Raw genomic sequence first — 64,901 nt, forward strand, 5'->3', positions numbered from 1 at the left:
TTCTGAAAGGACCCCGAAAAGAATTTTTAACCATTTTCACAAAAAGTGTTTTTTTTTTTTTTTTTCGGGACTTAAAAACGGTGACCCCGGACATGCCGAATTTGCGCCATTCTGAAAGGACCCCGAAAAGATATTTTTAACCATTTTCACAAAAAGTGATTTTTTTTTTTTTTTTTTTTTTGGACTTAAAAACGGTGACCCCGGACATGCCGAATTTGCGCCATTCTGAAAGGACCCCGAAAAGAATTTTTAACCATTTTCACAAAAAGTGTTTTTTTTTTTTTTTTTTTTTTTTTCGGGACTTAAAAACGGTGACCCCGGACATGCCGAATTTGCGCCATTCTGAAAGGACCCTGAAAATAATTTTTAACCATTTTCACAAAAAGTGTTTTTTTTTTTTTTTTTTTTTTTTTAAAAACGGTGACCCCGACATGCCGAATTTGCGCCATTCTGAAAGGACCCTGAAAAGAATTTTTAACCATTTTCACAAAAAAGTGTTTTTTTTTTTTTTTTTTTCGACTTAAAACGGTGACCCCGGACATGCCGAATTTGCGCCATTCTGAAAGGACCCCGAAAATAATTTTTAACCATTTTCACAAAAAGTGTTTTTTTTTTTTTTTTTTTTTCGGGACTTAAAAACGGTGACCCCGGACATGCCGAATTTGCGCCATTCTGAAAGGACCCTGAAAAGAATTTTTAACCATTTTCACAAAAAAGTGTTTTTTTTTTTTTTTTTTCGGGACTTAAAACGGTGACCCCGGACATGCCGAATTTGCGCCATTCTGAAAGGACCCCGAAAAGAATTTTTAACCATTTTCACAAAAAAGTGTTTTTTTTTTTTTTTTTTTTTTTTTTTCGACTTAAAAACGGTGACCCCGGACATGCCGAATTTGCGCCATTCTGAAAGGACCCCGAAAATAATTTTTAACCATTTTCACAAAAAGTGATTTTTTTTTTTTTTTTTTTTTTTCGACTTAAAAACGGTGACCCCGGACATGCCGAATTTGCGCCATTCTGAAAGGACCCTGAAAATAATTTTTAACCATTTTCACAAAAAGTGATTTTTTTTTTTTTTTTTTTTTTTTTTTTCGGGACTTAAAAACGGTGACCCCGGACATGCCGAATTTGCGCCATTCTGAAAGGACCCTGAAAAGAATTTTTAACCATTTTCACAAAAATGTGATTTTTTTTTTTTTTTTTTTCGGGACTTAAAAACGGTGACCCCGGACATGCCGAATTTGCGCCATTCTGAAAGGACCCCGAAAATAATTTTTAACCATTTTCACAAAAAGTGTTTTTTTTTTTTTTTTTTTTCGGGACTTAAAAACGGTGACCCCGGACATGCCGAATTTGCGCCATTCTGAAAGGACCCTGAAAAGAATTTTTAACCATTTTCACAAAAAGTTTTTTTTTTTTTTTTTTTTTTTTCGGGACTTAAAAACGGTGACCCCGGACATGCCGAATTTGCGCCATTCTGAAAGGACCCTGAAAATAATTTTTAACCATTTTCACAAAAAAAGTGATTTTTTTTTTTTTTTTTTTTTTTTTCGACTTAAAAACGGTGACCCCGGACATGCCGAATTTGCGCCATTCTGAAAGGACCCCGAAAAGAATTTTTAACCATTTTCACAAAAAGTGTTTTTTTTTTTTTTTTTTTTTTTCGGGACTTAAAAACGGTGACCCTGACATGCCGAATTTGCGCCATTCTGAAAGGACCCCGAAAAATAATTTTTAACCATTTTCACAAAAAGTGATTTTTTTTTTTTTTTTTCGGGACTTAAAAACGGTGACCCCGGACATGCCGAATTTGCGCCATTCTGAAAGGACCCCGAAAATAATTTTTAACCATTTTCACAAAAAAGTGATTTTTTTTTTTTTTTTTTTTGGGACTTAAAAACGGTAACCCCGGACATGCCGAATTTGCGCCATTCTGAAAGGACCCTGAAAATAATTTTTAACCATTTTCACAAAAAAGTGTTTTTTTTTTTTTTTTTTTTTTCGGGACTTAAAAACGGTGACCCCGGACATGCCGAATTTGCGCCATTCTGAAAGGACCCTGAAAAGAATTTTTAACCATTTTCAAAAAAATTGATTTTTTTTTTTTTTTTTTTTTTTCGACTTAAAAACGGTGACCCCGGACATGCCGAATTTGCGCCATTCTGAAAGGACCCTGAAAATAATTTTTAACCATTTTCACAAAAAGTGATTTTTTTTTTTTTTTTTTTTTCGACTTAAAAACGGTGACCCTGACATGCCGAATTTGCGCCATTCTGAAAGGACCCCTGAAAATAATTTTTAACCATTTTCACAAAAAAGTGATTTTTTTTTTTTTTTTTTTCGACTTAAAAACGGTGACCCCGGACATGCCGAATTTGCGCCATTCTGAAAGGACCCTGAAAATAATTTTTAACCATTTTCACAAAAAAGTGATTTTTTTTTTTTTTTTTTTTTTTTTTTTTCGACTTAAAAACGGTGACCCCGGACATGCCGAATTTGCGCCATTCTGAAAGGACCCCGAAAAGAATTTTTAACCATTTTCAAAAAAAGTGTTTTTTTTTTTTTTTTTTTTTTCGGGACTTAAAAACGGTGACCCCGGACATGCCGAATTTGCGCCATTCTGAAAGGACCCCGAAAATAATTTTTAACCATTTTCACAAAAAGTGATTTTTTTTTTTTTTTTTTTTTTCGGGACTTAAAAACGGTGACCCCGGACATGCCGAATTTGCGCCATTCTGAAAGGACCCCGAAAAGAATTTTTAACCATTTTCACAAAAAAGTGATTTTTTTTTTTTTTTTTTTTTTCGGGACTTAAAAACGGTGACCCCGGACATGCCGAATTTGCGCCATTCTGAAAGGACCCCGAAAATAATTTTTAACCATTTTCACAAAAAGTGATTTTTTTTTTTTTTTTTTTTTCGGGACTTAAAAACGGTGACCCCGGACATGCCGAATTTGCGCCATTCTGAAAGGACCCCGAAAATAATTTTTAACCATTTTCACAAAAAAGTGATTTTTTTTTTTTTTTTTTTTTTCGACTTAAAAACGGTGACCCCGACATGCCGAATTTGCGCCATTCTGAAAGGACCCCGAAAATAATTTTTAACCATTTTCACAAAAAAGTGATTTTTTTTTTTTTTTTTTCGACTTAAAAACGGTGACCCCGGACATGCCGAATTTGCGCCATTCTGAAAGGACCCCGAAAAGAATTTTTAACCATTTTCAAAAAAGTGTTTTTTTTTTTTTTTTCGGGACTTAAAAACGGTGACCCTGGACATGCCGAATTTGCGCCATTCTGAAAGGACCCCGAAAAGAATTTTTAACCATTTTCACAAAAAAGTGATTTTTTTTTTTTTTTTTTTTTTTTTCGGGACTTAAAACGGTGACCCCGGGACATGCCGAATTTGCGCCATTCTGAAAGGACCCTGAAAATAATTTTTAACCATTTTCACAAAAAAGTGATTTTTTTTTTTTTTTTTCGGGACTTAAAAACGGTGACCCCGGACATGCCGAATTTGCGCCATTCTGAAAGGACCCCGAAAATAATTTTTAACCATTTTCACAAAAAGTGATTTTTTTTTTTTTTTTTTTTCGGGACTTAAAAACGGTGACCCCGGACATGCCGAATTTGCGCCATTCTGAAAGGACCCTGAAAAGAATTTTTAACCATTTTCACAAAAATGTTTTTTTTTTTTTTTTTTTTCGGGACTTAAAAACTGTGACCCCGGACATGCCGAATTTGCGCCATTCTGAAAGGACCCCGAAAATAATTTTTAACCATTTTCACAAAAAAGTGATTTTTTTTTTTTTTTTTTTTCGGGACTTAAAAACGGTGACCCGGACATGCCGAATTTGCGCCATTCTGAAAGGACCCCTGAAAAGAATTTTTAACCATTTTCACAAAAAGTGATTTTTTTTTTTTTTTTTTTTCGGGACTTAAAAACGGTGACCCCGGACATGCCGAATTTGCGCCATTCTGAAAGGACCCCGAAAAGAATTTTTAACCATTTTCACAAAAAGTGTTTTTTTTTTTTTTTTTTTTTTTTTTTTTTAAAAACGGTGACCCCGGACATGCCGAATTTGCGCCATTCTGAAAGGACCCCGAAAAGAATTTTTAACCATTTTCACAAAAAGTGTTTTTTTTTTTTTTTTTTTTTTTTTTCGGGACTTAAAAACGGTGACCCCGGACATGCCGAATTTGCGCCATTCTGAAAGGACCCCGAAAATAATTTTAACCATTTTCACAAAAAGTGTTTTTTTTTTTTTTTTTCGGGACTTAAAAACGGTGACCCCGACATGCCGAATTTGCGCCATTCTGAAAGGACCCTGAAAAGAATTTTTAACCATTTTCACAAAAAGTGTTTTTTTTTTTTTTTTTTTTTTTCGGGACTTAAAAACGGTGACCCCGGACATGCCGAATTTGCGCCATTCTGAAAGGACCCTGAAAAGAATTTTAACCATTTTCACAAAAAGTGTTTTTTTTTTTTTTTTTTTTTTCGGGACTTAAAAACGGTGACCCCGGACATGCCGAATTTGCGCCATTCTGAAAGGACCCCGAAAAGAATTTTTAACCATTTTCACAAAAAGTGTTTTTTTTTTTTTTTTTTTTTTTTTTGGGGACTTAAAAACGGTGACCCCGGACATGCCGAATTTGCGCCATTCTGAAAGGACCCCGAAAATAATTTTTAACCATTTTCACAAAAAGTGATTTTTTTTTTTTTTTTTTTTCGGGACTTAAAAACGGTGACCCCGGACATGCCGAATTTGCGCCATTCTGGAAAGGACCCCGAAAAAATTTTTAACCATTTTCACAAAAAGATTTTTTTTTTTTTTTTTTTTTTTTTTTCGGGACTTAAAAACGGTGACCCCGGACATGCCGAATTTGCGCCATTCTGAAAGGACCCTGAAAAGAATTTTAACCATTTTCACAAAAAGTGATTTTTTTTTTTTTTTTTTTTTTTTTTTTCGGGACTTAAAAAACGTGACCCCGGACATGCCGAATTTGCGCCATTCTGAAAGGACCCGAAAAAGAATTTTTAACCATTTTCACAAAAAAGTTTTTTTTTTTTTTTTTTTTTTCGGGACTTAAAAACGGTGACCCCGGACATGCCGAATTTGCGCCATTCTGGAAAGGACCCTGAAAAGAATTTTTAACCATTTTCACAAAAAGTGATTTTTTTTTTTTTTTTTTTTTCGGGACTTAAAAACGGTGACCCCGGACATGCCGAATTTGCGCCATTCTGAAAGGACCCCGAAAAGAATTTTTAACCATTTTCACAAAAAGTGATTTTTTTTTTTTTTTTTTTTTTTCGACTTAAAACGGTGACCCCGGACATGCCGAATTTGCGCCATTCTGGAAAGGACCCCGAAAATAATTTTTAACCATTTTCACAAAAAAGTGATTTTTTTTTTTTTTTTTTTCGGGACTTAAAAACGGTGACCCCGGACATGCCGAATTTGCGCCATTCTGAAAGGACCCCGAAAAGAATTTTTAACCATTTTCACAAAAAGTGATTTTTTTTTTTTTTTTTTTTTTTTTTCGGGACTTAAAACGGTGACCCCGGACATGCCGAATTTGCGCCATTCTGAAAGGACCCCGAAAATAATTTTTAACCATTTTCACAAAAAGTGATTTTTTTTTTTTTTTTTTTTCGGGACTTAAAAACGGTGACCCCGGACATGCCGAATTTGCGCCATTCTGAAAGGACCCCGAAAAGAATTTTTAACCATTTTCACAAAAAGTGATTTTTTTTTTTTTTTTTTTTCGGGACTTAAAAACGGTGACCCCGGACATGCCGAATTTGCGCCATTCTGAAAGGACCCCGAAAATAATTTTTAACCATTTTCACAAAAAGTGATTTTTTTTTTTGTTTTTTTTTTTCGGGACTTAAAAACGGTGACCCCGGACATGCCCAATTTGCGCCATTCTGAAAGGACCCCTAAAAGAATTTTTAACCATTTTCACAAAAAAGTGTTTTTTTTTTTTTTTTTTTTTTCGACTTAAAAACGGTGACCCCGGACATGCCGAATTTGCGCCATTCTGGAAAGGACCCCGAAAATAATTTTTAACCATTTTCACAAAAAAGTGATTTTTTTTTTTTTTTTTTTCGGGACTTAAAAACGGTGACCCCGGACATGCCGAATTTGCGCCATTCTGGAAAGGACCCCGAAAAGAATTTTTAACCATTTTCACAAAAAAGTGATTTTTTTTTTTTCGGGACTTAAAAACGGTGACCCCGGACATGCCGAATTTGCGCCATTCTGGAAAGGACCCCGAAAATAATTTTAACCATTTTCACAAAAAAGTGATTTTTTTTTTTTTTTTTTTTCGGGACTTAAAAACGGTGACCCCGGACATGCCGAATTTGCGCCATTCTGGAAAGGACCCCGAAAAGAATTTAACCATTTTCAAAAAAAAAGTGTTTTTTTTTTTTTTTTTTCGACTTAAAACGGTGACCCCGGACATGCCGAATTTGCGCCATTCTGGAAAGGACCCCGAAAATTTTTTAACCATTTTCACAAAAAAGTGATTTTTTTTTTTTTTTTTTTTTTCGGGACTTAAAAACGGTGACCCCGGACATGCCGAATTTGCGCCATTCTGAAAGGACCCTGAAAATAATTTTTAACCATTTTCACAAAAAAGTGATTTTTTTTTTTTTTTTTCGGGACTTAAAAACGGTGACCCGGACATGCCGAATTTGCGCCATTCTGGAAAGGACCCTGAAAATAATTTTTAACCATTTTCACAAAAAAGTGATTTTTTTTTTTTTTTTTTTTTCGGGACTTAAAAACGGTGACCCCGGACATGCCGAATTTGCGCCATTCTGGAAAGGACCCCGAAAAGAATTTTTTTAACCATTTTCAAAAATGTGTTTTTTTTTTTTTTTTTTTTCTTTCGGACTTAAAAACGGTGACCCGGACATGCCGAATTTGCGGCATTCTGGAAAGGACCCCGGAAAATAATTTTTAACCATTTTCACAAAAAAGTGATTTTTTTTTTTTTTTTTTTCGGGACTTAAAAACGGTGACCCTGGACATGCCGAATTTGCGCCATTCTGGAAAGGACCCCGAAAAGAATTTTTAACCATTTTCACAAAAAAGTGATTTTTTTTTTTTTTTTTTTTCGGGACTTAAAAACGGTGACCCCGGACATGCCGAATTTGCGCCATTCTGGAAAGGACCCCGAAAATAATTTTTAACCATTTTCACAAAAAAGTGATTTTTTTTTTTTTTTTTCGGGACTTAAAAACGGTGACCCCGGACATGCCGAATTTGCGCCATTCTGGAAAGGACCCCGAAAAGAATTTTTAACCATTTTCACAAAAAGTGATTTTTTTTTTTTTTTCGGGACTTAAAAACGGTGACCCCGGACATGCCGAATTTGCGCCATTCTGGAAAGGACCCCGAAAAATAATTTTTAACCATTTTCACAAAAAGTGATTTTTTTTTTTTTTTTTTCGGGACTTAAAAACGGTGACCCCGGACATGCCGAATTTGCGCCATTCTGGAAAGGACCCCGAAAGAATTTTAACCATTTTCACAAAAAAGTGTTTATTTTTTTTTTTCGGGACTTAAAAACGGTGACCCCGGACATGCCGAATTTGCGCCATTCTGGAAAGGACCCCGAAAATAATTTTTAACCATTTTCACAAAAAGTGATTTTTTTTTTTTTTTTTTCTTAAAACGGTGACCCCGGACATGCCGAATTTGCGCCATTCTGGAAAGGACCCCGAAAAGAATTTTTAACCATTTTCACAAAAAGTGATTTTTTTTTTTTTTTTTTTCGGGACTTAAAAACGGTGACCCCGGACATGCCGAATTTGCGCCATTCTGAAAGGACCCTGAAAATAATTTTTAACCATTTTCACAAAAAAGTGATTTTTTTTTTTTTTTTTTTTCGGGACTTAAAAACGGTGACCCCGGACATGCCGAATTTGCGCCATTCTGAAAGGACCCCGAAAAGAATTTTAACCATTTTCACAAAAAAGTGTTTTTTTTTTTTTTTTTTCGGGACTTAAAAACGGTGACCCCGGACATGCCGAATTTGCGCCATTCTGAAAGGACCCCGAAAATAATTTTTAACCATTTTCACAAAAAGTGATTTTTTTTTTTTTTTTTTTTTTTCGGGACTTAAAAACGGTGACCCCGGACATGCCCAATTTGCGCCATTCTGAAAGGACCCCGAAAAGAATTTTTAACCATTTTCACAAAAAAGTGTTTTTTTTTTTTTTTTTTCGGGACTTAAAAACGGTGACCCCGACATGCCGAATTTGCGCCATTCTGGAAAGGACCCTGAAAATAATTTTTAACCATTTTCACAAAAAAGTGATTTTTTTTTTTTTTTCGGGACTTAAAAACGGTGACCCCGGACATGCCGAATTTGCGCCATTCTGGAAAGGACCCCGGAAAATTTTTTAACCATTTTCACAAAAAGTGATTTTTTTTTTTTTTTCGGGACTTAAAAACGGTGACCCCGGACATGCCGAATTTGCGCCATTCTGGAAAGGACCCCGAAAATAATTTTTTAACCATTTTCACAAAAAAGTGATTTTTTTTTTTTTTTTTAGGGACTTAAAAACGGTGACCCCGGACATGCCGAATTTGCGCCATTCTGAAAGGACCCCGAAAATAATTTTTAACCATTTTCACAAAAAAGTGATTTTTTTTTTTTTTTTTTTTTTCGGGACTTAAAACGGTGACCCCGGACATGCTGAATTTGCGCCATTCTGGAAAGGACCCGAAAAGAATTTTTAACCATTTTCACAAAAAGTGATTTTTTTTTTTTCGGGACTTAAAAACGGTGACCCCGGACATGCCGAATTTGCGCCATTCTGAAAGGACCCCGAAAATAATTTTTAACCATTTTCACAAAAAAGTGATTTTTTTTTTTTTTTTTTTCGGGACTTAAAAACGGTGACCCCGGACATGCCGAATTTGCGCCATTCTGGAAAGGACCCCGAAAAGAATTTAACCATTTTCACAAAAAAGTGTTTTTTTTTTTTTTTTTTCGGGACTTAAAAACGGTGACCCCGGACATGCCGAATTTGCGCCATTCTTGAAAGGACCCGAAAATTTTTTAACCATTTTCACAAAAAGTGATTTTTTTTTTTTTTTTTTTTTCGGGACTTAAAAACGGTGACCCCGGACATGCCGAATTTGCGCCATTCTGGAAAGGACCCCGAAAATAATTTTTAACCATTTTCACAAAAAAAGTGATTTTTTTTTTTTTTTTCGGGACTTAAAACGGTGACCCCGGACATGCCGAATTTGCGCCATTCTGAAAGGACCCTGAAAATAATTTTTAACCATTTTCACAAAAAAGTGATTTTTTTTTTTTTTTTCGGGACTTAAAAACGGTGACCCGGACATGCCGAATTTGCGCCATTCTGGAAAGGACCCCGAAAAGAATTTTTAACCATTTTCAAAAAATGTGTTTTTTTTTTTTTTTTCGGGACTTAAAAACGGTGACCCCGGACATGCCGAATTTGCGCCATTCTGAAAGGACCCCGAAAATAATTTTTAACCATTTTCACAAAAAGTGATTTTTTTTTTTTTTTTTTTTTTTTTTCGGGACTTAAAAACGGTGACCCCGACATGCCGAATTTGCGCCATTCTGGAAAGGACCCTTAAAGAATTTTAACCATTTTCACAAAAAAGTGATTTTTTTTTTTTTTTTTTTTTTTTCGGGACTTAAAACGGTGACCCCGACATGCCGAATTTGCGCCATTCTGGAAAGGACCCGAAAATAATTTTTAACCATTTTCACAAAAAGTGATTTTTTTTTTTTTTTTTTTTTCGGGACTTAAAAACGGTGACCCCGGACATGCCGAATTTGCGCCATTCTGGAAAGGACCCCGAAAAGAATTTTAACCATTTTCACAAAAAGTGATTTTTTTTTTTTTTTCGGGACTTAAAAACGGTGACCCGGACATGCCGAATTTGCGCCATTCTGGAAAGGACCCCGAAAATAATTTTTAACCATTTTCACAAAAAGTGATTTTTTTTTTTTTTTTTTTGGGACTTAAAAACGGTGACCCCGGACATGCCGAATTTGCGCCATTCTGGAAAGGACCCCGAAAAGAATTTTTAACCATTTTCACAAAAAAGTGTTTTTTTTTTTTTTTTTTTTCGGGACTTAAAAACGGTGACCCCGGACATGCCGAATTTGCGCCATTCTGAAAGGACCCCGAAAATAATTTTTAACCATTTTCACAAAAAGTGTTTTTTTTTTTTTTTTTTTTTTTTTTTTCGGGACTTAAAAACGGTGACCCCGGACATGCCGAATTTGCGCCATTCTGGAAAGGACCCCGAAAAGAATTTTTAACCATTTTCACAAAAAGTGTTTTTTTTTTTTTTTTTTCGGACTTAAAACGGTGACCCCGGACATGCCGAATTTGCGACATTCTGGAAAGGACCCCGAAAATAATTTTTAACCATTTTCAAAAAAAAGTTTTTTTTTTTTTTTTTTTTCGGGACTTAAAAACGGTGACCCCGGACATGCCGAATTTGCGACATTCTGGAAAGGACCCCGAAAATAATTTTAAACCATTTTCACAAAAAAGTGTTTTTTTTTTTTTTTTCGGGACTTAAAAACGGTGACCCCGGACATGCCGAATTTGCGCCATTCTGGAAAGGACCCCGAAAATAATTTTTAACCATTTTCACAAAAAGTGATTTTTTTTTTTTTTTTTTTCGGGACTTAAAAACGGTGACCCCGGACATGCCGAATTTGCGCCATTCTGGAAAGGACCCCGAAAAGAATTTTTAACCATTTTCACAAAAAAGTGTTTTTTTTTTTTTTTTTTTCGGGACTTAAAAACGGTGACCCCGGACATGCCGAATTTGCGCCATTCTGGAAAGGACCCCGAAAATAATTTTTAACCATTTTCACAAAAAGTGTTTTTTTTTTTTTTTTTTTCGACTTAAAAACGGTGACCCCGGACATGCCGAATTTGCGCCATTCTGGAAAGGACCCCGAAAATAATTTTTAACCATTTTCACAAAAAAGTGATTTTTTTTTTTTTTTCGACTTAAAAACGGTGACCCCGGACATGCCGAATTTGCGCCATTCTGAAAGGACCCCGAAAATAATTTTTAACCATTTTCAAAAAAAAGTGATTTTTTTTTTTTTTTTTTTCGGGACTTAAAACGGTGACCCCGGACATGCCGAATTTGCGCCATTCTGGAAAGGACCCCGAAAATAATTTTTAACCATTTTAAAAAAAAAGTGATTTTTTTTTTTTTTTTTTTTCGGGACTTAAAAACGGTGACCCTGACATGCTGAATTTGCGCCATTCTGAAAGGACCCTGAAAATAATTTTTAACCATTTTCACAAAAAGTGATTTTTTTTTTTTTTTTTTTTTCGACTTAAAAACGGTGACCCCGGACATGCCGAATTTGCGCCATTCTGAAAGGACCCTGAAAAGAATTTTAACCATTTTCACAAAAAAGTTTTTTTTTTTTTTTTTTTTCGACTTAAAACGGTGACCCCGGACATGCCGAATTTGCGCCATTCTGAAAGGACCCCGAAAATAATTTTTAACCATTTTCACAAAAAGTGATTTTTTTTTTTTTTTTTTTTTTTTTTTTTTTTCGGGACTTAAAACGGTGACCCCGGACATGCCGAATTTGCGCCATTCTGGAAAGGACCCCGAAAAGAATTTTTAACCATTTTCACAAAAAAGTGATTTTTTTTTTTTTTTTTTTTCGACTTAAAAACGGTGACCCCGACATGCCGAATTTGCGCCATTCTGAAAGGACCCCGAAAATAATTTTTAACCATTTTCACAAAAAGTTTTTTTTTTTTTTTTTTTTTTCGGGACTTAAAAACGGTGACCCTGGACATGCCGAATTTGCGCCATTCTGAAAGGACCCCGAAAAGAATTTTTAACCATTTTCACAAAAAGTGTTTTTTTTTTTTTTTTTTTTTCGGGACTTAAAAACGGTGACCCCGGACATGCCGAATTTGCGCCATTCTGGAAAGGACCCCGAAAATTTTTTAACCATTTTCACAAAAAGTGATTTTTTTTTTTTTTTTGCGGGACTTAAAAACGGTGACCCCGGACACGCTGAATTTGCGCCATTCTGGAAAGGACCCCGAAATAATTTTTAACCATTTTCACAAAAAAGTGATTTTTTTTTTTTTTTTTTCGGGACTTAAAAACGGTGACCCCGGACATGCCGAATTTGCGCCATTCTGAAAGGACCCCTGAAAATAATTTTTAACCATTTTCACAAAAAGTGTTTTTTTTTTTTTTTTTTTTTTTTTTTTTTCGGGACTTAAAAACGGTGACCCTGGACATGCCGAATTTGCGCCATTCTGAAAGGACCCCGAAAATAATTTTTTAACCATTTTCAAAAAAGTGATTTTTTTTTTTTTTTTTTTTCGGGACTTAAAAACGGTGACCCCGGACATGCCGAATTTGCGCCATTCTGGAAAGGACCCCGAAAAGAATTTTTAACCATTTTCACAAAAAGTGTTTTTTTTTTTTTTCGACTTAAAAACGGTGACCCCGGACATGCCGAATTTGCGCCATTCTGGAAAGGACCCCGAAAATAATTTTTAACCATTTTCACAAAAAAGTGATTTTTTTTTTTTTTTTTTTCGGGACTTAAAAACGGTGACCCCGGACATGCCGAATTTGCGCCATTCTGAAAGGACCCCGAAAAGAATTTTTAACCATTTTCACAAAAAGTGATTTTTTTTTTTTTTTTTTTTCGGGACTTAAAAACGGTGACCCCGGACATGCCGAATTTGCGCCATTCTGGAAAGGACCCCGAAAATAATTTAACCATTTTCACAAAAAAGTGTTTTTTTTTTTTTTTTTTTCGGGACTTAAAAACGGTGACCCCGGACATGCCGAATTTGCGCCATTCTGAAAAGGACCCCGAAATAATTTAACCATTTTCACAAAAAGTGATTTTTTTTTTTTTTTTTTTCGGGACTTAAAAACGGTGACCCCGGACATGCCGAATTTGCGCCATTCTGGAAAGGACCCCGAAAATAATTTTTAACCATTTTCAAAAAAAGTGTTTATTTTTTTTTTTTTTTTTTCGGGACTTAAAAACGGTGACCCCGGACATGCCGAATTTGCGCCATTCTGGAAAGGACCCCGAAAATAATTTTTAACCATTTTCACAAAAGTGATTTTTTTTTTTTTTTTTCGGGACTTAAAAACGGTGACCCCCGGACATGCCGAATTTGCGCCATTCTGGAAAGGACCCCGGAAAATAATTTTTAACCATTTTCACAAAAAGTGATTTTTTTTTTTTTTTTTTTTCGGGACTTAAAACGGTGACCCCGGACATGCCGAATTTGCGCCATTCTGGAAAGGACCCTGAAAATAATTTTTAACCATTTTCACAAAAAAGTGATTTTTTTTTTTTTTTTTTTTTTTCGGGACTTAAAACGGTGACCCCGGACATGCCGAATTTGCGCCATTCTGGAAAGGACCCCGAAAAGAATTTAACCATTTTCACAAAAAAGTGTTTTTTTTTTTTTTTTTTTTCGGGACTTAAAAACGGTGACCCCGGACATGCCGAATTTGCGCCATTCTGGAAAGGACCCGAAAAGAATTTTTTAACCATTTTCACAAAAAGTGATTTTTTTTTTTTTTTTTTCTGACTTAAAATTTTCGGTGACCCCGGACATGCCGAATTTGCGCCATTCTGGAAAGGACCCCGAAAATAATTTTTAACCATTTTCACAAAAAAGTGATTTTTTTTTTTTTTTTTAGGACTTAAAAACGGTGACCCCGGACATGCCGAATTTGCGCCATTCTGGAAAGGACCCCGAAAATAATTTTTAACCATTTTCACAAAAAAGTGATTTTTTTTTTTTTTTTTTTTCGGGACTTAAAAACGGTGACCCCGGACATGCCGAATTTGCGCCATTCTGGAAAGGACCCCGAAAAGAATTTTTAACCATTTTCAAAAAAAGTGTTTTTTTTTTTTTTTTTTCGGGACTTAAAAACGGTGACCCCGGACATGCCGAATTTGCGCCATTCTGGAAAGGACCCCGAAAATAATTTTTAACCATTTTCACAAAAAAGTGATTTTTTTTTTTTTTTTTTTTTTTTTTTTTTTTTAGGGACTTAAAAACGGTGACCCCGGACATGCCGAATTTGCGCCATTCTGGAAAGGACCCCTTAAATAATTTTTAACCATTTTCACAAAAAGTGATTTTTTTTTTTTTTTTTTTTCGGGACTTAAAAACGGTGACCCCGGACATGCCGAATTTGCGCCATTCTGGAAAGGACCCCGAAAAGAATTTTTAACCATTTTCACAAAAAGTGGTTTTTTTTTTTTTTTTTTTTTTTCGAATTAAAAACGGTGACCCGGACATGCCGAATTTGCGCCATTCTGGAAAGGACCCGAAAATAATTTTTAACCATTTTAACAAAAAAGTATTTTTTTTTTTTTTTTTTTTTTCGGGACTTAAAAACGGTGACCCCGGACATGCCGAATTTGCGCCATTCTGGAAAGGACCCCGAAAATAATTTTTAACCATTTTCACAAAAAGTGATTTTTTTTTTTTTTTTTTTTTTGGACTTAAAAACGGTGACCCCGGACATGCCGAATTTGCGCCATTCTGGAAAGGACCCCGAAAATAATTTTAACCATTTTCACAAAAAAGTTTTTTTTTTTTTTTTTTTTTTTTTGGACTTAAAACGGTGACCCCGGACATGCCGAATTTGCGCCATTTTGGAAAGGACCCCGAAAATAATTTTTAACCATTTTCACAAAAAGTGATTTTTTTTTTTTTTTTTTTTTTTTTCGGGACTTAAAAACGGTGACCCCGGACATGCCGAATTTGCGCCATTCTGGAAAGGACCCCGAAAAGAATTTTTAACCATTTTCACAAAAAAGTGATTTTTTTTTTTTTTTTTTTTCGGACTTAAAAACGGTGACCCCGGACATGCCGAATTTGCGCCATTCTGAAAGGACCCCGAAAATAATTTTTAACCATTTTCACAAAAAAGTGATTTTTTTTTTTTTTTTTTTTTTTTCGACTTAAAAACGGTGACCCCGGACATGCCGAATTTGCGCCATTCTGGAAAGGACCCCGAAAAGAATTTTTAACCATTTTCACAAAAAAGTGTTTTTTTTTTTTTTTTTTTTTTTTTTCGGGACTTAAAAACGGTGACCCCGGACATGCCGAATTTGCGCCATTCTGGAAAGGACCCCGAAAATAATTTTTAACCATTTTCACAAAAAAGTGATTTTTTTTTTTTTTTTTTTTTCGACTTAAAAACGGTGACCCCGGACATGCCGAATTTGCGCCATTCTGGAAAGGACCCCGAAAATAATTTTTAACCATTTTCACAAAAAGTTTTTTTTTTTTTGTTTTTTTTCTGGAAAGGACTTAAAAACAAAAAGTGTGACCCCGGACATGCCGAATTTGCGCCATTCTGGAAAGGACCCCGAAAATAATTTTTAACCATTTTCACAAAAAGTGATTTTTTTTTTTTTTTTTCGGGACTTAAAAACGGTGACCCCGGACATGCCGAATTTGCGCCATTCTGGAAAGGACCCCGAAAAGAATTTTTAACCATTTTCACAAAAAAGTGATTTTTTTTTTTTTTTTTTTTTTTTTCGGACTTAAAAACGGTGACCCCGGACATGCCGAATTTGCGCCATTCTGGAAAGGACCCCGAAAATAATTTTTAACCATTTTCACAAAAAAGTGTTTTTTTTTTTTTTTTTTTTCGGGACTTAAAAACGGTGACCCCGGACATGCCGAATTTGCGCCATTCTGGAAAGGACCCCGAAAAGAATTTTTAACCATTTTCACAAAAAAGTGATTTTTTTTTTTTTTTTTTTCGGTACTTAAAAACGGTGACCCCGGACATGCCGAATTTGCGCCATTCTGGAAAGGACCCCGAAAATAATTTTTAACCATTTTCACAAAAAAGTGATTTTTTTTTTTTTTTTTTCGACTTAAAAACGGTGACCCCGGACATGCCGAATTTGCGCCATTCTGGAAAGGACCCCGAAAATAATTTTTAACCATTTTCACAAAAAGTGATTTTTTTTTTTTTTTTTTCGGGACTTAAAAACGGTGACCCCGGACATGCCGAATTTGCGCCATTCTGGAAAGGACCCCGAAAAGAATTTTTAACCATTTTCACAAAAAAGTGATTTTTTTTTTTTTTTTTTTTCGGGACTTAAAAACGGTGACCCCGGACATGCCGAATTTGCGCCATTCTGGAAAGGACCCCGAAAATAATTTTTAACCATTTTCACAAAAAGTGTTTTTTTTTTTTTTTTTGGCCTTAAAAACGGTGACCCGGACATGCCGAATTTGCGCCATTCTGGAAAGGACCCGAAAATAATTTTTAACCATTTTCACAAAAAGTGTTTTTTTTTTTTTTTTTTTCGGGACTTTAAAACGGTGACCCCGGACATGCCGAATTTGCGCCATTCTGGAAAGGACCCCGAAAAGAATTTTTAACCATTTTCACAAAAAGTGATTTTTTTTTTTTTTTCGGGACTTAAAAACGGTGACCCCGGACATGCCGAATTTGCGCCATTCTGGAAAGGACCCCGAAAATAATTTTTAACCATTTTCACAAAAAAGTGATTTTTTTTTTTTTTTTTTCGGGACTTAAAAACGGTGACCCCGGACATGCCGAATTTGCGCCATTCTGGAAAGGACCCCGAAAAGAATTTTTAACCATTTTCACAAAAAGTGTTTTTTATTTTTTTCGGGACTTAAAAACGGTGACCCGGACATGCCGAATTTGCGCCATTCTGGAAAGGACCCCGAAAATAATTTTTAACCATTTTCACAAAAAAGTGATTTTTTTTTTTTTTTTTTTTTTTCGGGACTTAAAAACGGTGACCCCGGACATGCCGAATTTGCGCCATTCTGGAAAGGACCCCGAAAAGAATTTTTAACCATTTTCACAAAAAGTGATTTTTTTTTTTTTTTTCGGGACTTAAAACGGTGACCCCGGACATGCCGAATTTGCGCCATTCTGGAAAGGACCCGAAAATTTTTTTAACCATTTTCACAAAAAGTGATTTTTTTTTTTTTTTTTTTTCGGGACTTAAAAACGGTGACCCCGGACATGCCGAATTTGCGCCATTCTGGAAAGGACCCCGAAAAGAATTTTTAACCATTTTCACAAAAAGTTTTTTTTTTTTTTTTTTTTCGACTTAAAACGGTGACCCCGGACATGCCGAATTTGCGCCATTCTGGAAAGGACCCCGAAAATTTTTTAACCATTTTCACAAAAAAGTGATTTTTTTTTTTTTTTTTTTTCGGGACTTAAAAACGGTGACCCCGGACATGCCGAATTTGCGCCATTCTGGAAAGGACCCCGAAAATAATTTTTAACCATTTTCACAAAAAGTGATTTTTTTTTTTTTTTTTTTCGGGACTTAAAACGGTGACCCCGGACATGCCGAATTTGCGCCATTCTGGAAAGGACCCGAAAATAATTTTTAACCATTTTCACAAAAAGTGATTTTTTTTTTTTTTTTTTCGGGACTTAAAAACGGTGACCCCGGACATGCCGAATTTGCGCCATTCTGGAAAGGACCCCGAAAAGAATTAACCATTTTCACAAAAAAGTTTTTTTTTTTTTTTTTGTTTTTTTTTCGGGACTTAAAAACGGTGACCCCGGACATGCCGAATTTGCGCCATTCTGGAAAGGACCCCGAAAATAATTTTTAACCATTTTCACAAAAAAGTGATTTTTTTTTTTTTTTTTTTTCGGGACTTAAAAACGGTGACCCCGGACATGCCGAATTTGCGCCATTCTGGAAAGGACCCCGAAAAGAATTTTTAACCATTTTCACAAAAAAGTGATTTTTTTTTTTTGTTTTTTTTTCGGACTTAAAAACGGTGACCCCGGACATGCCGAATTTGCGCCATTCTGGAAAGGACCCCGAAAATAATTTTTAACCATTTTCACAAAAAGTGATTTTTTTTTTTTTTTTTCGGGACTTAAAAACGGTGACCCGGACATGCCGAATTTGCGCCATTCTGGAAAGGACCCCGAAAAGAATTTTTAACCATTTTAAAAAAAAGTGTTTTTTTTTTTTTTTTTTTTTTTCGGGACTTAAAAACGGTGACCCCGGACATGCCGAATTTGCGCCATTCTGGAAAGGACCCCGAAAATAATTTTTAACCATTTTCAAAAAAAGTGTTTTTTTTTTTTTTTTCGGGACTTAAAAACGGTGACCCCGGACATGCCGAATTTGCGCCATTCTGGAAAGGACCCCGAAAATAATTTTTAACCATTTTCACAAAAAGTGATTTTTTTTTTTTTTTTTTTTTTCGGGACTTAAAAACGGTGACCCCGGACATGCCGAATTTGCGCCATTCTGGAAAGGACCCCGAAAATAATTTTTAACCATTTTCACAAAAAAGTGATTTTTTTTTTTTTTTCGGGACTTAAAAACGGTGACCCCGGACATGCCGAATTTGCGCCATTCTGGAAAGGACCCCGAAAATAATTTTTAACCATTTTCACAAAAAAGTGATTTTTTTTTTTTTTTTTTTCGGGACTTAAAAACGGTGACCCCGGACATGCCGAATTTGCGCCATTCTGGAAAGGACCCCGAAAATAATTTTTAACCATTTTCAAAAAAAAGTGTTTTTTTTTTTTTTTTTTTTTTTTTGGGACTTAAAACGGTGACCCGGACATGCCGAATTTGCGCCATTCTGAAAGGACCCCGAAAATAATTTTTAACCATTTTCACAAAAAAGTGATTTTTTTTTTTTTTTTTTTTTCGGGACTTAAAAACGGTGACCCCGGACATGCCGAATTTGCGCCATTCTGAAAGGACCCCGAAAATAATTTTTAACCATTTTCACAAAAAAGTGTTTATTTTTTTTTTTTTTTCGGGACTTAAAAACGGTGACCCCGGACATGCCGAATTTGCGCCATTCTGGAAAGGACCCCGAAAATAATTTTTAACCATTTTCACAAAAAAGTGATTTTTTTTTTTTTTTTTTTTTCGGGACTTAAAACGGTGACCCCGGACATGCCGAATTTGCGCCATTCTGGAAAGGACCCCGAAAATAATTTTAACCATTTTCACAAAAAAGTGATTTTTTTTTTTTTTCGGGACTTAAAAACGGTGACCCCGGACATGCCGAATTTGCGCCATTCTGAAAGGACCCCGAAAATAATTTTTAACCATTTTCACAAAAAGTGATTTTTTTTTTTTTTTTTTTTTTTCGGGACTTAAAACGGTGACCCCGGACATGCCGAATTTGCGCCATTCTGGAAAGGACCCCGAAAAGAATTTTTAACCCTTTTCAAAAAAAAGTGATTTTTTTTTTTTTTTTTTTTTTTTTCGGGACTTAAAAACGGTGACCCCGGACATGCCGAATTTGCGCCATTCTGGAAAGGACCCGAAAATAATTTTTAACCATTTTCAAAAAAAGTTTTTTTTTTTTTTTTTTTTTTTTTTTTGTTTATTTCGGGACTTAAAAACGGTGACCCCGGACATGCCGAATTTGCGCCATTCTGGAAAGGACCCCGAAAATAATTTTAACCATTTTCACAAAAAGTGATTTTTTTTTTTTTTTTTTTTCGGGACTTAAAAACGGTGACCCCGGACACGCCTGAATTTGCGCCATTCTGGAAAGGACCCCGAAAATAATTTTTAACCATTTTCACAAAAAGTGATTTTTTTTTTTTTTTTTTTTTTCGGGACTTAAAACGGTGACCCGGACATGCCGAATTTGCGCCATTCTGGAAAGGACCCCGAAAAGAATTTTTAACCATTTTCACAAAAAGTTTTTTTTTTTTTTTTTTTCGGGACTTAAAAACGGTGACCCCGGACATGCCGAATTTGCGCCATTCTGGAAAGGACCCCGAAAATAATTTTTAACCATTTTCACAAAAAAGTGATTTTTTTTTTTTTTTTTTTCGACTTAAAAACGGTGACCCCGGACACGCCGAATTTGCGCCATTCTGGAAAGGACCCCGAAAATAATTTTTTAACCATTTTCACAAAAAAAGATTTTTTTTTTTTTTTTTTTTTTTTCGGGACTTAAAAACGGTGACCCCGGACATGCCGAATTTGCGCCATTCTGGAAAGGACTCCGAAAAGAATTTAACCATTTTCACAAAAAGTGTTTTTTTTTTTTTTTTTTTTCGGGACTTAAAAACGGTGACCCCGGACATGCCGAATTTGCGCCATTCTGGAAAGGACCCGAAAATAATTTTTAACCATTTTCACAAAAAAGTGATTTTTTTTTTTTTTTTTCGGGACTTAAAACGGTGACCCCGGACATGCCGAATTTGCGCCATTCTGGAAAGGACCCCGAAAAGAATTTTTAACCATTTTCACAAAAAAGTGATTTTTTTTTTTTTTCGACTTAAAAACGGTGACCCCGGACATGCCGAATTTGCGCCATTCTGGAAAGGACCCCGAAAATAATTTTTAACCATTTTCACAAAAAGTGATTTTTTTTTTTTTTTTTTTCGGGACTTAAAACGGTGACCCCGGACATGCCGAATTTGCGCCATTCTGGAAAGGACCCCGAAAATAATTTAACCATTTTCACAAAAAGTGATTTTTTTTTTTTTTTTTTCGGGACTTAAAAACGGTGACCCCGGACATGCCGAATTTGCGCCATTCTGAAAGGACCCCGAAAATAATTTTTAACCATTTTCACAAAAAGTGTTTTTTTTTTTTTTTTTTTTCGGGACTTAAAACGGTGACCCCGGACATGCCGAATTTGCGCCATTCTGGAAAGGACCCCGAAAAGAATTTTAACCATTTTCACAAAAAAGTGTTTTTTTTTTTTTTTCGGGACTTAAAAACGGTGACCCCGGACATGCCGAATTTGCGCCATTCTGGAAAGGACCCCGAAAAGAATTTTTAACCATTTTCACAAAAAGTGTTTTTTTTTTTTTTTTTTTCGGGACTTAAAACGGTGACCCCGGACATGCCGAATTTGCGCCATTCTGGAAAGGACCCCTGAAAATAATTTTTAACCATTTTCACAAAAAGTGATTTTTTTTTTTTTTTTTCGGGACTTAAAAACGGTGACCCCGGACATGCCGAATTTGCGCCATTCTGAAAGGACCCGAAAAGAATTTTTAACCATTTTCAAAAAAAGTGTTTTTTTTTTTTTTTTTTTTTTTTTTCGACTTAAAAACGGTGACCCCGGACATGCCGAATTTGCGCCATTCTGGAAAGGACCCCGAAAATAATTTTTAACCATTTTCACAAAAAGTGATTTTTTTTTTTTTTTTTTCGGGACTTAAAAACGGTGACCCCGGACATGCCGAATTTGCGCCATTCTGGAAAGGACCCTGAAAATAATTTTTAACCATTTTCACAAAAAAGTGATTTTTTTTTTTTTTTTTTTTTCGGGACTTAAAAACGGTGACCCCGGACATGCCGAATTTGCGCCATTCTGGAAAGGACCCCGAAAAGAATTTTTAACCATTTTCACAAAAAAGTGATTTTTTTTTTTTTTTCGGGACTTAAAAACGGTGACCCCGGACATGCCGAATTTGCGCCATTCTGGAAAGGACCCCGAAAATAATTTTTAACCATTTTCACAAAAAAGTGTTTTTTTTTTTTTTTTTTTTTTTTCGGGACTTAAAAACGGTGACCCCGGACATGCCGAATTTGCGCCATTCTGGAAAGGACCCCGGAAAAGAATTTAACCATTTTCACAAAAAGTGATTTTTTTTTTTTTTTTTTTCGGGACTTAAAAACGGTGACCCCGGACATGCCGAATTTGCGCCATTCTGGAAAGGACCCCGAAAAGAATTTTTAACCATTTTCACAAAAAAGTGTTTATTTTTTTTTTTCGGGACTTAAAAACGGTGACCCCGGACATGCCGAATTTGCGCCATTCTGGAAAGGACCCCGAAAATAATTTTTAACCATTTTCACAAAAAAAGTGATTTTTTTTTTTTTTTTTTCGGGACTTAAAAACGGTGACCCCGGACATGCCGAATTTGCGCCATTCTGGAAAGGACCCCGAAAAGAATTTTTAACCATTTTCAAAAAAAAAAGTGTTTTTTTTTTTTTTTTTTTTTTTTTTTTTTTTCGGGACTTAAAAACGGTGACCCCGGACATGCCGAATTTGCGCCATTCTGGAAAGGACCCCGAAAATAATTTTTAACCATTTTCACAAAAAAAAGTGATTTTTTTTTTTTTTTTTTTCGGTACTTAAAAACGGTGACCCCGGACATGCCGAATTTGCGCCATTCTGGAAAGGACCCCGAAAATAATTTTTAACCATTTTCACAAAAAGTGATTTTTTTTTTTTTTTTCGGGACTTAAAAACGGTGACCCGGACATGCCGAATTTGCGCCATTCTGGAAAGGACCCCGAAAAGAATTTTAACCATTTTCACAAAAAAGTGATTTTTTTTTTTTTTTTTTTTTCGGGACTTAAAAACGGTGACCCCGGACATGCCGAATTTGCGCCATTCTGGAAAGGACCCCGAAAATAATTTTTAACCATTTTCACAAAAAAGTGATTTTTTTTTTTTTTTTTCGGGACTTAAAAACGGTGACCCCGGACACGCCGAATTTGCGCCATTCTGGAAAGGACCCCGAAAATAATTTTTAACCATTTTCACAAAAAAGTGTTTTTTTTTTTTTTTTCGGGACTTAAAAACGGTGACCCCGGACATGCCGAATTTGCGCCATTCTGGAAAGGACCCCGAAAAGAATTTTTAACCATTTTCACAAAAAAGTGATTTTTTTTTTTTTTTTTTTTCGACTTAAAACGGTGACCCCGGACATGCCGAATTTGCGCCATTCTGGAAAGGACCCGAAAATAATTTAACCATTTTCACAAAAAGTGATTTTTTTTTTTTTTTTTTTTTTTTTTTTTAGGACTTAAAAACGGTGACCCCGGACATGCCGAATTTGCGCCATTCTGGAAAGGACCCCGAAAATAATTTTTAACCATTTTCACAAAAAAGTGTTTTTTTTTTTTTTTTTTTTTTCGGGACTTAAAAACGGTGACCCCGGACATGCCGAATTTGCGCCATTCTGGAAAGGACCCCGAAAAGAATTTTTAACCATTTTCACAAAAAAGTGATTTTTTTTTTTTTTTTTTTTTTTTTTTTTTCGGGACTTAAAAACGGTGACCCCGGACATGCCGAATTTGCGCCATTCTGGAAAGGACCCCGAAAAGAATTTTTAACCATTTTCACAAAAAGTGTTTTTTTTTTTTTTTTCGGGACTTAAAAACGGTGACCCCGGACATGCCGAATTTGCGCCATTCTGGAAAGGACCCCGAAAATAATTTTTAACCATTTTCACAAAAAAGTGTTTTTTTTTTTTTTTTTTCGGGACTTAAAAACGGTGACCCCGGACATGCCGAATTTGCGCCATTCTGGAAAGGACCCCGAAAATAATTTTTAACCATTTTCACAAAAAAGTGATTTTTTTTTTTTTTTTTTTTCGGGACTTAAAAACGGTGACCCCGGACACGCCGAATTTGCGCCATTCTGGAAAGGACCCCGAAAATAATTTTTAACCATTTTCACAAAAAGTGATTTTTTTTTTTTTTTTTTTTTTTTTTTTTTCGGGACTTAAAAACGGTGACCCCGGACATGCCGAATTTGCGCCATTCTGGAAAGGACCCCGAAAAGAATTTAACCATTTTCACAAAAAGTGTTTTTTTTTTTTTTTTTTTTCGGGACTTAAAAACGGTGACCCCGGACATGCCGAATTTGCGCCATTCTGGAAAGGACCCCGAAAATAATTTTTAACCATTTTCACAAAAAAGTGATTTTTTTTTTTTTTTTTTTTTTTCGGGACTTAAAAACGGTGACCCCGGACATGCCGAATTTGCGCCATTCTGGAAAGGACCCCGGAAAAGAATTTTTAACCATTTTCACAAAAAAGTGATTTTTTTTTTTTTTTTTCGGGACTTAAAAACGGTGACCCCGGACATGCCGAATTTGCGCCATTCTGGAAAGGACCCCGAAAATAATTTTTAACCATTTTCACAAAAAGTGATTTTTTTTTTTTTTTTTTTTTCGGGACTTAAAAACGGTGACCCCGGACATGCCGAATTTGCGCCATTCTGGAAAGGACCCCGAAAAGAATTTTTAACCATTTTCACAAAAAGTGTTTTTTTTTTTTTTTTTTTTTTTTTTCGGGACTTAAAAACGGTGACCCCGGACATGCCGAATTTGCGCCATTCTGGAAAGGACCCCGAAAAGAATTTTTAACCATTTTCACAAAAAGTGTTTTTTTTTTTTTTTTTTTTCGGGACTTAAAAACGGTGACCCCGGACATGCCGAATTTGCGCCATTCTGGAAAGGACCCCGAAAATAATTTTTAACCATTTTCACAAAAAAGTGATTTTTTTTTTTTTTTCGGGACTTAAAAACGGTGACCCCGGACATGCCGAATTTGCGCCATTCTGGAAAGGACCCCGAAAAGAATTTTTAACCATTTTCAAAAAAGTGTTTTTTTTTTTTTTTTTTTTTTTCTGGACTTAAAAACGGTGACCCCGGACATGTCGAATTTGCGCCATTCTGGAAAGGACCCCGAAAATAATTTTTAACCATTTTCACAAAAAGTGATTTTTTTTTTTTTTTTTCGACTTAAAAACGGTGACCCCGGACATGCCGAATTTGCGCCATTCTGAAAGGACCCCGAAAAGAATTTTTAACCATTTTCACAAAAAAGTGTTTTTTTTTTTTTTTTTTTTCACAAAAAGTGATTTTTTTTTTTTTTCGACTTAAAAACGGTGACCCCGGACATGCCGAATTTGCGCCATTCTGGAAAGGACCCGAAAATAATTTTTAACCATTTTCACAAAAAAAGTGTTTTTTTTTTTTTTTTTTTTTTTTCGGGACTTAAAAACGGTGACCCCGGACATGCCGAATTTGCGCCATTCTGGAAAGGACCCCGAAAAGAATTTTAACCATTTTCACAAAAAGTGATTTTTTTTTTTTTTTTCGGGACTTAAAACGGTGACCCGGACATGCCGAATTTGCGCCATTCTGGAAAGGACCCCGAAAATAATTTTTAACCATTTTCACAAAAAAGTGATTTTTTTTTTTTTTTTTCGGGACTTAAAAACGGTGACCCCGGACATGCCGAATTTGCGCCATTCTGGAAAGGACCCCGAAAAGAATTTAACCATTTTCACAAAAAGTGTTTTTTTTTTTTTTTTTTCGGACTTAAAAAAACGGTGACCCCGGACATGCCGAATTTGCGCCATTCTGGAAAGGACCCCGAAAAGAATTTTTAACCATTTTCACAAAAAGTGTTTATTTTTTTTTTTTTTTTTTTTTTTCGACTTAAAACGGTGACCCCGGACATGCCGAATTTGCGCCATTCTGGAAAGGACCCCGAAAATAATTTTTAACCATTTTCACAAAAAGTGATTTTTTTTTTTTTTTTTTCGGGACTTAAAACGGTGACCCCGGACATGCCGAATTTGCGCCATTCTGGAAAGGACCCCGAAAAGAATTTTTAACCATTTTCAAAAAAAAGTGTTTTTTTTTTTTTTTTTTCGGGACTTAAAAACGGTGACCCCGGACATGTCGAATTTGCGCCATTCTGGAAAGGACACCGAAAATAATTTTTAACCATTTTCACAAAAAAGTGATTTTTTTTTTTTTTTTCGGGACTTAAAAACGGTGACCCCGGACATGCCGAATTTGCGCCATTCTGGAAAGGACCCCGAAAAGAATTTTTAACCATTTTCACAAAAAGTGTTTATTTTTTTTTTTTCGGGACTTAAAAACGGTGACCCCGGACATGCCGAATTTGCGCCATTCTGGAAAGGACCCCGAAAATAATTTTTAACCATTTTCACAAAAAAGTTTTTTTTTTTTTTTTTTTTTTTTTTTTTTAGGGACTTAAAAACGGTGACCCCGGACATGCCGAATTTGCGCCATTCTGGAAAGGACCCCGAAAAGAATTTTTAACCATTTTCACAAAAAGTGATTTTTTTTTTTTTTTTCGGGACTTAAAAACGGTGACCCCGGACATGCCGAATTTGCGCCATTCTGGAAAGGACCCCGAAAATAATTTAACCATTTTCACAAAAAAGTGTTTTTTTTTTTTTTTTTTTTTTTTCGGGACTTAAAAACGGTGACCCCGGACACGCCGAATTTGCGCCATTCTGGAAAGGACCCCGAAAATAATTTTTAACCATTTTCACAAAAAGTTTTTTTTTTTTTTTTTTTTTGGGACTTAAAAACGGTGACCCCGGACATGCCGAATTTGCGCCATTCTGGAAAGGACCCCGAAAATAATTTTTAACCATTTTCACAAAAAGTGATTTTTTTTTTTTTTTTTTTTTTTTTTTCGGGACTTAAAACGGTGACCCCGGACATGCCGAATTTCCGCCATTCTGAAAGGACCCCGAAAAGAATTTTTAACCATTTTCAAAAAAAAGTGTTTTTTTTTTTTTTTTTTTTTTTTTTTTTTTTTTTTTTCGGGACTTAAAAACGGTGACCCCGGACATGCCGAATTTGCGCCATTCTGGAAAGGACCCCGAAAATAATTTTTAACCATTTTCACAAAAAAGTGTTTTTTTTTTTTTTTTCGGGACTTAAAACGGTGAACCCGGACATGCCGAATTTGCGCCATTCTGGAAAGGACCCCGAAAGAATTTTTAACCATTTTCACAAAAAGTTTTTTTTTTTTTTTTTTCGGGACTTAAAAACGGTGACCCCGGACATGCCGAATTTGCGCCATTCTGGAAAGGACCCCGAAAATAATTTTTAACCATTTTCACAAAAAGTGATTTTTTTTTTTTTTTTTTTTTCGGGACTTAAAAACGGTGACCCCGGACATGCCGAATTTGCGCCATTCTGGAAAGGACCCCGGAAAAGAATTTTTAACCATTTTCACAAAAAAGTGATTTTTTTTTTTTTTTTTTTTTTCGGGACTTAAAAACGGTGACCCCGGACATGCCGAATTTGCGCCATTCTGGAAAGGACCCCGAAAATAATTTTAACCATTTTCACAAAAAAGTGATTTTTTTTTTTTTTTTTTTTCGGGACTTAAAAACGGTGACCCCGGACACGCCGAATTTGCGCCATTCTGGAAAGGACCCCGAAAATAATTTTAACCATTTTCACAAAAAAGTGATTTTTTTTTTTTTTTTTTTTCGGGACTTAAAAACGGTGACCCCGGACATGCCGAATTTGCGCCATTCTGGAAAGGACCCCGAAAAGAATTTAACCATTTTCACAAAAAAGTGTTTTTTTTTTTTTTTTTTTTTTTGGGACTTAAAAACGGTGACCCCGGACATGCCGAATTTGCGCCATTCTGGAAAGGACCCCGAAAATAATTTTTAACCATTTTCACAAAAAAGTGATTTTTTTTTTTTTTTTTTTTTCGGGACTTAAAACGGTGACCCCGGACACGCCCGAATTTGCGCCATTCTGGAAAGGACCCCGAAAATAATTTTTAACCATTTTCACAAAAAAGTGATTTTTTTTTTTTTTTCGGGACTTAAAAACGGTGACCCCGGACATGCCGAATTTGCGCCATTCTGGAAAGGACCCCGAATAGAATTTAACCATTTTCACAAAAAGTGTTTTTTTTTTTTTTTTTTTTTCGGGACTTAAAACGGTGACCCCGGACATGCCGAATTTGCGCCATTCTGGAAAGGACCCGAAAATAATTTTTAACCATTTTCACAAAAAGTGTTTTTTTTTTTTTTTTTTCGGGACTTAAAAACGGTGACCCCGGACATGCCGAATTTGCGCCATTCTGGAAAGGACCCCGAAAAGAATTTTTAACCATTTTCACAAAAAAGTGATTTTTTTTTTTTTTTCGGGACTTAAAAACGGTGACCCCGGACATGCCGAATTTGCGCCATTCTGGAAAGGACCCCGAAAATAATTTTTAACCATTTTCACAAAAAGTGATTTTTTTTTTTTTTTTTTTTTCGGGACTTAAAACGGTGACCCCGGACACGCCGAATTTGCGCCATTCTGGAAAGGACCCCGAAAATAATTTTTAACCATTTTCACAAAAAAGTGATTTTTTTTTTTTTTTTTCGGGACTTAAAAACGGTGACCCCGGACATGCCGAATTTGCGCCATTCTGGAAAGGACCCCGAAAAGAATTTAACCATTTTCACAAGTGTCACGTCTGTCTGGAGGAAACCTGGCACCATCCCTACGGTGAAGCATGGTGGTGGCAGAATCATGCTGTGGGGATGTTTTTCAGCGGCAGGGACTGGGAGACTAGTCAGGATCAAGGGAATGATGAATGGAGCAAAGTACAGAGAGCTCCTTGATGAAACCTGCTCCAGAGCCCTCAGGACCTCAGACTGGGGCAAAGGTTAACCTTCCAACAGGACAACGACCCTAAGCACACAGCCAAGACAAAGCAGGAGTGTCTTCGGGACAAGTCTCTGAATGTCCTTAAGTGGCCCAGCCAGAGCCCGGACTTGAATTCGATTTAACATCTCTAGAGACCTGAAAATAGCTGTACAGCGACGCTCCCCTTCCAACCTGACTTGAGCTTGAGAGGGTCTTCAGAGAAGAATGGGAGAAGATCCCCAAATACAGGTGTGCCAAGCTTGTAGCGTCATACCCAAAAAGAGTCCAGGCTGTAATCGCTGCCAAAGGTGATTCAACAAAGTACTGAGTAAATGATCTGAATACTTTTATTTTTTATTTTAATACATGTTTTATTTTATAAATGTGCTAATTAAAAGCTAATTGCTTTCTTATTATGGGATATTGTGTGTAGAAAAATGTTTTAATCTATTTTAGAATAAGGCTGTAAACGTAACAAAATGTGGAAAAAGTGTTGCACATATTCTGGCTCATCCTAATATCTAAATTTAAATTAATTCCATTCTTTTACTTTTTAGATTTGCTTGTATTGTTAGATATTACTGCATAGTTGGAGCAAGAAACATAATCATTTCGGTACATCCGCTAAATATGTGTATACCATAAAGGTAGAGGCCATAGTACTCTCACATACAGAGAATATGTATTACAGCTTTGATGATGCTGGCAAAATATGACATTATATCAGCCATAATCATTAAACCGAATGTTTTTCAGAAATCCATTTGTCAAATAAAATGATGCATGGTAAAAGTACGTCTCTGGGCGGGCTGAACAAGGCAGAAACTGGAAGCTACTTTTATGGGCGTGGTTCGTTGTTACGTTCTCGTGTTCAACATGGCGGCCCCCATAGATTTAGAGCTGAAGAAGGTAAAATCATTTAAATCCTCTTTTCATTCTTTCTATCAAATACAATGGTCTAATAAGTTAAGTGTAACGGGGAAATGATTCAACAGTTTACCAAAAATGTATGTGTTATTTATATCAAAGCGTTAAGATGTGATTGAGTCATGCTGCATGGCTTGTGCGCTAACGTTAGTTTCTGAATTCATGCGCCGTCAGTTAGTTAGCTAGCTCGTGGCAGTTGGGTTAGCTATCTAGCAACAGTGTGTATATACTAGCTAGATGAAAGATTTGACACGATTAGTCATCACTTACATTTTCATCAGCCAATATTAGACCTAGCTAGTCAAACAAAACTAAAACAAGTCCAAGCACAAGGCTGTTATAGCTGGCCTGCTAACTAACGCTAGCTATAATGAGCAGAGATGGTTCCTCAGTGATAGGACAATGGGATCATTTTGACCAGACCTAGGTTCACTATTTGCCATCATTTCAAATACTTACTAAAACTCTGCTAGTCTTGAGCTTGCCTATTGCAATAGAAAAATCCTAAAAGTGTAAACCCCACCCACCGAGCACTGTTCAAGCGATTTCAAATATGTATTTTTATAGAAACGCAGGTCTGATGTTTGAAATAATGCTGTCATATTTGTTCATGCAGGCCTTTGCAGAGCTGCAATCGAAAATGATTGACACACAACAAAAGGCGAAACTGGCAGATCTTCAGATCGACCAGCTCACTCGCATGAAGAAACATGCCAACCTGACACATGCAGAAATAAAAACCCTACCAGACAACACCCGCATGTATGAAGGAGTAGGACGCATGTGAGTAGTATTCTCTGTCTGTTTACTATTGGATTTCACTAATAGAACACTTCCCATGAAGAAACATAGGTAGTCCTTATGTATGTATTCATGTAGCCTATATATGAATTATAACAGATACATATATATATATATGTAACATTTGTTATAAATAGTTATGAGTAACACCATTAAATGTTATATATTTTTATTATTATAAAACTCACCATGTCTTTTTCAAATGGGGACAAGCACTGTTTATGACACAAACTCTTGATGGTGGAGAGAATTTTACAGGTTAAAAGCTGATTTCCTTCAATTCTATACATTTTGTCATGGGGTGCAAAGAACATTTTGCAGTTTCCCAAACTTTTTTGCCCACAACCCCATTTTCATATCTGAAAATTCTTGCAACCCCAACAAGGCCTGTGGCGGGCATGAAATTGTCAGCTAGTTATTGTCATGCAAAATACCGCTGTCATGCCAAATATACACCATCACTATAAATCCATTATTTATTTTAGTCAGTTCTAAAGAAACATGATATAAAGAAAATGTATTTCAGAAGAACAGAATTCGTTTTTATATATATATATATATTTTTTTTATATTTATTTATTTAACATTTATTTAACTAGGCAAGCCAATTATGAACAAATTCGGGCCAATTATGTGCTGCCTTATGGGGCTCCCAATCACGGCCGGTTGTGATACAAGGGAGTTGCAGTGCCTTAGACTGCTGCGCCACTCGGGAGCCCAATGTTATGTTAGTTATCTGGCTATGTTCATTGCCATAGGTTGGCATGTTCATTTAGCTGACAAGATATTCTTATCAGTCCCGTGACATTATTTTATATTATGATTTTATAGTAAGAAGAATATAATTGAACTCAGCTGAATGAAATAGAAATGATATTTTTACCATTATGGAGCGAGTGCGCATATGAAGTGAGTGTAAAAGGGATCATTTGAAACAGGTCCTATATGCTAAATTTTGTTATTTGGGAACTTTAGTTGTGAATGCTACAAACCTTAGAATGTCTTAGAAATCAAAGCATACACTACATGACCAGAAGTATGTGGACACCTGCTTGTCGAATCTCATTACAAATCATAGTATTTATTATGGAGTTGGTCCCACCTTTGCTGCTATAACAGTCCCCACTCTTCCGGGAAGGCTTTCCACTAGATGTTGGAACATTGCTGCGGGGACTTGCTTCCGTTCGGCAATGAGCATTAGTGAGGTCGGGCACTGATGTTGGGCGATTAGGCCTGGCTCACAGTAGGCATTCCAATTCATCCCAAACGTATTTGATGGGGTTGAGATCAGAGCTCTGTGCAGACCAGTTAAGTTCTTCCACACCGATCTGGACAAACCATTTCTCTATGGACCTTGTGTTGTGCACGGGGGCATTGTCATGCTGGAACAGGAAAGGGACTTCCCCAAACAAAATCGGAAGCACAGAATGGTCTTGAATGTCATTGTATGCGTTGGATAATAATAGTTGACGCAAACTAGGTATCTAGGGTTTTTGCAGTAGGACAATGCTCCATGCCACACAGCCATGTCAATCAAGGTGTGGATGGAGGACCACCAGATCAAGACCCTGTTATGGCCAGCCCAATCTCCAGACCTGAACCCTATTGAAACCTCTGGAATGTGATCAAGAGGAAGATGGATGGTCACAAGCCATCAAACAAAGCCGAGCTGCTTGAATTTTTGCGCCAGGAGTGGCATGAAGTCATCCAACATCAATGTGAAAGACTGGTGGAGAGCATGCCAAGACGCATGAAAGCTGTGATTGAAAATCAGGGTTATTCCACCAAATATTGATTTCTGAGCTCTTCCAAAGATCAAGCATTATTAGTATTGTTTTGTTTAAAAATGAATATGAACTTATTTTCTTTGCATTATTCGAGGTCTGACAACACTGCATCTTTTTTGTTATTTTAACCAGTTCTCATTTTCTGCAAATAAATGCTCTAAATGACAATATTTGTATTTGGAATTTGGGAGAAATATTGTCAGTAGTTTATAGAATAAAACAGAAATGTTAATTTTACCCAAACACATACTTATAAATAGTAAAACCAGAGAAACTGATAATTTTGCAGTGGTCTCTTAATTTTTTTCCAGAGCTGTATACTCTGAGTTATCCATGTCAATGCTTAAATCACATTAGAATACCATTTTTTTTTTAGGTCTTGAAGAAAACAATTTTTTTGTGTGTTTGTGTGCGTAATTCCCCTTTAATTGCGCATCTGGGCCTTTTAATTGTGCATCTAGCGAGTGAGAAATGTGCCGGTCTAGCAATGGTTCTGTACGGCTGCTGCTCATTTCATGTCAGTTAGCAAATAACATGGTAGATACAAATTATATACTTACTCATGATATACTTCTGCCAGGTAAGCCTACTTTGCACTTAACATTTAATTGAAAAGGTTTTGGGGAAAGTATTTCTGTTACACGCACAGTGATAGAGAAACGCATGCACCACACAGACAGGCTATATTGCTGGAAATTAATTGGCAGATATTGTATTATGTTTGGCTTTTTACGCCAATAGTGTTTAACCAGGTGTGGGATAATGTCAATGTTCCGTTTATTAGATAGTAGCCGGGAGCTTGTGGTGTCTGATACTTGTGAGATTTGTTTATGACAGTTTGCAGTAGAAAACATGAAATATTGCATGTACTTTCTGAGTTGTTCGGCGAGCTACTCCTATGTGGGCTGCGAGCTACTGGTTGCTTGCGATTGACCTGTTGGAGCCCCCGCTCTATGCTAAAAGAGTCCGTCATTGAAACAAACCAGACCCTAGTCTCTGCTGTTGCCTAGGGTTGGGTTTTTGAGACACCTCACACACTGACTTAATGCTCTCGTCTCTCGCTCTCTCAGGTTCATCTTGCAGTCTAAAGAAGATATCAACACACAGCTGACTTACAAACAGAAGACCGCAGATGAGAAAATTAAGGAGCTTGAGGTATGCAGTAATATTGGCGCATATTTTAAATTTTTTAAATTTAACTAGGCAAGTCACTTAAGAACAAAATCTTATTTACAATCAGCTCGGGGATTTGATCCACGAACCTTTCAGTTACTGGCCCAACGTTCTAATAACTAGGCTACCTGCCGCCTATGTGTGCACAGATCCAGACACTTTTGAATATTTCAAAGGTTCAGTCCTCGATATCTCTCCCACTTAGCTTAAGACTTCCTGTAGATCAGTGTTGGGATCGATTCACTTTTACATTCCCTCAGTTAAGGAAGTGAATTGAAATGCAACTCATGAATTGAATTTCCAGTCACTTTCTGAATTGACCCAAACCCTACTGTAGATGTTGTAGTCAATACACTGTGTGCCCTAAAACCAGTTATTGCATTCCTTCCACAGCCGCTCTTTAAAAAAATCAGAAACAGATGTTTGTTTTCTCTCTGCAGTCTCCACCTGTATCATTTTCTGTACCATGTATGCTCCTAATATTTGAGACCAAATGAATGATGGCTTAAGGGCATTTTTATATTGGGTTGAAACAGATATCTGAAAAAACAGGCATCTCATGCTTGCCAAATACAAATGGTGCAAATAATATATTATTCACTTCTAAAATATACAAATGTGTTCTTCCCTTATGAAGTCAGTGGCTGTGTGAATGGCCCTGTCTATTTCGAGCAACTTGAGCAACTTGACAGTGACACTGGGTTATCAGGCCATGGCGGAAGTGACTGAGAGAACCACCTCTTTAGCGCAGCAAGCATGGAATTCTCTCCGCTATGTGTTTAGATATAGAAAGTGACAGAGAGACAAACAAGAGAGACAAACACTCCCACAACTTCTCTGTAGCATCTTTAAGTGGAACTCCAAGAGCTGTTCCTTACTCAAGTTTCAGCAGACACAAATAGCTTTTCCTGGGTGTTGAGTTGGGGTTTCACTCCTATTTCTGAAGTACATAGAAATGCAAATAACATGGCGTTTATTAACCCCAACAACCTTGATTGAACCTGTGGCGTGAGATGTATCATGTCAGAATGACTTTCCAACCTGACCTGTCAAGAACATGGCCCAATGGGGACAAAACTCCCATACACCACAGGAAATATTGGTCACAAAGAATGCCGTCCGCTGGATCTTTTTTAAATTTTTAAACTAATGTTTCACACTGTGGTCTTTTGTCTGCATTCGATCAGAAGAGCAGTTCCTAGTTTCGTCCTTGTGGAAACGAGCATTGTGTCCTGCTCGAAACAATTGAGCCGAAACAGAAATGTTTTGGTATGCTTCCCCAGATTTGTGCTTAGACACAACCCTGTCTCGGAGCTATATGGACAATTCCTTCGACCTCGTGGCTTGGTTTTTGCTCTGACATGCACTGTCAACTGTGGGACCTTATATAGACAGGTGTGTGCCTTTCCAAATCATGTCCAATCAAGTTGTAGAAACATCAAGGATGATCAATGGAAACAGGATGCACCTGAGCTCAATTTTGAGTGTCATAGCTAAGTGTCTGAATACTTATGTAAATAAGGTGTTTCATTTTTAAAACAAATTTATACCTTTGCAAACATTTCTAAAAACCTGTATTTGCTTTGTCATTATTGGATACTATGTGTAGATTGATGGGAAATTGTATATCATTTAATCCGTTTTAGAATAAGGTTGTAACGCAGCAAGATGGGAAAAAGTCAACCGGTCTGAATACTTTCCGAATGCACTGTATTTCGGCTAGCCATAACAAAGGGGTTAAATACTTATTGACTCAAGACATTTCACCTTTTCATTTTTAATTAGTTTGTAAACATGTGAATACTTTCTGAAAGCTCTGTATGTGTGGTTTCTGGCCCTGGGTCTGAATGTGGCCTTGTCTAGTGGTGTGGTGTAATCCCAGACAAGCCCATGACATCACCCTGGTCAACTCTATGCTCGTGGCTCTGGAGCGACGCCCAGGGTTCCCCTCTTACGGGACAGGATTGTGGTCATAGCCTCACTCACTCGTAATAAAACTGGCATGTCAAACAGATGTTATTTTCCTTTTTTTTTGCCAACTAATGCCTCCCAGCCATTTTCTTTTTCATTAGTCTGTGCTGTTTCCCATGGTTACTGTGTGGCTAGTGCTACAAAAACAAATAGCTTGTCAGCTGGAAGACTGCAAATGGCAGACCACATTTATGGTTTTGAACTTTTGGAGAGTCTTCTTTGTTCTATATGCTTTTGTTGCCAAAAACAAGACTGCTCGCTGTTTGTAAAGGCTAACTGCTTCCCACTGTCAGTGAATGACTCCTATCTCAGACCCTGAGTGACTTTACTCTTTGGGATGTCATTTCATTTTTATCACACCTGTGTACAGAGAGACCCATTTTTGTATTTTTTTAATAATTTAAATATTTAAATAATTTAAATGTTTTAACCTTTTTATTTAACTAAGCAAGTCACTTAAGAACAAATTCTTATTTACAATGACGGCCAACGCTGGGCCAATTTTTCGCTGCGCTATGGGACTCCCAATCACAGCCGGTTGTGATACAGCCTGGATTTGAACCAGGGTGTCTGTCGTGACGCCTCTAGCACTGAGATGGAGAGCTTTAGACCGCTGTGCCACTCGGGAGCCCAGGGTTGCCACCAATGGACCCATTCACACTGTATTTAGATCCAGCCTGGAAGTTCTCTCGTGTCCGTGCATGAACTCATCTCAGAGGGGTTCCACTGGTAATTTATGAGGTTACATGATGTCATCAGTATTCCAGTGGGCCTGCTTCCCCTCATGATACCCAGGTATGTGTGATGACTGCAGTAACAATGACGTTAATGAGGCACTGCTTTGGCCATTGTACAGACTGTCATTGTGGTGGGTGATGACATGTCTTTTAAACAACTGTCAGCGGCCTCTGTTATAGTTCTTCTCTTTTTCAACGGGTTATTAAGGGGTGATTTATTGTTATTACCCTTGGGGTTTGGGAGGGTGGGTAGATGTTGGTTACATAGCCATTTAACACTTCAGCAGCAACCTCATGGTGTTCAAAGAACCAATTTGCATCCATATATGAAATGGAAATGTTTGTTTTGGGGTCATTCCATTTGATTTCAATCACTTTTTGACCGCACCCATTTTGATTTTAACAAATGTCCATACATATTTGCACATGGTTGAAGTGGTCCTGAAAAGTAACTTTTTAGACCTGAATGCCAAAATATTCAGGAGATAGAGGGGCTCAAAGTTGACTCGTTTTGCATACCCTACCATCCATTTCTTCATCACTGGAAAAGACAAACGGTTGAGTTTTATATAGTTTAAAAGCTTACAAACAGAGTTGGCAAACTCTTGTATAGTTTCTTGAAAACAATTTGTTAAAATAAAATTCTTAAACATTTATTTTTATTTTTTATTTTTTAAACCTTCAATGTAAATTATTTTCATTTACGCAAATGTTGTAGCTTAGACCTTATTTTACATAATCTGAGGTGTTTGTGTTGTGCCCGCCACCGGTTGAGACACAACATGCTCTTGAATACAGCGTGGGTGCCATGTTTTGGCTGATAAATGTATTAAAATGGGAATGAAATAGAAATTAACTGGCAACACACACTTCTGTGGCTCAGTTGGTAGAGCATGGCGCTTGTAACGCCAGGGTAGTGGGTTCGATTCCCGGGACCACCCATACGTAGAATGTATGCACACATGACTGTAAGTCGCTTTGGATAAAAGCGTCAGCTAAATGGCATATATTATTATTATTATTATTATATTACATCAGAGAATTGTCGTGGAAATTTCCTCTATTTACCAAATCATGGGAGCAAACCACACACACAAGTCAGAGTTAGTTATCAACGTCCATTTTTAATTATATAAGCTCTATAGCATTTTGACTTTCAACAGTTCAGTATCTCTAATGAAAAGTTGAGTCCCCACACAATGGCAAAATGGGATCCTTTATAGCAAAGATCACACATAGTCAGACAGCATAGACATAATTCATCATTCAGCTTTGTCTTTCCCAAACCCCAGAACCATAAACCAGTCCTCCAAATCAACAGGCATATATCAAATGGTCATTTAGATACTACAAACTCACGGAGAGGAGAATGAGGCTATAGGTTAAGATAGAAACAACATTAGAGGGAGCATAGAATGATTCCAGACACTGCCACCCTCCTTTCCCCACTGGGAAAGGTAGGGAGTAAAAGATATGTTTATACATGATGACACTTTGACCTCTCAGCGGCCCATGCAACTTAGTCTTGACATAGAACAGATAACTGCAACCTCGCCACAGTATTATATAAAAATACCATTCTGATGAGAATTAACTTACACACATTTGATGAATATAAAACATCTTACATATGTTACCAACAAATTCTGAATCTCCTACGACAGAATGTTGACTTGAACGAGAATATCAGTTTTAAATTATACTCTCAATCACCCATAGGAAACCTATTGAAATCATAATAACATCGATAGTAGAACAGACATTCAATGGTGGGTGGACCAGTGGCAATCTGTGGAACTATTTGGACGTTTCAATTTCAATGATGTGCCAGCTAAATTGCAGTGGTCTGAATGTCCATTGTATGAAATCTATTTCTACGATTTGAAATGACACCCAGTCTGTATTCAAGAGTATGCTGTGTCTCAACCAATGGCAGGCACAACACAAACACCTCGGATGATGTAAAATAGGGTCTAATCTACACCCTAAGAAAGTGAGAAAAATAAATAATTTTAAAGGTAAAAAAAAGAGAGCTTTTAAATTATATAAAACCACTTTTACCGTGAGCAAATATGTATGACATTTTTGTTCGAATCAAAAGGGGTACCATCAAAGTGATTGAAATCAAATAGAATGCCTTCGGAAAGTATTCATACCCTTTGACCTATTCCACATTTTGTTAAAACCTGTTAAGCCTACCCCCTACTTTTTCAAACATTCTGTTAAAAATCGCGCAACATTTCAGCGTCCTGCTACTCATGCCAGGAATATAGTATATGCATATGATTAGTATGTGTGGATAGAAAACACTCTGACGTTTCTAAAACTGGTTAAATCACGGCTGTGACTATAACAGAGCCTGTGTTTCATCGAAAAGCGCAAGAGAAACTGATCACTGAAAACTGGAAAAAGTATCAATTGCGCCACTTGCATGTATTGTTTATGGGAAACCAAATTATATGGGGATGAGATTGCAAGTCCTACAGCTTCCACAGGATGTCACCAGTCTTGTCAATTGCCTGGGCTTTCTTTCTTGGTCAAACGAGTAAGAGAGAGCCAATTCCTTCCGGTCTCCGACAGGATGTTTTGGATGAGAAATTTTCCACCATGAGTTCAAGACGTGGAGCTATTGAATACACATCGCCCCGTGATCAATTTGATAGATTATTAACGTTTACTAATACCTAAAGTTGGATTACAAAAGTATTTCGAAGTGTTTTGTGAAAGTTTATCGTCGACTTTTTTAATTTTAAAAAATGACGTTGCGTTTTAAAACAGTCTTTTTTCCTGTATCACACACTTTCCATAGATCGATATTTAGGGTATATATGGACCGATTAAATTGAAAAAAATACCCAATAGTGATGTTTATGGGACATCTCGGGGTGGCAACAAAGAAGATCGTCAAAGGTAATGAATGTTTAATATTTTATTTCTGCGTTTTGTGTAGCGCCGGCTATGCTAATTATTTTGTTGACGTCCCCTTCAGGTATTTCGGGGTGTTGCATGCTATCAGATAATAGCTTCTCATGCTTTCGCCGAAAAGCATTTTAAAAATCTGACTTGTTGGCTGGATTCACAACGAGTGTAGCTTTAATTCAGTACCCTGCATGTGTGTTTTAATGAACGTTTGAGTTTTAACGAGTGCTATTAGCATTTAGCGTAGCACATTTGCATTTCCAGATGGCTAGATGGGACGCCTGCATGTCGGGTGCGCTTAAGAAGTTAATAGCCTAAATTCTATTTTTTATTAAAGTAAGACCTAATGTTTTTTTTTATTTATTTTTACTCCTTTTTCTCCCCAATTTCGTGGTATCCAATTGGTAGTTAGTAACCAGTTAGAGCTCGGCAGAATTACTGCCCCCTTTGGAGGAATTGCGTACCCATAGTAAACAGAAAAAGCCAGTTAACGGGGTGCACATTAATAGCGTTTCAAACGTCACTCGCTCTGAGACTTGGAGTGATTGTTCCCCTTGCTCTGCATGGGTAACGCTGCTTCGATGGTGGCTGTTGTCGTTGTGTTCCTGGTTCGAGCCCAGGTAGCGGCGAGGAGAGGGACGGAAGCTATACTGTTACACTGGCAATACTAAAGTGCCTTAAAGAACATCCAATAGTCAAAGGTTAATGAAATACAAATTGTATAGAGAGAAATAGTCCTATAATTCCTATAATAACTACAACCTAAAACTTCTTACCTGGGAATATTGAGGATTTGTGTTAAAAGGAACCACCAGCTTTCATATGTTCTGAGCAAGGAACTTAAACGTTAGCTTTCTTACATGGCACATATTGCGCTTTTACTTTCTTCTCCAACACTTTGTTTTTGCATTATTTAAACCAAATTTAGCATTTTTCATTATTTATTTGAGGCTAAATTGATTTTATTGAGTTAAGTTAAAATAAGTGTTCATTCAGTATTGTTGTAAGTGTCATTATTACAAATACATTTTAAAAATCGTCCGATTAATCGTTATCGGCTTTTTTGGTCCTCCAATTATCGGTATCGGCGTTGAAAAATCATAATCGGTTGACCTCTAGTATGTACAGTGGCTACCGGTACTGAGTCAATATGTACAGTGGCTACCGGTACTGAGTCAATGTGCAGAGGGGTACAGGTTACTCGAGGAAATTTGTACATGTAGGTAGGGGTGAAGTGACTATGCATAGATAATAAACAGTGAGTAGCAGCAGTGTAAAAGAAAATGGGGGAGGGCAATGTAAATAGTCCAAGTGGCTGTTTGATTGTTCATCAGTCTAATGGCTTGAAATTGAAGGAGCCTTTTGGAGCTGGACCGCTTGCGTGCAGTAGCAGAGAGAACAGTCTACTTGAGTGACTGGAGTCTTTGACAACTTTTTGGACCTTCTTCAGACATCGCCTAGTATATAGGTCCTTGATGGCAGGAAGCTTGGCCCCAGTGATGTACTGGGCCGTACGCACTACCTTCTGTTGCGCCTTGTGGTCAGATGCCATGCAGTTGCCATACCAGGCGGTGATGCAATCGGTCAGGATGCTCTCGATGGTGCAGCTGTAGAACTTTTTGAGGATCTGGGGACCCATGCCAAATCCTTTCAGTCTCCTGGGGGGGGGGAGAAGGTGTTGTCGTGCCCTCTTCATGACTATATTGGTGTGTTTGGACTCTCGACCTGCTCCACTTCAGCCCCGTTGATGTTAATGGGGGCCTGTTTGGCCCTCCTTTTCCTGTAGTCCACGATCAGCTCCTTTTGTCTTGCTCATATTGATGGAGAGATTGTTGGCCTGGCACCACACTGCCAGGTCTCTGACCACCTCCCTATAGGCTGTATCATCATTGTTGGTGATCTGACCTACCACCTTTGTCATCAGCAAACTTGATGATGGTGTTGGAGTCGTGCTTGGCAAGGCAGTCGTGGGTGAACGGTGTATAGGAGGGGACTAAGCACACACCCCTGAGGGGTCCCCGTGTTGAGGATCAGTGTGTCATGTGTTGCTGCCTACCCTTACCATCACTGTCAGGAAGTCCAGGATCCAGTTGCAGAGGGTGTTTCGTCCCAGGGTCCTAAGCTTAGTGATGCGCTTTGAGGGCACTATGGTATTGAACGCTGAGCTGTAGTCATTGAACAGTTTTCTGACATAGGTGTTCCTTTTGTCCGGGTGTGAAAGGGGAGAGTGTAGTGCGATTGACATTGCATCATCTGTGGATATGTTGTATGCAAATTGAAATGGGTCTAGGGTTTCTGGGATGATGGTGTTGATTTGAGCCATGACCAGCCTTTGAAAGCACTTCATGGCTACCGACGTGAGTGCTACGGGGCGGTAGTCATTTAGGCAGGTTACCTTCCCTTTCTTGGGCACAGGGACTATGGTGGTCTGCTTGAAACATGTAGGTATTACAGACTTGGCCAGGTACGGGTTGAAAATGTCAGTGAAGACACTTGCCAGTTGGTCCGTGCGTGCTTTGACTACACGTCCTGGTAATAAGTCTGGCCCCGCAGCTTTGTGAATGTTAACCTGTTTAAAGGTCTTGCTCACATCGGACATGGAGAGCGTAATCACACTGTTGTCCGGAACAGCTGGTCCTCTCATGCATGCTTCAGTGTTGCTTGCCTCGAGCGAGCATAAAAGGCATTTAGCTCGTCTGGTAGCCTCACGTCATTCGGCAGCTCTCGGCTGTGTTTCCCTTTGTTGTCCGTAATAGTTTGCAATCCCTGCCACATCCGACGAGCGTCAGTACCAGTGTAGTAGGATTCAATCTTAGTCCTATATTGACGCTTTGCCTGTTTTTATGGTTCGTCTGAGGGCATAGCGGGATTTCTTATAAGCGTCCAGTTTAGTGTCCAGCTCCTTGAAGCGGCGGCTTTAGCCTTTAGCTCGGTTCGGATGTTGCTTGTAATCCATGGCTTCTGGTTGGGATATGTACTTACGGTCACTGTGGAGATGACGTCGTCGATGCACTCATTGATGAAGCCGGTGACTGAGGTGGTATACTCCTCAATGCCATTGGATGAATCCCGGAAACATATTCCAGTCCTGTAGCGTAGCATCCCCGTCATCTGACCACTTCCGTATTTAGCGAGTCACTGGTACTTCCTTCTTTAGTTTTGTTATGGTCAGATTTGCCAAATGGAGGGTAAGGGAAAGCTTTGTTGTTGTCTCTGTGTGTGGAGTAAAGGTGGTCTAAAGTTTTTATTTTTTTCCCCCTCTGGTTGCACATTTAACATGCTGGTAGAAATGAGGTTAAACGGATTTAAGTTTGCCTGCACTAAAGTCCCTGATGAGCATTTTCTTGTTTGCTTTTGGCCTTATACAGCTCTTTGAGAGCGGTCCTAGTGCCAGTATTGGTTTGTGGTGGTAAATAGATGACTACGAATAATATAGATGAGAACTCTCTCTGTAGATAGTGTGGTCTACAATTTATCATGATGTACTCTGTCTCAGGCGAGCAATACCTCGAGACTTCTCTAATATTAGACATCGCACACCAGTTATTGACAAATAGACACGCACCCCTGCCCCTCGTCTTACCAGATGTAGCTGCTCTGTCCTGCTAATGCACGGAAAACCCAGCCAGCTCTATATTGTCCATGTCGTCGTTCAGCTACGACTCGGTGAAACATAAAATATTGCAGTTTTTAATGTCCCGTTGGTAGGATAGTCTTGATCGTAGAACATCCAGTTCAGTTTCCAGCGATTGCACGTTGGCCAATAGGACGGATGGTAGATGCAGTTTAACCACTCGCCAACAAGTTCTCACAAGGCACCCTGACCTCCGCCCCCTGTATCTCCGTCTTTTCTTTCGGCGAATGATGGGGATTTGGGCGTGGTCTCATGAAAGAAAAATATATGACATATTTCTGTATTTCATTTTGAATCCATTTGCAACCATTTCTAAAAATATGTTTTCACTTTGTCATTATGTGGTATTGGGTGAGAGAACAAGTCTATTTAATCCATTTTGAATTCAGGCTGAAACGCAACAAAATGTTGACTAGGTCAAGGCGTATGAATACTTTAAGGCACAGTAAATAGGGCTATGAGTCATCAGTAAATGTCAAGTAATCATTGGCAGAATTGTTCTGTTGACATTTGTTAGAAACTTCGATAACATCAAGTGTGCAACAGCATTAGTTCAGAATAGGCTTCCTCTGCATCTGATGCAGGGACCCGACATGACAACGGGTCTATTTGTTGTTCTGTCTGTGTGCAGTCTTTCTAGCTTGCCATTGTTGCCCTGGCTCAAGTCCTCAGAGCTGGTCATCGCATACGTGAGGATCCATGCACTGTACAACAAGACTCACTGACCTGACAGCCACCCACATAAATGCAAGAGGACCAGCATTGATTCCATAAGCTCAACAGTAGATGAGGGTATATTGACTCCATGACACTGCCTGTTTGAGGTCAATAGGGCGTCCCTAATAATTCTTGTTTAATGGGATGGCCCCTTGGGCTTCGTCACTCGGCTACGTTAGTTTTTGACCGTAACATAAATCTGTGAATAAACAAAAGGCTCAATTTTCCTGCATTCCACACTGGTGAGAGGGCACATATGTTGCCTTAGATATGGGTCTTAACATGTTTTGACAAGGAACATTATACACGCTACAGTGCATTCGGAAAGTATTCATACCCCTCAACTTTTTCCATATTTTGTTACAACCTTAATCTAAAATTGATTAAATAGATTTTTTTCCATCGATCTACAAAATACCCCATAATGACAAAGCAAAAATGTTGGAGTGCTCCCATTCTTATCTGCAGATCCTCTCAAGCTCTGCCAGGTTGGATGGGGAGCATCGCTGCACAGTTTTTTTCAGGTCTCTCCAGAGATGTTTGATAGACAAGCCTAAGATTACCATGCACAATGCCAAGCGTCGGCTGGAGTAGTGTAAAGCTCACTGCCATTGGACTCTGGAGCAGTGGAAATGTCCTCTGGAGTGATGAATCACGCTTCACCATCTGGCAGTCCGACAGACAAATCTGAGTTTGGCGGATGCCAGGAGAACACTACCTGCCCCAATGCATAGTGCCAAATGTAAAGTTTGGTGGAGGAGGGATAATGCTCTAGGGCTGTAAGGTCCGGGCACCTTAGTTGGGGTGAAGGGAATTACCTGGATGTCTGCATAAATTGGTCATCAAATTTGATTTGATCTTCATCTAAGTCGCAACAATAGACAGACAGTGTGCTTAAACTAATAAAACACAAATTATTGTATTTTCTTGTCTATATTGAATACATAATTTTAACACTCACAGTATAGGTTGGAAAAGGCTAATGGCTAATCCAAAAGTTGGAGTCAGGAGTCGGCTAACCTGGAGTTCAATCAATGAGACGAGATTAGAGACGTTGGTTAGAGCTGCCTTGCCCTATAAAAAAAATCACAAAATTTGAGTTTGCTAATCACAAGAAGCATTGCCGGATGTGAACCATGCCTCGAACAAAAGAGAACTCAGGAGACCTAAGATGAAGAATTGTTGACTTGCATAAAGCTGGAAAGGGTTACAAAAGTATTTCTAAAAGCCTTGATGTTCATCAGTCCACGGTAAGACAAATTGTCTATAAACGGAGAAAGTTCAGCACTGTTGCTACTCTCCCTAGGAGTGGCCGTCCTGCAAAGATGACTGCAAGAGGACAGCACAGAATTCTCAATGAGGTTAAGAAGAATCCTAGAGTGTCAGCTAAAGCCTTACAGAAATCTCAGGAACATGCTAACATCTCTTGACAAGTCTACGATACGTAAAACACTAAACAAGAATGGGAGGACACCACGGAAGAAGCCACTGCTGTCCAAAAAAACCATTGCTGCACGTCTGAAGTTTGCAAAACTGCACGTGGATGTTCCACAGCACTACTGGCATATTTTCAACTAAAGTTGAGTTGTTTGGAAGGAACACACAACACTATGTGTGGAGAAAAAAAGGCACAGCACACCAACATCAACCTCATCCCAACTGTAAAGTATGGTGATGTGAGCATCATGGTTTGGGGCTGCCTCAGGGCCTGGACAGCTTGCTATCATTGACGGAAAAATGAATTCCCAAGTTTATCAAAACATTTGCAGGAGAATGTTGGGCTATCTGTCCACCAATTGAAGCTCAACAGAAGATGCAACAGGACAATGATCCAAAACGCAGAAGTAAATCAACAGAATAGCTTCAACAGAAGAAAATACGCCTTCTGGAGTGGCCCAGTCAGAGTCCTGACCTCAACCCGACTGAGATGCTGTGGCATGACCCCAAAGAGAGCAGTTCACACCAGCCATCCCAAGAATATTGCTGAACTGAAACAATTTTGTAAAGAGGAATGGTGCAAAATTCCTCCGGACCATCTGATCCGGTCTGATCCGCAACTACAGAAAACATTTGGTTGAGGATCTTGCTGCCAAACGAGGGGCAACCAGTTTATTAAATCCAAGGGTTGACATACTTTTTACAACGTGTGCTATGAATGTTTACATGGTGTGTTAAATGAAGACATGAAAACGTATAATTGTTTGTTTTATTAGTTTAAGCAGACTGTCTTTTTGTGTCCTAGCTGAAGATCAGATCAAATTAAATGACCAATTTATGCAGAAATCCAGGTATTTTCAACAGGTTTACATACTTTTTCTCGCCACTGTACAATTACATTCTAGATGATTCTGTGCTTCCAACTTTGTGGCAACAGTTTGGGGAAGACCCTTTCCTATTTCAGCATGACAATGCCCCCGTGCACAAAGTGAGGTCCATACAGAAATGGTTTATCAAGATCGGTGTGGAAGAACTTGACTGGCCTGCACACATCCCTCACTTCAACCCCATCGAACACCTTTTAGAATGAATTTGAACTCCTGACTGCGAGCCAGGCCCAAGCACCCAACATCAGTGCCGATCTCACTAATGCCCTTGTGGCTGAATAGAAGCAAGTCCCCGCAGCAATGTTCCAACATCTAGTGGGAAGCCTTCCCAGAAGAGTAGAGGCTGTTATAGCAGCAACGGGGGGGACCAACTCCACATCAATACCCATGATTTTGGAATGAGATTTCCACGTACTTTTGGTCATGCAGTGCACATCCCCCTATTCTCTGTTATAGGCCCATATATTCTGTGGAGCAAGACCGACTGGGTAGGAATAGCACCCTTTGTTATTACTTGACTGACTGTAGGCCTATACATTCATATTAACAGAAATTATGTGCCTGGTCTATAGCGTTGCGGTGTCGGTGATGTGTATCGAATTGATCCTGAACTATCTGTGAAAGGTGCTGTAATGTCCCTTTATGGCCACATTCTCCGACTCGCTCACCAGGTGTCCGTGGCACATGTGGCCTTTTCCCTGCAGCATTGAGAACTTCGTGCAGAGTAACTTTTCATTGAAACTGGCTCCAGGGGTGGATATTTGGATAGTTCTTTGTACAGAACGTTTTAACGTTTCAGGAAATACTATTTAGAATGTGTCTCTGTATGTAGGCATATTTGTGTAGACATGTATCCATTCCTCGTGTTCCCCAGTATTGTGAAGACCTCTGCCATCTCCAGAAATGAAAAAGGAAAATATCCCTCTGAGGTCATGATGGGTAAATGAGTGGTTGACTGAATCTGTCCTTTTTGTCCTCTCTACAGCAAAAGAAGACGTACCTGGAGCGCACTGTGAAGGATGCTGAGGACAACATCAGAGAAATGCTCATGTCCAGGAGGGCCCAGTGAAATTGAAACACTAATACAAACGCATACTTTCACTAATTTGTGACTTCCCTCTGAAATTTGTGTATTTTATAACCGGCTACAGTAAACCTTAATGACTGACCAAGCAGCTGCTGTTCTCCATATGGAGTCTGAGGTTTTCTTGCTTCTCTGCCAGTACTGTAACATCTGCCCTGTTAAGTTATACAATCTGAAGGGACTGTATCTTAACATTAAATAATCATCTTGGACTGTGTCTTGCAATGTCATTTTAACTTCTCAACTTTTTTTGTTTGTTACTGCTGCAGTTTGTTGATATGATAATAAAAATGGGTATTGAAACGAGAGGATTGTGCCTTGTGTTTATTTTAGAGGCTTATTGCACTTGTTGGCTGCTGGTGTGACTGTTTAATCAGTCAAGGGTAGACTTAATTGATTCGTGTGTGTGTGTGTGTGTGTGTGTGTGTGTGTTTTTGCATGTGCACGATTGTTTGTTCCTTCCTATATATTCTGCCCTTGAGTTGCGTTCCCATGCAAAACTAGACAGATAGCTAACAACTAAGTCTTCAATAAAACTCCCAAGGCGTGACTTTTCTTGAATGAATATGTTGTGAAACTGCAAAATACAGAAAATAATATACTTTAGTGTTCAATTCACACCGACATACTGTAGCTGTACATTAAACATTTGAAGTTGCATAAATACAAAGCACGCGCTAAGGTACCATGCATCTGGCATGATGCCAAACCATATAGCTAATTGTTAACCATATGGTAATTGGCTCCTTTCATTACTCTAATAATGTATAACCATCTATGTAGAATAACAAAGCATATTACACTAGAAACAGTAACAAAACTACAGTATTGTATATTTTACAATTCGTTTGCATGACGCATGAGCAAAGTAATACAGCTAACGACATACATTAAAGGCATTGCAATTTGTGAGTAAATGCAACCAACATTGATATGTAAGCAACTCTATCAATAACAAGATTATCATCATTAGCTAAATGCTTGAATCGAACTTACAAACAAATATTTTTCCAAGGCTGAAGCGTGACAAGAAATAACTACATTGAAAGACCTGCACCGTAGCGTTGTTTGTAGCTGTTTCTATGCGTGCAAAACAAATTCTGTACTTCCTGTTTGCGTCGTCTTTCTAAGTACCAGAAAGCGCCACTAGGGGGCAAATAACACCATTGAACACAATGAAAATCCAATTTAACCATTGTAATAAAATAATCTGTTACCTTCTAACAGGATGGCAGCACACTATATGTCACTGGTTTCCTGTGACATATAAACCTCCAGGAGGTTTTGGGCTTCCTGATATCCTGCCTGCTCTCCCTCAATCTCTCTCTCCTTGAATTGTCCTTTTGCCCTCCCCTCCCTCTCTTTGACATCACCACCCCACTCTGTATCACTGATTGTGTGTCTGTCTCTGTTGGCAATGTTCTATAACAGAGTAAAAAGTCTCCACCCATAAAATGCGGTTAAGGGCTTAATCATACTGCACTTTGCTGTATCCATCGTCTTGCTGTGTCTTATTTATTCTAAAAGGTCAAATATCCCGTGATTGGAATGTACAGTCGTTGCCAAAAGTTGAGAATGACACAAATATTAATTTTCACATAGTCTGCTGCCTCAGTCTGTATGATGGTAATTTGCATATACTCCAGAATATAATGAAGAGTGATCAGATGAATTGCAAAGTCCCTCTTTGCCTTGCAAGTTAACTGAATCCCCCCCAAAATATTTCCACTGCATTTCAGCCCTGCCACAAAAGGACCAGCTGACATGTCAGTGATTCTCTCGTTAACACAGGTGTGAGTGTTGATGAGGACAAGGCTGGAGATCACTCTCTCATGCTGATTGAGTTTGAATAACAGACTGGAAGCTTCAAAAGGAGGGTGGTGCTTGGAATCATTGTTCTTCCTCTGTCAACCATGGTTACCTGCAAGGAAACACGTGCTGTCATCATTGCTTTGCACAAAAAGGGCTTCATAGGCAAGGATATTGCTGCCAGTAAGATTCCACGTAAATCAACCATTTATCAGATCATCAAGAACTTCAAGGAGAGCGTTTCAGTTGTTGTGAACAAGGCTTCAGGGCGCCCAAGAAAGTCCAGCAAGTGCCAGGACTGTCTCATAAAGTTGATTCAGCTGCGGGATTGGGGCACCACCAGTACAGAGCTTGCTCAGGAATGGCAGCAGGCAGGTGTGAGTGCATCTGCACGCACAGTGAGGTGAAGATGTTTGGAGGATGGCCTGGTGTCAAGAAGGGCACCAGGAAAAACATCAGGGACAGACTGATATTCTGCAAAAGGTGCAGGGATTGGACTGCTGAGGCCTGGGGTAAAGTCATTTTCTGAATCCCCTTTCCGATTGTTTGGGGCATCTGGAAAAAAGCTTGTCCGGAGAAGACAAGGTGAGCGCTACCATCAGTCCTGTGTCATGCCAACAGTAAATCATCCTGAGACCATTCATGTGTTGGGTTGCTTCTCAGCCAAGAGAGTGGGCTCACTCACAATTTTGCCTAAGAACACAGCCATGAATAAAGATTGGTACCATCACATCCTCCGAGAGCAACTTCTCCCAACCATCCAGCAACAGTTTGGTGACAAAAAATTCCTTTTACAGCATGATAGAGCACCTTGCCATAAGACAAAAGTGATATCTAAGTGAATCGGGGAACATCGATATTTTGGGTCCCTGGCCAGGAAACTCCCCAGACCTTAATCCCATTGAGAACTTGTGGTCAAACCTCAAGAGGCGGTTGGACAAACAAAAGCCCACAAATTCTGACACTCCAAGCATTGATTATGCGAGATTGAAGAACAAGGGTCAACACTGCAAATATTGACTCTTTGCATCAACTTCATGTAATTGTCAATACAAGCCTTTGACAACTTATGAAATGCTTGTAATTATACTTCAGTATTCCATAGTAAGATCTGACAATATCTAAAGACATTGAAGCAGCAAACGTTGGAAATTAATATTTGTGTCATTCTCAAAACTTTTGGCCACGACTGTACAACCCTGAGACACAGCTATGCATTTCATCCTCTTAAAATTAGGATATTACTCAAGAAGACACACCCGACCTTGTACATCACACACACTTTCACAAACAGACACACACATGCACACGTTGCTCATACATGTGTATGGACACACTGGAGTGGCTTGAAGCAGGTAGGACTGTCTGGAGGAAGTCAAAGGGGAAGTCTGGAGCAGATCTTTCCAATACGGATGTCATGACCCTTAATAGAATATGGAGTCATGTCGGTGTGTCGCCCTCTTGTGGTTGGTATGAGTCATTCATCCATTGTCATGTGGTTATTTTTCAGAATGTCTTTTTAAACCCCCCTCTTCACTCACATACTGGATTTGATACATCACTGTCTTCCTTATAAGATCTCATGTTCAGTGGTGGGAAAAGTACCCAATTGTCATACTTAAGTAAAAGTAAAGATACCTTAAATTAAAATTACTGAAGTAAAAGTGAGTCACCCAGTAAAATACTACATGAGTAAAAGTTAAAAAGCACTTGTTTTTAAATATACTAAAGTATAAAAGTATAATTGTAATTTCAAAAATATACTTAAGTATCAAAAGAAAGTATTAAGCACTTCAAATGTTTTATTTTAAGCAAACCAGATGACATTTTCTTTTTTTTTAATTATTATTTACAGACAGCCAGGGGCATGCTCCAACACTTGCAAAGGTCCTAATGGATATTGCAATTTATCGCCGTAATCCGAAACTTTTGTTGGTGGAGAGAACATTTAGCTATTTTAAACAAAATGTTCTGCAATTCAACACATTTTGCCCTGTCTTTTGTGTGTTCATGATACCTGAGGGACTCAAAATCAACAGGGTCTCTCTGGGTGTCGAGGCCATAGTCTGTAAAACAAACAGTTAGAGGGCCCAGGGCATGTAATCTGGCCATGATAATAACAAGATTTAGATAGCTGGTTATTTACCTAGCTAACATGGGCTAGTTGATCAACTGGACATTTCTATCAGGTCTGTCAGTGAATGAAATTACTAGTGGAAAACTGTCCATGCATTACCAAATTTCTAAATTGCACCTTGCGCGTTCCACTATAACAATTATCAACAGCATGTTTGTTAAAAGCCAGATTTTTTTACATAACATATATTCATTTATTTAATTTAGTCGAGACCCGCAGTCTGTATTGACCCTATTCTGGGTCCAGATCCGGACCACAGTCCGTATTGACCCTGTTCTGGGTCCGGATCCGGATCACTGTCTGCCTATTGAGTATGGCTGGCCTAGATGCTATCACAACCTCTTCCGATAAAATGAAATGCACAATCGGTCACAAATCTAGAACTACAAATGTAACCCTTCCGACGTAGTCCTTTCTGATAGCTATTCTGATTCTAGCCCACTATCTCTCATTCCAAGAAGTGTCTTCTTGAACCCTGGGTCCTTTACCTTTAGGTTTATGGTCTCAGCCTCTTGTTCAGCACCAGTGGGTAAAGTCCGCCGCTGGGGCAGATTATTAACCTGGCTAATCTGGTCCTCTCAACCCCCATACAATGCGCTTTTCCACTCCTGTATAGGGCTGAGGTCACAAGTGTTGAGTTGAGAGAGCACAAAGAAAAGCAGCCTTACCCAATACCCAACAAACCATCACAAGGACCTGACAGCCCAGAGGAAGCAGATGCAGCACACAGAGACACAACCAGACCACAAGGTAAACTCTTCATTTACTACCGTTTCAATATGAGTTGATGAATTGATGAGTTTAGTTGTTAATGTTTGTAAGTCTACATGATCTGGCCTGACAAGATCATGATTATGGGATGTTCATATGTGATGTGCTATGTTTTTCTATCAAGTGTAAAGTTGAACTTGTTAAGTTATCCTATTACTCAATTCCCACAGTGTTTCTGTTGACTTTTTTTTGGTGAAATGACCCTGTGGGAAAAACTGTTTACTCGGACTACGGTCCTTACCGCCATGATGTCTGACTGACTAACTGAACTGAACTTGTGGAGGATAGTTCTAGCTGAAACAATGCTTTTTCAGGGCATTTGTGGCTATTGACATGGGGCAGACACAATACCTGGTGGACACAAACAAACAAACGTGGAAACACTGAATTGTGTTTTACTTCCAGGGTGTACGAGAGCCTTTGCCATCGATTAGTCCCAGTAGCAGAACACGTGTCTCTGCTTTCAAGATTTGTGTGTGCCAAGTTGCCAACCCAATCCAAAATCCATTTAGATGTGTGACTGTCTCTGGTCCTCCCTCTCAGAGTGATGTCATCCAGAGTCAGACAGAGGAACAGGAGCAGAGTGCTGAGGGGGGGAAACTGGCTGCCGAGCAGCAGAAGCAGAAGCCGGGCTTTGACATGATCTACACCATAGAGGATGTCCCGCCGTGGTACCTCTGCATTCTACTGGGCCTCCAGGTGCACAAATACACACACACTCTTTCACACACACCTCGTTTTCATGGATGGTTTCATCAGTAGACTCCACCTTTCTCTTGCTCTTTTGTGTGCTCTCGTTTCCCATATCTCTGGTCCCCCCTCTCTTTCTCACTCCACAGTGATTAACTAATTAATTAATTAATTAATTATCTTTGATCACAGCACTACCTGACGTGTTTTAGCGGGACCATCGCTGTGCCCTTCCTGCTAGCGGAGGCCATGTGTGTGGGAAAGGACCAGAACACTGTCAGTCAGCTGGTGGGAACCATCTTCACCTGCGTGGGAATCACCACACTCATTCAAACCACCTTTGGAGTCAGGTGTGTGTGTGTGTGTGCTTGGTTTGTGTGCATGTGTGTGTGTACATGTGTATGTCTGCTAATGCTTATCATGCACCTGTGTTTCATCTTCGATTTGTAGGTTACCTCTTTTCCAGGCCAGTGCTTTTGCTTTCCTCGTCCCTGCTCAAGCTATCCTAGGGCTGGATAGATGGAAATGTCCCCCTGAAGGTGCGTCCCTCAATCTCAACCTGTGTGAAAAGAATAGGGCCCAGTCACAGACAGAACCTCACTAATGGGCTGTTGTTTCTGTCTGTCTTTCCACAGAGGAGATTTATGGGGACTGGAGTCTTCCTCTGAACACCTCCCACATCTGGCACCCAAGGATGAGAGAGGTACTTCCTGCTTCTTTTCAGTGGGCCTCCATCTTGTGGTACATCCTTCTGAACTGTAGCATCTCTCACTTTAATTGACATTATCTGAGACATCAAGTAGACATAACTAGGATCAATACATTTTCCTGGTCAGGTCACATGGGGGTCCTCCACATAGGCTGCTGCAACTGTCTATTACTTATTCTGTTGCCTAGTCACTTTAACCTTACCTGTACATAGCTACCTCAATTACCTCATACTCCTGCACATCAACTCGGTCCTGGTACTCCCAGTATACACAGTGTATTCAGTTACCTTGACTTTTTCCACATTTTGATACGTTACAGCCTTGTTCTAAAATTGATCAAATTAAAAATTTCTCATCTATCTACACACAATACCCCATAATGACAAGGCAATAACAGGTTTTTAGAAATATTAGCAAATTTATAAAAATAAAAAAAACAGAAATACCTTATAAGTATTCAGACCCTTTGCTATGAGATTTGAAATTGAGCTCAGGTGCATCCTGTTTCTATTGATCATCCTTGAGATGTTTATACAACTTGATTGGAGTTCACCTGTGGTAAATTCAATTGATTGAATATGATGTGGAAAGGCACACAGTTATCTATATAAGGTCCCACAGTTGAAATTGCATGTCAGAGCAAAAACCAAGCCATAAGGCAGGATTGTGTCGAGGCACAGATCTGGGGAAGGGTACCAAAACATGTCTACGGCATTGAAGGTCCCCAAGAACACACTGGCCATCATTCTTAAGAATGAAGAATGAATGGAAGAAGTTTGGAACCACCAAGACTCTTCCTAGAGCTGACCGCCCGGCCAAACTAAGCAATCGGGGGAGAACGGCCTTGGTCAGGGAGGTAACCAAGAACCCGATGGTCACTCTGACAGAGCTCCGGAGTTCTTCTGTGGAAATGGGAGAACCTTCCAGAAGGACAACCATCTCTGCAGCACTCCACCAATCAAAGTACAGAGATATCCTTGATGAAAATCTGCTCTAGAGCACTCAGGATATCAGACTGGGGTGAAGATGTACCTTCAAACAGGACAACAACCCTAAGTACACAGCCAAGACAACGCAGAAGTGGTTTCGGGACAAGTCTCTGGATGTCAGAGCCCGGACATGAATGAACCCGATCGAACATCTCTGGAGAGTCCTGAAAATAGCTGTGTGGCAACGCTCCCCATCCAACCTGACAGAGCTTGAGAGGATCTGCAGAGAAGAATGGGAGAAACTCCCCAAATACAGGTGTGCCAAGCTTGTAGTGTCATACCCAAGAAGACTCAAGGCTGTAATTGCTGTTTTTTGTTCTAAACATTTCCAAACAGCTGTTTGCTTTGTTGTTATGAGGTATTGTGTGTAGATTGATGAGGGGGGAAAAACAATGTGATCCATTTTAGAACAAGGCTGTAAGGTAACAAAATGTGGAAAAAGTCAAGGGGTCTGAATACTTTCCGAATGCACTGTAGCCATGTTACTTTTACTCATTATTTTTATTCATTATTGACGGTGTATTTATTCCTTGTGTCACTATTTCTATTTTTTCTATCTTAATTCTGCGTTATTGGAAAATGACCCGGTACGTTAGCATTTCACTGTTTGTCTACACTTGTTGTTTATGAAGCAAGTGACAAATAACATTTGATTTGATTTGACATATCTAATGATAATAACAGTCGGTTTCTCTCCCCTGTAGATCCAGGGTGCCATCATAGCATCCAGTGCAGTGGAGGTGGTCATCGGGCTGGTGGGTCTCCCTGGTCTCCTCCTGGACTACATCGGGCCCCTGACCGTCACCCCCACCGTGTCCCTCATCGGCCTGTCTGTCTTCCAGACAGCTGGGGACAGAGCCGGCTCTCACTGGGGCCTCTCAGCACTGTGAGAGCACAATCCATCCTTTGTCTATTGAATCCAGCCCTTCCCTGTAATGCATCCTCTCTGTGGACTCTGCTCTTTCCATCTGATCCTCTCCACTCATGCTTACACTTGAGATCCAACAATGTTTTCTGAGTTTGATTACTCTCTAGGCCGAGGGCCTGTTTTTCTTACTTCTGTTCCTCGCTTCTATAGTAGAAATGGATGACTTTGACTAGGGCTTGAGACTCTTTACTGTCTTCAAACCAAGGTCATTGAAGCTACTGAATCGAATCACATACTATTTAGGTAGCCCTTCACCCTTGTATCCGTATACGGGTTGAAAATGGCAGATTTGGGCACTGATAAACGCCTGAATTGGAACGCAGTGTCTGTAAAGTAACATGCTATACCTGACGTCAGAGCCCTGGCTCTGCGTTTCACAGCTGTGTGGGGGTTTTGACTGACAGACGCTCTGAACTTAAGCACCTTGTGCGACAAGAAGTTCCCCCATCACCCCTGCTAATTGGCCAACTTTTGCAAATGTTTTGCTGTCTAACTGAGGGAACTGCTGTACATTAAGATGACTCTATGCATTTTTGAAAGATGAGACGTTGAGGATTATAAGAAATACTGCTTGGATGTAATTCAAGCAGTCCAAACACTTGTGAGTCCAAATGTGCACTTCACATTTCCAGATCATAAAACTCATGTCATATACAGCACAGTGTCAACGTGTGTATGATCACTGTGCTTGATGTACAGTTCCAAGATTACATGGCGTCTTACCCTGGGTTGTTCTGAACAGATTGAGCCTGTGTTTGTTCATTGTGAAGAGAATTTGCCGCAGCACACGCACCTTGAATGCACTCATGACTCTTTTCTGTGCGTGTCAAAATTACGACTTTTTTTCCCCCTGAATTGCCTTGGCAATAAAACAAGTTTTCAAACCATGCCCACCTGACCCAGATGGCCATTTATAATGGACCGTTTTTTTGGATTGCGTCGACAACAACAGGTTGTGTGATGGCGGGGATGGATGGTTGTGTTCCAAACGACTGTGCTTGTGTCGGGTGAACTGTTGTGCCCTCACCTTTGCTCTAATACTTTTCCCATCATCTCCAAAGTGTTCCCTTTCATTAGTTACCCTGGTTATGCATTTGCTTTTCATTTGTCTTCTGTAAGAAACATTTCAATGTAGCCCTATCCACATAGGCAATTCCCACGAGTGTTTAAAGGGTCCATTGCTTTTCCCCTGTTGCTTTGTCTTTGATTCGGTTATGTTGTTGCTATATCACTGCCTTACTGATCCTCTGCGTCTTCCCAGGTGCATCTTCCTCATCGTGCTATTTGCTCAGTACCTGAGGAACTGGTCCTTCCCTTTCCTCACCTACAACAGGAAGAAAGGCTTCAGCATCACCAGGTTCCAGATCTTTAAGATGTTCCCGGTTAGAACCAAAAAACACATATTTGTCTCACAGGGATGTTAAAAAGTCCTCCGATCCATGCTAATCAGATGTTCTCATGTGGGGCATGAACTGATGTTCATCAAATACACCAAGCTATTCATTCACAGCACTTACCATGCCACTCCAATCTTGAGAGGTATAATAAAGTCTCATCTTAGGCAGACTTTATTGCATTTTCCTCTGTGTTACTGCCTTAATCAGTGCTGCCAGCCAGGTCATGGGGACATTGTCAAGGCCAGGCTATATAAATGACTCACTGTGATAGATAGAACCAGACCACAGGGGTAATTTCACCATTACATTAATGCAAAGTATTAGCTTCCTGATGAAAAGGGCTGTAAGAATGGGCACAGAATAGGCCTACATAATAAGCTCTATGATTAGGCTGTATGATATGTCATGCTGTTCCCCTTCTCTGTGTGTCTGTGGTGCTGGGTTTAGATTATCATGGCCATCATGTTGGTGTGGCTGCTGTGTTACATCCTGACCCTGACCGACGTGTTGCCCAGTGACCCCAGCAAGTACGGACAGAAGGCACGCACTGATGCGCGCGGTGACATCATGACCCTCTCCCCCTGGTTCCGCTTCCCCTACCCCTGTAAGAGGCCAGCCTTACAGCCATTGTCTCTCACACTGGGCCAGTTTGGACGCCTGAGCTAGAGCAAGGGTCAAGTTAAGAAATTGGATGGCACTGGCCATTTATGATCACCTTTAGAATGACCTTATATAACATTTTCAATGGTTTAAATGATCTAAGTTGTCATCCATTGCCATTGCCTCTTGTCTTGCTACATAGGGGAATAATTCCGACTTGTGGTGTTTGTGTGTCCCTGAAAGGTCAGTGGGGGTTGCCCACGGTGACCATCGCCGGAGTGCTGGGCATGTTCAGTGCCACACTAGCTGGCATTATAGAGTCTATCGGGGACTATTATGCCTGTGCTCGCCTCTCAGGGGCACCTCCGCCACCGGTCCATGCCATCAACAGGTGAGCATCAGTCTCCTACGCCACAGTTTAGATTTCTAACCTGGACCGAAGGCTCTGACATGAACCTATGTTCGAGATAGTCCTCTGTGGTCAAGCATCAGTACTCTATTCTCTGTGTGGATGCATGTATGTAGTTGTCTGCATCCTTCATTATCCTTCGTGTCTTGTCTTTCCCATACTAGGGGTATTTTCACAGAGGGGGTGTGCTGTATTATAGCAGGACTACTGGGTACAGGAAATGGCTCCACCTCCTCCAGTCCCAACATTGGAGTTCTGGGAATCACTAAGGTTAGGAAGCTTAGCCCCTCAGCCCCTCCCAAGTTCTTCAGACATGCTGTCTTTAATCTATTTACTTAAAACACATGAGTGTACATATAGAATCTCAGATGTTGTATTTATGTCTTGTTCAAGTTGGAATCAGCAATAATATCTGTTTGAAACGGATGAACGCTTATCAACACGGTCTCTAGTGCAAGCCCTTTGCCGCAATGGAAATCAATTGTTATTATTTCCACATAATTATTGACTAAGGGTCTACTCATCTTTACATATGCTGGTATGTTACTCTGGTGTGGATTCATAATCAATGAACTGCAACTGATACTAGAGGTTGCACAGTTCACATTGAGCCATGTTGTACTATGTCCCTAAACACAGGTGGGCAGCAGGAGAGTGGTGCAATATGGTGCAGCCATAATGTTCCTGTTAGGAACAGTGGGGAAATTCACTGCCCTCTTCGCATCTCTGCCTGACCCCATTCTAGGTGGCATGTTCTGCACCTTGTTCGGTGAGTCATTGGGAGAATTTCAATTGCATACTCCTCGCGTCCTCTGCCCTCGCGTTCTTCTCAAAACCCATTGGAGGAGAAGGTCAGAGGGGAGTGACCTCTGTGTTTCTTATCCAATGGGTTTTGAGAAGCATGCGAGGAGAGAGGTAGCAAGGAGTATGCAATTGAGATTCTCCCACTGTGTTCTGTGACTTCCAAATACAGATTCCACACACAGCATCATCTCAGTGTCAGCCACCAGGGGGGGTAGTAATGATCACAAAAAACTCACTATTTCAGAAAGGGGATCATATTATGTTTGTAGCTAGAAACACAGATAACCGTTTAAAAATATGAAAATAATAACCTTTTCCACACCTCTGTTGTTTGTGTTGTCTATGCCCTGCAGGTATGATCACGGCTGTGGGCTTGTCCAACCTGCAGAGCGTAGACCTCAACTCCTCTAGGAATCTTTTTGTCCTCGGCTTCTCCATGTTCTTCGGTCTCATGCTGCCCAGCTACCTAGACTTGCACCCTGGCTGCATCAAAACAGGTGGGCTGCACATTTAAAAGGGCTTTATTGATAAGAAAAGGCATCATCATCATCTGCTGAGGAAGTGTAGGAGTGGCTGTAGGAAGTTCAGAGTATGTGTACAGTTAGACTGGTATGCAGGTTTAGTACGGTTTTGCTGCTGGATATTATATTGGATGCTATGAATAATGATTAAGGATCATTCATTTGGTGGTACATGTTTCATTGCCCTCAGGAGTTGCAGAGGTGGATCAAATCCTCACAGTGCTCCTAACCACTGAGATGTTTGTTGGAGGCTTCCTGGCGTTTGCTCTGGATAACACCATCCCAGGTATGCGTGCTCTGTAAGAGTGCAACACCTCATCTCGTTAACAGATGTCAAACGCACAGCACTGCCTAGTCACCTCATCACACACGGATCGGAGGGACCCGTTGCTTTGTGTTTGTTGACAGTATGTGTCACCGCCATGTCACAATGGGACACGCCAATCCTTCAAACGGTTGCCTGTAACTACCCATGTTTGTTGATCAAATCAAATTGCATTTGTCACATGTGCCGAATACAACAGGTGTTGTAGACCTTACAGTGAAATGCTTACTTACAAGCCCTTAACCAACAATGCAGTCTTAAGAAAATACCCCCCCCCCCCCATAAAATTAAGAGATAAGAATAACAAATAATTAAAGAGCAGCAGTAAAATAACAATAGCGAGGCTATATACAGGGGGTACTGGTGTCGAGGTAATTCAGGTAATATGTACATGTAGGTAGAGTTATTAAAGTGACTATGCATAGATAATAACAGAGAGTAGCAGCAGCGTAGAAAAAGGGGGGGGGGGGCAATGCAAATTGTCTGGGTAGCCATTTGATTAGCTGTTCAGGAGTCTTATGGCTTGGGGGTAGAAGCTGTTTAGAAGCCTCTTTGACCTAAACTTGGCGCTCCGGTTCCGCTTGCCGTGCTGTAGCAGAGAGAACAGTCTATGACTGGGGTGGCTGGAGTATTTTACCATTTTTAGGGCCTTCCCCTGACACCGCCTAGTATAGAGGTCCTGGATGTCCCCGGTGATGTACTGGGCTGCACGCTCTACCCTTTGTAGTGCCTTGCGGTCGGAGGCCGAGCAGTTGCCATACCAGTCAGTGATGCAACCCGTCAGGATGCTCTCAATGGTGCAGCTATAAAACCTTTTAAGGATCTGAGGGCCCATGCCAAATCTTTTCAGTCTCCTGATGGTGAATAGGTTTTGTCGTGCCCTCTTCATGACTGTCACACCATGATTGGTGTGCTTGGACCATGTTAGTTTGTTGGTGATGTGGACGCCAAGGAACTTGAAGCTCTCAATCTGCTCCACTACAGCCCCGTCGATGAGATGTGTCATTGTGTGTGTGTTTTGTGCATGTATACTTGTGTGTGTGGTCCAAACAGGCACAAGGAAGGAGAGAGGGCTGTTGGACTGGAAGGCTGATGAGGGCAGTGGGGGAAGCTCCGCGAACATACATACTACTTATGACTTTCCCATTGGAATGAGCTGCGTTAGGAAGATCAGCTGCCTGCGCTATCTCCCCATCTGCCCCAGCTTCCAAGGCTTCAGGCAGCGCAGACGGAAGGACAGCATGCAGGAAAACAACGAGGATGAATTAAGAGAGAGGACTGAGAGTGTACGCATGGACACAACAATTACCTTGGCCTGCACCAAAGTATAGTAAAAGTTCAATGATGAATCTTTTAGATTATTTTTATACTGAGGTGTGATTTTCACAGCTATTTATTGTTTTGGACACTTACAAATGCACGATGTTGCAATGTTGTGACTGGAATATTATTTACTAGAGCATGTAACTCACCATGTATCTTGGAGGTTTGGTCTACCATCTCTCAATGGTGGAACAAACTCCCTCACGACGCCAGGACAGCGGAGTCAATCACCACCTTCCGGAGACACCTGAAACCCCACCTCTTTAAGGAATACCTAGGATAGGATAAGTAATCCTTCTCACCCCCCCTTTAAGATTTAGATGCACTATTGTAAAGTGACTGTTCCACTGGATGTCATAAGGTGAATGCACCAATTTGTAAGTCGCTCTGGATAAGAGCGTCTGCTAAATGACTTAAATGTAAATGTAATCTCTTCTTACTCACCACCACGTTTTTATAGCATCTATTATTGGTCTACGCTGAAGAACACAGAGCCATATATTCAGACACATACTTGACCGTATGCTTGTATATAGGCTGTACTGAAGATGCAGAAACAACATTAGCAGTGGTTTTTTGTATTTTATTAAGTCTTTCTTGTGTACAAAATGAACAAGTAATGATAGTGTCTCTCTCTTCTAATGATCTGAACTCAATCGGAGGTAAAGCAAAACAGTTATGATATAAAATGAAAGTGTAATATATTAAAACATTCCTATTTTTTTGACTACGTTAAATGTTTGTTTACATTATTAAGTGTTACAATAAAATGTTAAAACGAGATTAGTGAGAGGAGAGCCGTCGATTAACATATTTACAATCTGACCAAAAAGAGCTGTAAGAAAGAAAACCCACAAAGTCAAGTCAACATGGTAATTGTACTGTATTAGCTGAGAGAGACTGAACAACAACACTGCACAGATTGGAAGAAAAAAAGTGCAGGCCAAGAGGCTAGGGTCTATTGATCTATCAAGGAAGCACAGGATCAGAGTTTTTATGGCTGTTCAGTATTGATTTCACTGTGACATGATGAAAGATGTTGAATTGAATTTCCGTTCCATATTACACCCAAAACCATTGTCTGCCAGGGCCTCTGTCAATAGTGGCCATTGCAGTCTGCCCCTGGTGATGCGTTTTTAATCTGACGACAGCTGCCCTCTCGGCTTGTTCAGGCCACTCTCCTCAAGTAAACAATGGTGAGATGTAAAAGACAACAAAAGCTTACAAAATAAAATAAAAAAATAGCACCCACTCAAATCTTAATTTCTCCTTTGAAAATTGCAAAAGAAAATGTGTGTTTTAAGAAAGTGTTGTTTTATCTATATTACACAACTAGACATGGCAAACATCATCACAAGAAAACTGTTTATGTTAGAAAATGAGATGACATGCCATTTTAGTGACAGTAAAAGATCATCAAGCATCTGCCCAGAAAGACACAGTTTCAATAGGGAGGGAAGAGGAGGGTTCAGAGAACCACAGGTAAATACACTGTATGCATTTTCGTTATGGAAAACATTCATACCTTAGCAGCCCTCTGCTCTCTCACACAAATATCTGACAACGTGAAGTCCCGGTAGTCATCATCTTTATGGGTATTGTGTCAGGAATTTTCGGATTCAGGTGAATCCGAGATGAGACACTGATTTTCGTCACTATTATTGATACCCAAGTTTTACTCAACCTGACAGTATGTAAGACACTCTGATCCATCTCTGGGTGGCCTTGTGCGGCTTACCCTCAGTCCTTACCCCCTGGACAGTGCAGTATACAGTCCCGTCGTAGTGTTAAGTGTTCTGCTGTTGCAGTCCGGTAGGCAGCAGTCTTACAGCCAGGTGTGAGGCATCTCCTGTGGATGAGCCTGAACAGAGAAGCACTTGGGAGGGTACATGCCTGGGAATTGCAGTGAGTGGTAGGGCATGGCACACGCTGGTGGCAGGACTGCTGTAGGCACCGTCTGCTGTGGCAGCAGCACTTCCACGTACTGGCAGGTCTCTGGATCAAACAGCATCTTGCGCTGAGGTGGAAGTTGGGGAACGTCGATGTAGAAACATCTCCCCGTCTCCGGGTCCATCAGCATGTGTCGGGGTCCCTGTCCGTAAACCTGACCTCCAGCTATCTCAGGATATGCTAAGCCTGCACTGCCCTGCCTGTACTCTGTGCTGAATGGGGCCATGAAACCCTGTGTGCTGCACAGGTACTGCTGTTGTTGTGTGTCTGGGGAGGGCATTTTGTTTTCTCCATTCCCTGCTGGCTGTGGGGGTGAGAATTCTTCTCCCCTCAGCAGTTGGACTGGCTGGTTTTGAGGGGGAGGCTGCATCAGGACAGGGGCCTGTATTAAAGTCATCTTTCCAACGTGGGTTTGAATTGTCTGATAGTTCATGGGGTTTGGTGTATGGAAGAAGGGAGACATCAGTGGCTGTGGAGTCCCAGTGGTGTTGAGCTGTACACAGGCAGGGGAAGGTGTGCAAGTGAGTGTAGTTTGACCCTGGGATCTGGGAGGAGGGCCATGGTTTTGGCTGCTATCCTTGGCACTGGAACACGTTGTAACTGAGGGCTGATACTGTTCTGGCTGGTACACGTGTGCTGCTGATGAGTAATATGTTGGAACTAAAGTAAAACTATTTGTGGCAGTTGCTTGTGGGGATTTCTGTTTCTCATTGGTGGTGCCTGTTCTTTCACACCATTGCTGATTAGACTTACTGGGGGGCTCCACTGAAGACCAGGTCTGCCGAAGCATCTCTTTTGAACTTGCATTGGCATTACTACTCAGGTTATCAGACTGGTTGATATTGGGTCGGCTGCCTCTTTTCTCAATAGATTTTGCAAGGCTTTGGGGTGTGATATTTGTAAATCCAGTGTTAGGAATTCTGTCTTGTGATTCATGGAGAGCTGTGGCTTTGGTTACATATCCCTTGGGGGTGGTGTAAAGTGAAGCTGTATCCACGGCCACGGCCTTCAAAGGTGCCGATGGGAACACTTTCTTCACTAATAGCTTTTCATTAGGCCCGGGTGCTCTGACCCCGCAGGCCTCTCTGTTGCTGACCTGGTCATACACAGACTGCTGATAGAAGGACAAGAGACTGTCCTCTTTTCCCAAAATGGTGTCCGCTGCGTTTTTGAAAGAGAGGTTGTAGGTATTTTTCACCAGCCTCCTCACATCCCTCACTACATGTACTGGGGCCTTGGCTTTAAATATCTCCTGTGTCCCCATGTTCCCAGACTGTCCCACAAACTTGACTTCTCCACTGTCCCCCGTCTCTATCGCCTTTCCTGACACACCTTCAGGAATTAGTGGCTGCTGACTGACTTGACTGCCCCAGAGTGTATCAGTCCTCTGTAGCCCCTTAGGCAGGGGCTTCTGTTGTTTATGGACCCCTTGCCCCCTGTTGCATTCCTCTGGTGTGTTTTTCACCGGAGCCTGTTTGCCTCCAGATCTGCTTGAACCAGCACATGTGCTCTGCGTTTTGCCCTTTGCTGAGTCACAAGATAGTCTGTCCCCTGGGCTCCGGTTAGCGTACGGCAGAGCCCCATCCCTGGGGTTTTGCCTTTCTATTTCCTCACTTTCCAGAGTGGAGGCTATTTCAGCCCTCTTAGTGCTGGTGCTCTGAAACTCAGACCCTCCAAAGCTGCTCACGAGTGAAACGGAGTTCTGTTTGTAAAGCGACTTTTGGTGTGTTTTAGCGTTCGCAACCTGATGGTATTGGATAGAGTGACTCTGTCTATGTGAATCAACAGAGGTCATATCAGTTGTGCTGATCTCTTTGGCTGCCAGAGGGCTCTGGTGACAGTTCTTACCGTTATTCTGGACCTCTAGAGGTGCGAAGGCTCCTTCGTTCACTTCAGTTTTGTTTTGTAGATTCAGCTCACACTGCATCTTCTTTGACAGGACACTCTTGATGATACAGGAGGCCATTTTGGTTTTTGTGGAGGTCTCGTCCAGGGACATCGACTTCTGGAGCCTCTGCTTTCGCTCGGCCTGAGCTGTCTTGTTCTCCGACTCCATCCCATGTGACTCCTGGTGGAAAGTTGCTGGGGTGCTGTGCTGACGCATGAACACATCCCTGCGGTGGCTGGCTGTACTGGGTGTACATTGGGCTTCATTTGTCACCTCTCCCTTATCACCGTCTTGTGATTCCGCCGTGTTACGTCTCTTCAGTTGGATTTGCCTCTTGGGAACAGTTTTTGTTCCCCCTCTGTACACCTCACCCTGGTTTTCCATAGCCACATCAATGCATTCGAAGCTGCCAGTTTCTGAGCATGCTGTTGTGCTTTGGATGTTAGCTGAGACAACCGAGGACTGCTGGAGGGAGATATCATCTTCTGACCAATCGCTGACTGGAGACGGCTCGGTCAAGGACCTACAGCTGGAGTTGTAGACATCCAAATAGTCTGCCTGGGGGCAGTAGTGTTTGCTGAAGGCCAGGTCTCTGTCTGCCTTATAGAACTTGGTGGACATGGTGGATGGCTCACCGCTGTGTTGTAGAACCCCTTGGAGCCGCCAGGTGCTTCTACAGCGTTTCTGAGGGAGCAGACTGAATCTCCAGGTGTCTTGATGGCTGTCCGTTGGCAAGCTCTGGGATCCGGGAGGTCTCTGCCGTTGGTGTTGCTGCCCGGTTGCGAGGGAACACTCTGAATAACAACACGCCGGGATTCCTGACTGCAGCTCGCCGACTGAGTGTCGAGATGCAGCTTGCAGGCGCTTTTCTATTCCTGGCTCTGAGTGACAGCTCAGTCTGCTCCTCTCTATTGCTGGCCCCCATGCAGTCCAGCCCCTCCCCCTCATCCTCCTGACCACCGTCCGGGGGCTGCTAAGGAGTTTACTTTCAGTACCACAGATACTGGGACCCTTTTCCTGCTTTCTACCATATGTTGTGGAATCCTCATTTGGCTTTCTGCCCAAGTGTTCTCGTCCCCTGTCCTGGTTGTATTGGTTTACTTTTGGTCTGATCAAAATTTACATTTAAGTCATTTAGCAGACGCTCTTATCCAGAGCGACTTACAAATTGGTGCATTCACCTTATGACATCCAGTGGAACAGTCACTTTACAATAGTGCATCTAAATCTTAAAAGGGGGGGTGAGAAGGATTACTTATCCTATCCTAGGTATTCCTTAAAGAGGTGGGGTTTCAGGTGTCTCCGGAAGGTGGTGATTGACTCCTCTGTCCT

At 39.7% G+C, this 64,901-nt stretch overlaps 2 protein-coding genes and 1 long non-coding RNA gene across 3 annotated transcripts; all 3 read left to right on the plus strand.

Moving 5' to 3' along the window:
• Positions 1-6,320: 6,320 nt before the first annotated feature.
• Positions 6,321-27,181, plus strand: LOC127906272 (uncharacterized). Its single transcript, XR_008060694.1, has 2 exons — positions 6,321-6,416; positions 27,058-27,181. It is a non-coding gene; the product is annotated as an uncharacterized LOC127906272 (long non-coding RNA).
• A 1,844-nt stretch (positions 27,182-29,025) lies between these two features.
• Positions 29,026-46,624, plus strand: pfdn1 (prefoldin subunit 1). The gene is made up of 4 exons (XM_035755335.2): positions 29,026-29,153; positions 29,788-29,954; positions 32,830-32,914; positions 46,220-46,624. The coding sequence occupies exons 1-4, from the start codon at positions 29,085-29,087 to the stop codon at positions 46,301-46,303; spliced, it is 405 nt and encodes a 134-aa protein (XP_035611228.1). The 5' UTR covers positions 29,026-29,084; the 3' UTR covers positions 46,304-46,624.
• Positions 46,625-50,874: 4,250 nt separating this feature from the next.
• slc23a1 (solute carrier family 23 member 1) lies at positions 50,875-60,468 on the plus strand. The gene is made up of 14 exons (XM_035755336.2): positions 50,875-51,014; positions 51,579-51,734; positions 51,918-52,075; positions 52,176-52,264; positions 52,361-52,428; positions 54,129-54,310; positions 55,614-55,734; positions 56,197-56,353; positions 56,593-56,740; positions 56,923-57,028; positions 57,398-57,527; positions 57,916-58,059; positions 58,274-58,369; positions 59,462-60,468. The coding sequence occupies exons 1-14, from the start codon at positions 50,982-50,984 to the stop codon at positions 59,737-59,739; spliced, it is 1,866 nt and encodes a 621-aa protein (XP_035611229.1). The 5' UTR covers positions 50,875-50,981; the 3' UTR covers positions 59,740-60,468.
• Positions 60,469-64,901: the final 4,433 nt, after the last annotated feature.

This window comes from Oncorhynchus keta, chromosome 12 (genome assembly GCF_023373465.1).
Source record: "Oncorhynchus keta strain PuntledgeMale-10-30-2019 chromosome 12, Oket_V2, whole genome shotgun sequence".
NCBI classification, from domain to species: Eukaryota; Metazoa; Chordata; class Actinopteri; order Salmoniformes; family Salmonidae; genus Oncorhynchus; species Oncorhynchus keta.

Coding starts and splice junctions, on each gene's coding strand:
- pfdn1 (XM_035755335.2), top strand. CDS start 29,085: ATGGGCGTGGTTCGTTGTTACGTTCTCGTGTTCAACATGGCGGCCCCC. Junction 29,154..29,787: donor TAGATTTAGAGCTGAAGAAG/GTAAAATCATTT, acceptor TTGTTCATGCAG/GCCTTTGCAGAGCTGCAATC. Junction 32,915..46,219: donor AGAAAATTAAGGAGCTTGAG/GTATGCAGTAAT, acceptor TCCTCTCTACAG/CAAAAGAAGACGTACCTGGA.
- slc23a1 (XM_035755336.2), top strand. CDS start 50,982: ATGCAGCACACAGAGACACAACCAGACCACAAG. Junction 56,741..56,922: donor CCGGTCCATGCCATCAACAG/GTGAGCATCAGT, acceptor TTCCCATACTAG/GGGTATTTTCACAGAGGGGG. Junction 57,029..57,397: donor GAGTTCTGGGAATCACTAAG/GTTAGGAAGCTT, acceptor CCCTAAACACAG/GTGGGCAGCAGGAGAGTGGT.